Source organism: Bos taurus, chromosome 2, assembly GCF_002263795.3.
Source record: "Bos taurus isolate L1 Dominette 01449 registration number 42190680 breed Hereford chromosome 2, ARS-UCD2.0, whole genome shotgun sequence".
NCBI classification, from domain to species: Eukaryota; Metazoa; Chordata; class Mammalia; order Artiodactyla; family Bovidae; genus Bos; species Bos taurus.
Genome location: NC_037329.1, coordinates 70,581,761 through 70,653,415, shown reverse-complemented (window position 1 = coordinate 70,653,415; position 71,655 = coordinate 70,581,761). Strand labels below are relative to the sequence as shown.

The following is a 71,655-nucleotide window of genomic DNA, read 5'->3' as shown; positions in this document are numbered from 1 at the left end:
TACTGTTTTTCTGCCTTTGTTCCTCTTCACTCAACTCTGCAAGGTGGGTGTCATTTTACAGACGAGAAATGGAGTTGCAGTGGTCAAGTAACTTGTCCGAGGCCTTGGAGCTGGTACTTGGTAGAACTGACTTTTGAACTTGGGTTTCACACAATCTTCTGCCAGTCCCCACTGTCCCCAGTGAGCAGACTTCTCAGATAGCCTTTAGAATTTGTCATTCGTGTAGGTGCTGATGAAGTTCTCCTTTCCTTCTGCCCTAGGTACACTAATTTTGTTCTCCTTGAACAAGCTGGGTCACCTCAAGGAAAAACATCATGCCTCCTGCTTTTCTTGTGCTGCCTTCAGAGCCAGTACAGAGAGTGGCACAGAGGTCTGAAAAAGCACCTAACAGATTCACCAAGGCAGCCCCCTTTCATTAGAGTCTCTCAAAATTATGTTTGCCCTGCCTGGAAGCCTCCAATATCCCACAGACCTTGCTGGCCCCTCTTTCTTTAGAACCGTACCTAATGAAGAGATCCATTTCATCTCCACCTACATCTCCCTCCGGCGGCAATCTAATTAGGTTCTTTCTACAATTAACTATTAGTAATTAAAGTGGAACAAAGCCTGTGTGTCATTCTTAAACTTCATCCATTAAACAACAATGTCCAATTTTGAAATCCCTCTTCAGACAAGGAGGCACAGTACATGTGTGGGATAAGAATTCTCCAGATATGCTAACCTAAATTTAATTATGCAAGGAGAACAGAGGTTTAACTTCATTCTTCCCAGAACTGCTGTAATTAAAACTCAATTAGGGGCCGTGCTGGCCAACATCATTATCCAAGTGTCACACTACTGAAGGGACAAACAGCTCAGCACCGTTCAATGGCTGTTGGCCTGAAGACTTTGCAAGGAAAGGGTCACTTTGGCCCATCCTCTGTCTTTCAATAGTCTTCTTCCCTTCACCACTTGTTCAGTTGCTTTCTCTTCGTTTATAACTTTTGAAAATTGTTCTGTCCAGGTTAATGGAGGAAATGGTCATTGCAATGACTTGTAATAATCTGTCAAGTGCTTATGACAGGCTGGGTGCTTCACATGCAATATCTTATTTAATCTCTACTTCAACTGTCAGAAGTAGATATCATCCTTATTTAAAGATGAGGGAATCAAGGTTCAGAGAAGTTACAGAACCTGCCAGTCACACCATTATGAAACGGTGGGGCCAGGATTTAACCAACCCAGTCCATCTCGAGTCTGTGCTCATTATATTACACTGGTGTTTTGAAATAATTTCCCATATGTCTGATATTTGAATTAAAAACATTCTTATTCTGTTTTTGATTGTAGAACAAACAAACAGGATTCTGGACTCTTCCTATGAGCCTCCTAGGTGGCTCAGTGGTAAAAAATTTGTCTGCCAATGCCAGAGATGCAGGAGACACAGGTTCAGCCCCTGGGTTGGGAAGATTCCCTGGTGGAGGAAATGGCAACCCACTGCAGTGTTCTTGCTTGGAGGATCTTATGGACAGAGAAACCATATGTACAGGCTACAGTACATATGGTTGCAAAGAGTTGGACATGACTGAGCACACACACATGCATATGCATGAACTCTTCCTGCATGCATTGTGTTAGCAAGTAGAACAAGGCACTGGGAGATTCCATGTTGGCCCCGTGCTGGGTTTGGAGAGTGACTGACTCGCTGAGTCATTCATTCATTCATTCATGTGAGCAGCAAGAGGCTCACCTGACTGGAGAAGGTACTGTTTCTGGGAAACGCACTCTTTCTAAATCTGGGCCACAGTTCTACAAAGTCACAAGGCCAGAGCCACTACAGTTATCAGAATTTCCAGGAACTCAGGGTTCACAAAGGGTTTTGGCAAATGTAAATTTATGGGACTTCCCTAGTGGTAAAATGGATAAGAATCTTCCTGCCAATGTAGAGGACATGGATTAATCCCTGGTCCAGGAAGATCCCACATGCCTTGAAGCAACTAAACCTGTGCACCATAACTCTAGAGCTCAAGAGCTGCAATAACTGAGCCCATACTGGCCACAATGGGGTAGATCATGCACCACTGTCAGAGAAACACATCCCCGACCCAGTCTATGTCTTTGGTGGGGTTGTCTACACAGATCACCCAGTCAGTGGACAATCCTTGTGACTCTGTCTTGCGAGTGCTACCAAAAGTGCACATGTCAGTCAGGCCAAGTACCGCCCAGAGCCACCACTTCCAGTGGGAAAGTTGTGCCCTTCCCTGGGAGGAACCCCTGCAGGGGATGAGTTGCCCCAAGACCCATGTTACACTCTGGTGGTGGTTTAGTCACTCAGTCATGTCTGACTCTTGTGACCCCTGGACTGTAGCCCACCAGTCTCCTCTGTCCATGGGACTCTCCAGGTAAGAATACTGGAGTAGGTTGCCATTTCCTTCTCTGGGGGATCTTCCCAACACAGAGATTGAACCTGGGTCTACTGTATTGCAGGCAGTCTCCTGCATTGCAGGTGGATTTTACTCCAACCAAAGGAAGGATACCTTCTGATTTGCCCAAAGGCACTGATGGGATAGCGGTATTGTAGTCCTGCTGGTTTCAGTGTCCAGGCCCACAGTGCACTGGATATGCTACCCCTGGTTCTTCCCACACAGAAAACAGAATGAATCCAAAATCTCTGGAGGCAAGCCTCTGGATCCACTCCAAAACAGGAGGCAGAAGTCATGAGGACCTGGAGGAAAGACCTCTCCTTTGTCAGGTGATCGAGGCCCTCTCCACTCATACCTTCTCTGTCTAATTATTTTATTCTACCACACTAGTACCCACTTCTCTATAGACAATGAGGTTACGTAAAACAGAGTTCTCTTTCAAGATGAGGACAGGAGGAGCTTGGTGTTGAGATAATCACTTCTTCCAATAACAGAGAATCATGGTAAGGAGCTTCAGAAGGCTCCAGATACAGGAGAGGGAACCCTCTGCACTGTTGCTGGGAATGTAAATTGGTGCAGCCACCACAGTATGGAGACTCCTTTAAAAGCTAAAACTAGAGCTACCACATGGTCTAGTAATCCCATTCCTGGGCATATATCCAGAAAAGATGAAAACTCTAATTTGAAAAGAAACATGCACCCCAGTGTTATAGCAGCAGTATTTACAATAGTCAAGACACAGAAGCAACCTAAATGTCCATCAGCTGATGAACGGCTGTAGAAGATGTGGTACATATACATTAGGTGGATGCAAACATAATTGCAGTTTCAGATGGTGAACTTTAAATCCTTATAACTAGGCTCAAACACACCTTTATTAATCAAGATAGGAACCATTACAATCAACACATTTTTGCCAGGAGAAATAAGTTGTTGTTATTCCTGTGGCATAAAAATCTGTGCTTTGTGATTCAGTGAACTCTTGGAAAGTATTTTCTGCATCCTGTTGGTTGTGGAAGTGTTTTCCCTGTTAAAAAGTTGTCGAGATACTTGAAAAAGTGATAGCCAATTGACGAGTGGTCAGGTGAATATGGCAGATGAGCAAACCTTTGTATCCCAATTTGTTCAACTTTTGAAGTGCTGGTTGTGCAACTTGCAGTCGGGTGTTGTTGTGGAGAAGAATTGGGCTCTTTCTGTCGACCAATGTGGGCTGCAGGCAGTTTTGGGTACATCTTATCAGTTTGCTGAGCATACTTAGATGTAATGGTTTTGCTGGTATTCAGAAAGCTGTAATGGATCAGACTGGCAGCAGACCACCAAACAGTGACCATGAGCTTTTTTTGGTGTAAGTTTGGCTTTGGGAAGTGCTTTGGAGCTTATTCTTGGTCCAACCACTGAGCTGGTCATTGCCAGTTGTCACATAAAACCGCTTTTCATTACATATCACAATCTCGTCAAGAAATGGTTTGTTGCTCTTGTGTAGAATAAGAGAAGATGACACTTCAGAATGACAATTTTTCAATCAGCTCATGCAGCATCCACTTACTGAGGTTTTTCATCTTTCCAATTTGCTTCAAATGCAGAATGGTCATAGAATAGTTGATGTTGAGTTCCTTGGCAACTTCTCATGTAGTTTTAAGAGGATCAGCTTTGATGATGACTCTCAGTTGTTGTCAACTTCTGATGGTCAGACATTACACTCCTCATCTTCAAGGCTCTTGTCTCCTTTGAAAATTTCTTGAACTACCACTGCACTGTACATTCTTCAGCAGTTCCTGGGCCAGATGCATTATTGATATTGTGAATTGTCTCCACTGCTTTACAACCCATTTTGAACTCAAGATCGCTCGAATTTGTTTTTTGTCTAAAATATTTCCCTAGTCTAAAATAAATATAAAATAAACAGCAAATAATGTCATTAGCAAAAAAAAATAAATAAGCAATCCCACTGCTGGCATACACACCGAGGAAACTAGAATTGAAAGAGACACGTGTACCCCAATGTTCATCGCAGCACTGTTTATAATAGCCAGGACATGGAAGCAACCTAGATGTCCATCAGCAGATGAATGGATAAGAAATCTGTGGTACATAAACACAATGGAGTATTACTCAACCATTAAAGAGAATACATTTGAATCAGTTCTAATGAGATGGATGAAACTGGAGCCTATTATACAGAGTGAAGTAAGCCAGAAAGAAAAACACCCATACAGTATACTAACGCATATATCCCGGAGAAGGCACTGGCACCCCACTCCAGTACTCTTGCCTGGAAAATCCCATGGATGGAGGAGCCTGGTAGGCTGCAGTCCATGGGGTCTCGAAGAGTCAGGCACGACTGAGCGACTTCACTTTCACTTTTCACTTTCATGCATTGGAGGAGGAAATGGCAACCCACTCCAGTGTTCTTGCCTGGAGAATCCCAGGGACGGGAGCCTGGTGGGCTGCGGTCTATGGGGTCGCACAGAGTCGGACACGACTGAAGCGACTTAGCAACAGCAGCAACGCATATATATGGAATTTAGAAAGATGGTAAAGATAACCCCGTATGCGAGACAGCAAAAAAGACACAGATGTTTTGAACAGTCTTTTGGACTCTGTGGGAGAGGGAGAGGCTGGGATGATTTGGGAGAATGGCATTGAAACATGTATAATATCATATAAAAAACGAATCACCAGTCCAGGTTCAATGCAGGATACAGGATGCTTGGGGTTGATGCACTGGGATGACCCAGAGGGATGGTATGGGGAGGGAGGTGGGAGGGGGGTTCAGGATTGGGGACACATGTACACCCGTGGTGGATTCATGTTGATGTATGGCAAAACCAATACAATATTGTAAAGTAATTAGCCTCCAATTAAAATAAATAAATTAAAAAAAATAAAGTGAGAAATGTACATTAAAATGATGTATAACACAACCACATTTATTTTATTTTTTTAACCAGTAACAAATGGCAAATTTCAACAACGCAAAACTACAATTACTTTTATACCAGACTTAGCATAGCAATACAATGGAATAATTATTCAACCATAAAAAAGATTGAAATAATGCCCATTTGTAACAACATGGATGGACCTAGAGATAATCATACTAAGTGAAGTAAGTCAGAGAAAGACAAATACCATATGATATCATTTATATGTAGAATCTAAAAAAAACACACACACACACAACTAATACCAGTGAATTTATTTACAAAACAAGAACAGATTCACAAACCCAGAAAACAAACTTATGGTTACCGAAGAGGCAAGTGTAAGGGGAGTTAAATTAAGAGTTTTGGAATTAGCAGATACAAACCACTACATATAAAATAGATAATCAATAAGTATTTGTTGTATAGCACAGGGAACTATGTTTAATATCTTGTAATAACCTATAATGGAAAAGAATCTGAAAAATAATATGTAGTTCAAAAACAAAAGTCTCAAGATACAGCTGCTGCTGCTGCTGCTGCTAAGTCGCTTCAGTCATGTCCGACTCTGTGCGACCCCATAGACGGCAGCCCACCAGGCTCCCCCGTCCCCGGGATTCTCCAGGCAAGAACACTGGAGTGGGTTGCCATTTCCTTCTCCAGTGCATGAAAGTGAAAAGTGAAAGTCAAGTCGCTCAGTCGTGTCCGACTCTTCGCGACCCCATGGACTACAGCCTACCAGGCTCCTCCATCCGTGGGATTTTCCAGGCAAGAGTACTGGAGTGAGTTGCCATTGCCTTCTCTGCCAGATACAGCTGAGCTATCAAGAAAGGAGAAACACAAGGAGGTGGTAAGGGAAATCCTCAAGCTAATAGAGAAGCTGTGATTCAGATCATGAAGAGGGAAGAGGGTTTGAAAGCTGGATGGACCATGCAGCAGGAACCCCATCCCAGAAAGGGGTGAATCTCTCCTTCCTCCTCCCCCTGCCCACAACCTTCCCCTCTCTCAGCCTCTCCCCAGTCCTTGCCTCCTGGCTCCTTGCCCTCAGAGAAAGCTGTTGGAGTCTCTCCTCCAGGCCCTGGCAGTGGTTTATACACAGAAAAGAGACAATGACAGTGGAGTGTGGTCCAGCCCCACTGTGAGGGGAGGGCAGGTGGATTGCCCTTGGGCAGCAGCACAGGACAGAAATGACTCAGACTTTGGAGCCAAGCTGACTTGGGAGGCCTTCAGAAAGGCTCTTGACCTCCATGTGCCTGAAGTTATCATCTATAAATAGGGATACAAGTTGCTCCTTCACGTGGTGTCCTAAAGTCTGGACTAGACAGGGTCTGATACTTAACAGGGCTCTGCACACAGTAAGTACTGCATTAAAGCTCCCACAGCTACAGCTGACCTGTGGGGAGCTTCTGACCTTGATCTATACTGTCATCTGATGAGTTCAGTGAGTGCCACTTGGTTTAATTCATTCAGCTAGTAAGCCTGCGCTGCCCTTGAAGGCCAGGTGCTATGCTTGGAAACAGTGGGGATCAAAGGCACATGGTTCTGTCCTTCTGGGGCCCACAGGCACCTCTGGAGCCCCTGCAGTCTGTTGGGGAAAGCAGACTCTGCTTCTTTGCCGGGACCCTTAGGGGAGACCATGACCCTCCCCCTTCCCTTCTCAGCCTACTTGATGTGCTATGGAGCAGGGTGGCTCATGAGTGTCTGCAGGTACCTGCGCGTTCTGGCTAAGGGCACCTCTGATGAAGATGCTAGAGATAATTATGGTGATTCTGACAATGGGGTGTTCACAGCTGCCCTGGCATCCTCCGGGGCTCTGCCTGGGGCTCAGAGCCACAGTACACCCTGTAAACCTGTGGGCTGAGAAAGCAGGCATTGTGCTAGGGGCTTCTGCATAGGGAGCTCATCTGCTGGCAAGGATCTGCCTTGAGATGGAGCTGATGCAGCCAGTCACAGGCCATCAGAAGCTGCTGGAAATGGTGTCTGAAGACCAGCCATTTCAGGAGAACAGTGTGGGGAGGGGGCTGGCAGGTGAATAGGGGTAGGTACAGGCCTCTAGTCCAAACACACCTCCACCCCTTCTGAATCTCTGCAACAATATCAACTATGATTTTTTTTTTTAATATTTATATATTTATTTAATACTTCGGGAAAGGCAATGGCACCCCACTCCAGTACTCTTGCCTGGAAAATCCCATGGAGGAGGAGCCCAGTGGGCTGCAGTCTATGGGGTCGATAAGAGTCGGACATGACTGAGTGACTTCACTTTCACTTTTCACTTTCATTGGAGAAGGAAATGGCAATCCACTCCAGTGTTCTTGCCTGGAGAATCCCAGGGATGGGGGAGCCTGGTGGGCTGCTGTCTATGTGTTCGCACAGAGTCAGACACGACTGAAGCGACTTAGCAGCAGCAGCATTTAATACTTATTTATTAATTTAGTTGCAGCTCATAGGATCTTTAGTTGTGGCGTGTGGGATCTAGTTCCCTGACAGGGATTGAACCTAGGCCCCTCAGCACTGGGAGCATGGAGCCTTAGCCACTGAGCCACCAGGGAAGTCCCTCAACTATGATTCTTATAATAAGTCCCTCAACTATGATTCACAAACCATTATCCAGGTGCATTCAGAAATTCAGAATTTGAGGGATTTTAGGGAAATAATATGGTTTAAAGACTGTATGGTATCTGACAACCCTGCGGGGTCTGGGGCAGCACCCCATAATCAAGCACACAAAATAGAGGAGCATTCAAACCTAGCCAGGAACAGAAAGACTATAAATTGCTCCACATTCATTTAGGAAGGAGTTGACCACCAAACAAGTTGTGCGAAATTATGGTTTACTGAACCTTTTGGATTTATGATCACAAAGAAGGGCTCGTCAAAATGTGTTAGTTACAATAATAGTAAAACAGTAATAATATCCTCTCATATTTGCTGTATGACTCAGGGAACTCAAACGAGGGCTCTGTAATAACCTAGACGGGTGGACGGGGTGGGAGGTGGGAGGGAGGTTCATGAGGGAGAGGACACATGTAGGCCTATGGCTGATTCATGTTGATGTATGGCAGAAACCAACACAACACTGTAAAGCAATTATCCTTCAATTAAAAATAGTTTTTTCTAAACAAAAGAAAAAATATAATATCCTCTCGTATCCACAATTGCTTTCTCGATCTTACTCAAGTGGAAGAAAACACCTCCAGAAAACTGCATTTATATAACAGGCAGTTTAGGTGAAAAACAGTTGAGGTGCTCGATCAAGGCCCAGCCCCCGCCCATTCCATTCCCTGCAAGTATAGACATTCTGGAGCGGGCCCTGCAGGAGTGACTGCCCAGGAGAAGGCCTGTGTGAGGAGGCACCTGGAAGGACTTTTTTTTTTTTTTTTTAATTTTTATTGGCTGTCCTGGGTCTTCATTACCGTGTGCAGGCTTTCTCTAGTTGCTGCGAGCTGGGGCTACTCTAGGTGCGATGCTCGAACTTCTTGTTGTGATAGCTTCTCTTGTTTTGGAGCGTGGGCTCTAGGAAGCTCAGGCTCAGTAGTTGAAGCTCATGGGCTCTAGAGCGCTGGCTCAGTAGTCGTGGTGCATGGGTTTAGTTGCTCTGCAACATGTACAATCTTCCCGGACCAGGGATTGAACCTGTGTCCTCTGCATTGGTGGGCGGATTCTTATCCACTGTGCCACCAGGGAAGTCTCTGGAAGGACTTCTTAGAGTTCCTGCCCCTGAGGTGGGCAAGGACCTTCCCCAGTCCAGTGGAGGTGCTGCAGAAGCTGAGGGCCAGCCCAGCATTTCTGCTTAAAATAGAGAAAGAAGATGTCTCTCCTTTCCTCCCTGAGAGCTATGAGAGCTTAAGCTCCTTGGCTTAAGGTGTTACCAGGTGTATGTGCATGAGATGGGTGGGGACATGGCCTCAGCCTTGATGGGGAGCCTGGTGAGGGCCTCTTGGCTCCAGGGGTAGGATCCACAGAGCAGCTGAATGAATGAGCAAACTGCATGTTTCTCTGTCCACATTAAGTCCTTTCCTTTATTCCTGATCCTGAATGAGGGAATCCAGGGGAGAGGCAGAGTCCAAGCTCCGGCCAGCAGACAGTGCCCTGGAGACCTCAGCACTGGCCACCTGCCAAGGGAGACATCAGGGCAGGTGAGAGTGTTACAGGTGTGTTTTCATTGCCCGGGGACGAGTCCCAGAGAATGAATTTCTCATTGCGTTACCTGAGAGCATTTGCACATTAAAGTTTGGGAACTCGTGACAAAAGAGAAGGGGCATCTCTGAGACACGGGGAGATGAGAATGGCAGGTTTAGCCTCCTCTGCTCAGCATGGAGCCAGAAGACTGGGGCTTCCTTAGTGAGAACTGAGACTTCATGAACATATATACTTTGCTCACACGATTACTATATTATGTCATTCAAACAACTCTTTGAATAAGATGCTATTGCTTCCATTACATATTAGCACTCAGGGTGGCATGATCCAGGGGTGGAGCTGGTGTCTGAGTTTGCAGGCTGGCTGTCCCTGTGGCCATCTATAATCGAGTAACCACAGGAGCACTCCACAGTGCTTGCACAGAGTCTCCACAGTGTTTGCTCTGCAACAGAAAGAACAGAGTTAATGATACAAGAACCTTAGGAACCTGATCCTCCTTTAGCTCATATCTCCTATTTTTAAAAGTCAATCCAAGGACTGTTAACCCAAGAAACACTGCCAAGCATTTGTAGATGGCTTTCAATGAACAAAACCCTTCACCACATCGCATCTCATCTTGATACTGTCAATGAAAAGGTAATGCTTGTAGAGGAGGACTTTATGTCTCTATTTTATGAATTTGGGGATGGAGGCTCACTGAGAAGTGTGCCTTCCACAGCCAGCAGGCAGATGGCAAGGACTTGAACACCAACTTCTTTTATGATAGGTGTGCTACCCCATTAACTCCTCTCATTCTACTCTAAACTTTATTTTCAATCTTCCTGACCCAGTTTAGGCTGGCTTTACTATTTTGGGTTCCTAGAACCTAAAGGTTTATAGTCATAAATAATTGCACTCTAAGAGTTAATGTCAGGAAATTGACTTGAAAGGGACAATCTAGCACAACAGTACTGTTTCCTGACTCCAGGGACAAGGAAACACTTGCTGAGGAATTGTGCCTTCATTGAATCAACCTCACCTCCATTATCTTAAAATTTAAAAAGCATCTTAATAGGGAAAAATTAGGTTATGAGAAATCCAGAATTCAGATGCTTTTCCATATGTTTTTATCTGCTTACTAGCTGATGAGTTCATTTGAGGACTCAATAGTTAACCATTTTTTTCAGTTGAACCTCCCTGCTCCAAACTGTCAAGGAGCACAAATATTGATTTAAATACATGCATTGAGATAGCTTCTCACTCATCAAATGGAGGCAAGCTATAGTGGAGGACAGGGTACATTCACACACTATCAGTTCGTTCAGTTCAGTCGCTCAGTCGTGTCCAACTCTTTTCGACCCCACGAACTGCAGCACACCAGGCCTTCCCGTCCATCACCAACTCCCAGAATTTACTCAAACTTATGTCACACACTATGACAGTCTTTTATTCATATATGACCTAAAACAAAAGTTTCATGAAACAACTTTTAATTTTTAAATTTTGTATTTATCTTTTCTTTGTTTTTAATGCTGGAGATGTCCCACTATATTGATTTTATAGTTCACTAATGGGGATTAAGATCTGCAGTTTCAAAATACTGGCCTATGAGTTCTTACTAACTCTCTTGTATCCAGTCATCACTTATATGTGAGCTGAGTTTTCGGTTTTAATCTCTCTCTTGAGCTACAGACTCTAATCCCCAACAGTCTATGGAGCTTCTCTGCTAAGAGGAACTCAAAGTGAATGTAACCCAAGCAGAACACAACACCTCTCCCCTCTTTCCTCCCAGTTTCCCTCCCTAGAGTTCCCCATCCTCTGAGGGGATCACTCTTGATCCAGGTGGCCACGCCAGACACTTGGTTGGTGTCCTCTTCTTCCCTTCCTCACTTCCCATACCCAATCAGTCACCGAGTCCTGTCCAATAGCCCCTCTAAATATCTCCTGGATTCATCTACTTCTTTCCAACAGACCATTATTATCTCTGAACTACTTCAACAGTCTCTAACTGGTCTACTTACTTTCCAATGTGATGCCTTTCAATCCACTCCACACACAATGGAGAGAAGTCCTTCTAGGATGCGAAGGCTGATCACTTCACTCTTTAGCATAAAAGCTTTCGGTGATCTCCTGGAACTTGTAGTAACATGGCTTCCTTGGCTTGGAATCCTCTTCTATTTGCTCACCAACCCCACATCCATCTCTGCCCAGCCCTACTCATTCTTCACGTCTCTACTACGATGTCACTCACTATGGGAGCTCTGACCCGACCTAGACAGCAAATTCAGGTCAAACTGGCCTAAGCATCCTTGTGCGTGGTCCTTTAGCCTCCTGCCATCACCTGTCCCAGCACTTACTGCCCTGTACTGTCTGAATAGTTCTGCATCATAGCCCAGTGTCTGCAACAGATACTTGCTGAATGAAAAAATCAATTCTGGTATGTAACCTAGTCTTTTCCTTCAATACATCATAAAACATTTTTCTACTACATAATTTTAAAGGAGGGCATCCTGTATAGTATTGCATGAGTGTACAGCAATTTATTTAACTATTTGTCAAGCATTTAGGTGGTTATAAGGTTCCTCTGACTATACATATTATTATAGTGAGCACCTTTGCACACAGTTCTCAACACGCAATTTTAATTATTTTCTTGGGCTAAAATTCCTAAAATTTGAATTGCAAGGCCAAAATGTATGCATGTTTTAACAGGTTTTGATTTATATTGCCAGGTTGCCCTGCAGGAAGTCTGGGCTAATTTGCACTATTACAAACAGTATAAAAGAGCGCTCATTTTCCCTCATTCTTAGCAACACTGGGTTTCATTAAAAAATATATATATCCAATTTGAAAGGTAGAAAATAATAATTCCTTGTTGCTTCATAAGGGATATTAGCATTAACAATTGCATAAAATATTTTCATGTATTATTCATCATATGAAGGTTTACAGATACACACAGGATAATAATAATAGCTGTTATTTAGAGAGAGTCTACTTGTAGGCAATGTCGTATACAGAAGATTGTGAGAACTTATTGCATACAGAAACTGCTAAAAGTTCTGTTTACATTATTTGTCACCAAATCCTCACAAAAAACCTTACAAAATATGTAGCAATACATCTATTTTACAGAAAATCTAGCTGAAATAATGATAAATTATAAATGATTATAAACGACAATAATTATTGTTCAATTATTATGTGCTAGTTATTAATGCTTAGTGCTTTCAAAGTCCTAATTAATTCTCACAACAGCCCTATTGTATGGATGTGAAGTTTTGACAAAGGTGCTAATGTACTTCAATGGAGAAAAGACAGACTTTTCAACAAAGCTGCTGGACCACCTGGAATTTCGTATGCAAAGAATATTCCTTGACCCTTATCTGGTACTATACACCAGATATAACTCATAATCAATCATAGACCTAAATGTAATAGCTAAAACTATAAAAATTGTAGAAGAAAATACAGGGATAAACTTGATCTTGGATTATGTAAGAATTTCTTAGGTAAAACCCCAAAATACATAAACTAAAAAGAAAAAGATAAGTAAAATTTTATTTTGGACTTGACCAAAATAAAAAATCTACACTCTTCAAAAGACATTGTTAAGAAAATGAAAAGACAAGTAACAGTCTGAGAAAAAAACATTTCCAAAATCTGATAAAAGACTTACATATCTTGAATATATAAAGAATTCTTACAACTTAATGAGACGACAACTCAATTTTTAAGAGTAAAAGATTTGAACAGTCCTTAATCAAAGAATATATTCAAGTGCCCAATAGGTACAAAGCAAAATAAATAAAACCAAATGAGATACAATTACACATTTTTACAATTGACTAAAATTAAAATACTGGCAATACTCAGAAATATTATATGATATCACTTATATGTGGAATCTAAAAAAAATGATACAAATGAACTTATTTTTGAAACAGACTCATAGAACTTAAGGTTACCAGGAAGGGTGGAGGGGAAGAGTTAGCGAGTTTGGGATAGACATGTGCGCGCTGCTGTATTTAAAATGGATAACCAACATGGATCTACTGTATAGCACAGGGAACTCTGCTCAATATTCTGCAGCAACCTAACTGAGAAAGGAATTTGAAAAAGAATAGATATATGTATATGTATAACTGAATCATTTTGTGGTGTACCCGAAACTAACACCACATTGTTAATAAACTATACTCCAGTATAAAATAAAAATTTAAAAGAAGGACTACTAATACCAAGTATAGGTGAAGATATGGAGGAACTTAAACTCTCATACACTGCTGGTGGGAAAACAAAATGGTACAACCACTTTGGAAAGCAGTTTGGCAATTCTTTTAAGGAATTATCTATTTCAATGTTTTTTAAAATTTTTATTGGAGGATAATTGCTTTACAATGTTGATTTCTGCCATACAACAATGTCAATCAGTCATCAGTATATATGTCTCCTCCCTCTTGAACCTCCCTCCCACTTTCCACCCCATCCCACCCCTCTAGGTTGCCGCAGAGCATCAGATTGAGCTGCCTGTGTTATATAGCAACTTCCCACTAACTACCTATTTTAAAAAGTTAAATATATACTTACTGTGTAACTGAATAATCTTGCTTCTTGGTATTTATCCAAAAGAAATGAAAACACACTTCTATGCAAAGAACAGTAGCAAACAATGATAGCAGCTTTATTAATAAGATCCTCCAAATTTAAAAAATCCCAAAAGTTCAGTAATAAATAAATGGGAAAATAAAATGCAGTATATCACAATGAAATATATATATATCACTCTGAAATAAAAAGGATTGAACTGTGACAAATGCAGTAACACAGATGGAACTCAAAATAATTATGCTGAGTGAAGGAGATGAAGTACAAAGGACTATAGAAACTACAGCTTAATTTATATGAAATTCTAGAAAAGGTAAAACTATAATGATAGAAATCAAGGGAGTGGTTGCCAGGGGCTGGGGATGGGGAAAAGTGATTGCAGAGATACAGAAGACTGTTGGGTAACAGGACTGTCTCCTGTCTTGATGACTGTGGTAGTTACACAACCATACACATTTGTCCTTATACTGTACAATTAAAATTGGTGGATTTGATTATATGTAAATTACACACTGTAAGTTTTATTGTAAAGATGATTTTGGAAAGAAAGTAGGAAGGAAGCAAAGGAGGTAGAAGGGCGAGAAGAGAAAAAAAAAATACTGTCAGGCCAGATAAAAGCTGGTTAATGTCATACCAATATGGCAATAAAAGTGTAATCATTGGAGCTATATTCTTTTGCCAGACAGAAGTCTGCAGCTAAACATGTAAAAGAAGGAAGGAAGAAAGAAAGAAAATTCAAGACCTATCATAATTCAGAAACTGGACTATTGAACTCTTGGGTTTATACCCACTTAAAGGTGCACACATGTGTACTAAAAGGCAAGTTCAGTGATGTTCATAGCAGTTTTATCTGCAATAGCTCCAAACTGAAAACAACCAAAATGTCCACCAATAGTAAAATGACTTGCAACAAATCAGACAATAGGTTTTTAGACAGCAGTTGAAAAAAGCAAACGATGGTGACATGATATCCTGATGGATTTCATAGAGGTAATGTTGAGCTTAAAGAAGTCATATGCAAAAAATACATGTGAAGGATAGAATTCCATCCATAGGGATTTCAGAAAACTAATCTGTGGTGATTGAAGTCAGAGTAGCAGCTTCCTGGGGGAAGACATGACTGAGGCAGACCTCTGGGGTCAGGAAATGCTGAATAGATGGATCTGGGTAGTGGCTGCACAGTGTATAATGGAGTAAAAATTTAGTAAGCTGGACACTCCAGATTTGTAAACTTAATGAATTTAAGTTATGCCTCAGTGGAGAGACAATTATTTTAAAGACATACCAGAAGATCAAACCAGTTAATCCTAAAAGAAATCAACCCTGAATATTCATTTCAAGGACTGTGCTGAAGCTGAAGCTCCAATACTTTGGCTACCTGAGGCAAAGAGCCGACTTACTGGAAAAGACTCTGATGCTGAGAAAGACTGAGGGTAGGAGGAGAAGGGGGTGACAAAGGATAAGATGGCTGGATGACATCACCAACTCAATGGACATGAGTTTGAGCAAACTCCAGAAGATAGAGGAAAAACAGGGAAGGCTGGTGTGCTGCAGTCCATGGGGTTGCAAAGAGTTGGACTTGACTTAACGACTGAACAATAACAATGACAAAAATACTCAGTGCCTGTTCATTTCAGTTCCTTGATTTCAGACTTGGCAGACGTACAGACCAGCTAGGTTGGGTTTTTATCTGTTCTTTATGAAAACAAGGAACTTGTTAGTATGAAGCATGGGCATTCTGAGCCGCCCTGTGAGTGAAGATTTGTCTGAGAACTGTCTTGATGGTTGGAAAACTACTATATAGGCAATCCCATGTGTTCACATAGACTATGTTAATTATAACTTTCTTATCTGTTCATCAGGTCAGATTTCTCAACCACTCTCTCTGGGGCACCTGGAGCCTTGAGAAGACCTAATTGCCATCTCCCTGTCTGAGGACCTATTAAAAAGTGCTTTGAGCAAACAGCTTGAGCTGCAGGAGGAGTGGCGGCTGTTCATTTTACAACTTTCAGAGGGTCAGGGCCCCTTTCTGCTTTTGTCAGGTAACTCTGGGTTCCCAGATGGGTGAGCGAGCTTACTATAGTCCTCTTTGCTGTTTTTCTATTGAAGAAAATTTTTATTGAAGGTGTGTGAGCTCCCTTTCACCTGGGCAGAGGGGAAACACAGAGCTCACAGGCTAAGCTCAGCCTCACTGTACAGCCCCAGGGGCTGGTCACTTAACATCTTTAAACCTCACCCCAAAGATGTTAGGAGACATAGTCAATGTTCAGAGATAGGAAGATGCAACATTTTGAACATGTCAGTTCTCCCCACACCAGTCTATGGATTCAATGCAATCTCAGTAAGTTCCCAGAACTAATATTGTTAGTTTGTTTTTGTTTTTTCATAAAATGGGTTGCAAAGAGTCAGACACGACTGAGCGCACGCGCACACACACACAGAGAGAGAAAACTTGACAAGATAATTTTAAAGAATATATGACTGTCCAAAGGGCTAAAAATAGTAAAGACATTCCTGAAAAAGACTAGGTTGGGGGTAATTTGATATTGGGAATTATCATGAAATTATATGACAAATGAAACAAACTAGACACCAGCACCAGATGTACTCTGTGGACATGACGTGACATGGTGACGTTGCAGACAGCAGGGGAGGAAGTGCTGGACTGGGGCCAGTGGCTATCCAAACAGAAAAAAATAAAACTGAATTCTCTCCTCCTCCATATGTTATGGACTTCGTGTAAATTCCAAAGGTACTGAGGACTTACAGGTGAAAGGCAAGAGGATTTCTTCAACAAGAGAGAAGAGAAAGTACTAACTATAAAAAGGAAAGATTAATAAACCTGACTGCATTAAAATTAAGAACTCTGTTCATCAAAAGATGTTGATGAAAAGTGAAAAGACAAGCCATATCTTGGGAGGAGATATTTGGAACATTAATAACAAATAAAAGACTAGTATCTGAAGTGTATGTTAGTCGCTCATTCGAGTCTGACTCTTTGGGACCCCATGGACTGTAGCCCACCAGGCTCCTCTGTCCAGGGGATTTTCCAGGCAAGAATATGGGAATGGGAAGCCATTCCCTTCTCCAGGGGATCTTCCCAACCCAGGGATCAAACCTAGGTCTCCCGCATTGCAGGCAGATTCTTTACCATCTAAGCCACGAGCAAAGCCCAGAATATATAAAGAGCCCCTGCTAATGCATAAAAGAAAGACAACACAGCAGAGACTGAGCAAAAACCACGAATAGGCATTTCTCAGAAGAGGGAGAAATTATAAGCCCATTATAATCAGGGAAACGCAGCACAAGAACCCAGCAACAAACCATTTTAGAAAAAAATGCTAAGTTTTGGGCAAGACATGAATCAAAAGGAACTTCTATGGTAATACATTCCTTTCTTTTTTTTTTTTTTTAAACTTGATGCAGTCTCTTGGGAAAACCATTTGGTGGTTTCCACAATTGAGGGTTTGGATATTTGTGGCCCAGCAATTCCACTTCTAAGTGCACATGCTAGAGCAGGGTCAGCAAACCACAGCTCACAGGCCACTTTTTGCTTTTTTGTTTTGTTTTTGCTAAATAAAATTTTATTGGAAATCAGACATCTCATCTGTATGGCCTGTGCCTGCTTTTACTCTAAGAGAGCCGAGCTGAGTGGCTGTAATAGGGACCATAAAGCCCGAAACCTAAAATATTTACTAACTAGCCTTTTACAAAGTTTGCCAACCCTTACCTAGAGACATTTTTACAGCCTCATCTTGCTTTCACTTATCACATTTTTTTCCTGCACTGGGTCTTTGTTGCTGCACATGAGCTTTCTCTAGTTGTGCTGCACGAGCTTCTCATTGCAACGGCTTCTCTTGTTGGGGAGCCTGGGCTCTAGCGCACAGGCTCAGTAGTTGTGGCACACGGGCTTAGTTGCTCCGAGGCATGTGGGATCTTCCCGGACCAGGGATCAAACCGGTATCTCTTGGATGCAAGGCAGATGCTAAACTGCTGGGCCACCAGGGAAGCCCCAACATTTTTTATGGACTTTATTTTTCAAAACAGTTTAAAATTTACAGGGAAGTTGAGAAAATAGTACAGAGAGCTCTCACATGCTCCTGCACCTCGTTTCCCCTATTATTAGCATCTTATATTAGTATGCACCTACATGTTCATACATTGATATGAACTGAAAGTGAAAGTTGCTCAGTTGTGTCCAACTCTTTCAACCCTGTGGACTATACAGTCCGTGGAATTCTCCAGGCCAGAATACTGGAGTGGGTAGCCTTTCCCTTCTCCAGGGGATCTTCCCAACCCAGGGATCAAACCCAGGTCTCCCGCATTGCAAGAGGATTCTTTACCAGTTGAGCCACAAGGGAAGCCCCAAAACGAGCTAAGGTGTTTACTATATTCACAGTTCCTTAGCTTTTATTCATTGTCTTTTTCTCTTCCAGGGTCCCTCTCAGGATGCCTCATTACATTAATTGTCATGTCTCCTTAGGCTCCTCTTGGCTGTGATAGTTTCTCAGACTTTCCTTTTTTTTTTTTTTAAGCTTTTTATTTTATATTGGAGTGTAGCCAATTAACAGTGTTGTGACACTTTCAGGTGGACACCAAAGGGACTCAGTCATACATACATATGTATCCATTTTTCCCCAAACTCCCCTCCCATCCAGGCTGCCACATAACATTGAGCAGAGTTCCCTGGGCTATACAGTAGGTCCTTGTTGGTTACTGATTTCAAATATAGCAGTGTGTACCTGTCCATTCCAAACTCCCTAACTATCCCTTCTCCCCATCTTCTCCCCCACTCCTGCAACCATAAATTCATTCCCTAAGTCTGTGAGTCTCTCAGACTCTCCTTGGTTTTGATCACTGTGACAGTTCTGAGGAATGCTGCTCAAATATTTTTGAAGATGTCCCTGGGAATTTATTTGATGTATTTCTTATGACTCGATAGGGATTATGGGCTTTGGGGAGGAAGATCAGAGAGGAAAAGTATCGTTTTACCAAGGGTACCAACTAACAAGAATTATTTCGGCTTATAATGACCTTGATCACCTGCCTAAGGAAGTGTTTGTCAGGTTTTGTCTGTCAAGGATTCTTCCCCTCACCTTCTGCCTTTGCATACTGGACTCTCTGGAAGGCAGTCACGATGGGCTTCCCAGATGGCTCAGAATCTGCCTGCCAAGGCAGTAGATGCAGGAGACGCGGGTTTGATTCCTGGGTTGGGAAGATCCCATGGAAAAGGAAATGGCAACCCATTGCAGTGTTCTTGCCTGGAAAATACCAGGGACAGAGGAGCCTGGAGGGCTGCAGTCCATGAGGTCGCAAAGAGTTGGACATGACTTAGCAACTAAACAACAACGGCAGCACTGTGCACAGGCTACACTTATGGGACGGGGATTATTCCTTGGGGGTGAAATGTATTATTTTCTTCAAGGGAAATCTGCCTCTTTTCTCCCATTCATTTATATATTCAATCACTGATATCAGTATGGGCCCATGAATACATATTTACTTTAAACTTTGGGTCAAATGTTACAATACTACTTTATTTTGTAGCTTGGTGTTCCAGTCTTATCACTAGGGATCCTTTCAGTTGCCTCCTGTATGCCTCTATCAATGGAGGTTTTTAAAGTTTTGAGCACTTTCTTACATGCTAGCAACACAAAATGCTCCAGGTTCACCATGTGTATTTCCTTTTCTGGTTCTAGAATTGGCCATTTCTCCAAGGACTCTTGGTTCCTTATTGGAGAATGGTATTAGAAACCAAGATCCGGGTGCTAAGATACTTATTGTTATTAGGGTGTCATTGCTTCTAGGCCCTCTTAGACTATAGGACAGGAACTATGTACGTATATATTAACCTCTGTGTGTGTGTGTGTGTATGCATATACAAATACTTCTACATGTAATCATCTGTATAAGCTACACATGGGTTTATACTAATGTCTCCCACTCTAATCCATTACCACATGGATCATTCCAGCTTCCTCTCCTTGACTATTTGTAAATTCTCACTCCAACTATAAGAAATTGGTTTCCCATCATCTGTCAACCATTTACTTGATTGTCCAATTCCTGTGTACATGCTTAATAATATCAGAATAAGTATTGCATGCCCCCATGGGAAACAATTTTATTAACCAGAGCACAATGCTTATGTGCACTTTTCCATGCCTCTATTCTTACTTATTTCTAAAGTTGCTTAGATCAGCATCTTTCTCCACCCCTTTCAAATGCAAATGTATCATTCATTTGCAATACAGTTAGACTCTCTTGGGACATTCTCATTCTTCTATAGGGTCCCCTGATCTCCTAGATGGATTTTTAACTTTGTGTATATTAAAATTCTGTTTGCTATTTGTGTGCCCAACTCAGTCACGTCCAACTCTTTGTGACCCTATGGACTGTAGCCCACCAGGCTTCTCTGTCCATGGGATTCTCCAAGCAAGAATACTGGACTGGGTTGCCATGCCCTTCTCCAGAGGATCTTCCCAACCCAGGGATTGAACTCAGGTCTCCTTCATTGTGGGCAGATTCTTTACCTTTTTATATTCATACCTAATTTGTGGGATGGTTGTGAGCATTAAATGAGATAGCATATGTAAAGTACTTAGTCTTCACTGTTGACAATTGTGTTCCTATTATCGCCCCCTCAGAAATCATGGTCAGTTACTTCTGCTCTGTGTTAAGTCACCTCCATGAACTTCACATTAAGCCCTTTCTTATAGGTGACCACCTGTGAGGGGTCAAGTCCACTCCACCAAAGAGGATTTGGGGAGCCAGAGCTGAGGTTAGAGGTCATCCGCTATATGACCTTTTTTGCACATGAGGAAAAAGGGGCACAGAGAAGTAGATATTGAGTAGAGTTCCCTGTGCCATACAGTAAGTCTTGTTGGTTATGCTGTACTTTAATTTACACTGACAGCGCATCTCCATTCAGACCAACCATACACTCAACTTTTTGCAAGGTTTCCAGGCTAGAATATCTGTTTTCTAGAGAGAGGTTTCTAGAGTTGTTCTCTTGAGTAAAGAAAACCTCGCAGTAGGTTAGTGTGGTCGACCCAATACTGCAGATGTAGCAGAGCTGAAAGGAGGCTGAGAGGATAACAGGACACATTCGGGGGAAAAACATTCTTCTGCAAGTGTAGGACTTCTGATCTATTAGCCCATCCAGTGCGGTAACTACAGCGAGCAATGGGTAACACCAGGACTGGGAAATGGGGACTGCGCACAGCCTGTGGTTGGTGTAGTACTAAGAAATGACCACACGATGTCACCAGAAGCCATTATTTGGAAACAAGTCAAGCTGGGCTCCCAGCCTACTTCTGATCTTTCAGTGCCTGTCTAGCAGATTCATGGGGTCGCAAAGAGTCAGACACGACTGAGTGATTGAACTGAAATGATCTAGCAGAAAGGAAATTTCCCTGGAGCTCTGAGTGGCCTCCATGCATGTGGCTAATGAAAGAAGGAAATTAATAAGCAAGTCCTCAAAAGTAACTTCAAATGGGAAGGATTCACTTAGACCAGCACTGTCCAATAGAAATATAATGTGACCCCTGAATATAAGCAGAATATGTAAATTAAATGCTCTACTAGCCACATCAAAAGAAAGTAAAAAGAAACAGAGGAAAATAACTTTAACAATTTATTTAACCCAACAGATTAAAAACTTGTCATGTCAATATATAATCAATACAATAATATTAATGAGATACTTTATTTTTGCATGCTGCCTTTGAAATCTGCTGTGTGAGTGTGTGTTTAATTTTTATTAAAATATAATTGATTTACAATGCTGCGTTAATTTAAGGTGTACAGCAAAGTGATTCAGTTATACATATACATATACATATATATCCAAGATTTTTTTCCATTATAGGTTATTACAAGATATTGAGTAGAGTTCCCTGTGCTATCCAGTAAGTCTTGTTGGTTATGCTGCACTTTAATTTACACTGACTGCACGTCTCCATTCAGACCAACCATACTTCAAGTGCTCAGTGGGGCCAGGGGCTGTTGTGCTGGACAGAAATGAAACAAGTTCACGTGCATCAGCTCTGAGAAGCAGCTTGCATGCACTGGAGAGATATGGGGGCCCAGAAGCATCCTGAGTGCAAGGCTAATTTAGCAAATAGTACCAAGTCAGCTTGCATTCCCCCAAATTCCTTGCCACTTTCTGGATAATGCCTGAAATTCTACTATCTGCTCCTTTGGGGCTTCACATCCTTCAAATCCTAAATGTGACACACCCTTCTCTTTTTTTACTTACGAGCCAGAGACCCAGGATCTGAGTTTATGGAACGATATGGGCCAGGAGGTCTTCTCTCCACAGGAAAGGGTAACAGACGAGCAGCTTCTCTGGCCCACCAGAGACTTGTCATAGCAAAGAGAGTTCAAGGCCCTGTAACCCCCTGCCACTCCACCATCCCCAGTTAGCTTTCCTGAACCCACACAGGAAATGCTCAAGATGGTCAAATTTGACAGCCCTCCCATCAAACTAGCTTCCTAACCAGAAGTGCTAGAGGAAAGCCAGCCCGCTTGGCTCTCTGAGCCCAGTTCCTGCATCCCTTCTACCACCCTGGACCAACACAGCCCATCCACGTTGAGTTGGGTTGTCTCATCCACACGCACTAGGCAGTTTCCACCAGACAGAAAGGGAATGATGTCCTCACACTTCCTCCTCATCCCCACTCCCGCCTTGGGCAAGAATTTCAGTCCAGTGGTTCCTTAGGCTTTTGGCCCAGTCTACTGTAAGGACTCCTGTGGAGAGGGGAAAGGGGGACTCGATTTCCCAGGCTATTGTGGGCCCTGGTAACATACTATTATCTGGAGGAAATGCTGAACATTCTGGCTCCCAGGGCCAAACAGCCGACAGTGTGGAAATATCTGAATTTCTGGAGAGATTGTTTTTCATTGCCTGGCATTGTGTTTACAGCACATGGAGGAGGAGAAGGGCATGCCTGCCACAAGGAAACGGCAACCCACTCCAGTGTTCTTGCCTGGAGAATCCCAGGGACGGGGGAGGCTGGTGGGCTGCCGTCTATGGGGTTGCACAGAGTCGGACACGACTGAAGCGACTTAGCAGCAGCAGCCACATTGGAATAGAAGCCCCATTCCTTGAACAGACTGCTCAGATCAAAGTGCTTTCAAAAGAATTAACCAAAATTATTCAACAAAATGCTTGGGTACCCACAGCCCACAGCAAACACAGCAGCCAGTATAGGAATACAGATGCTGAAAAAAGATTGGGAGTTCTGAGTGATGAAAAGGATGGTGGCAGTGAGTCAAAAGGATCAAACAAAGCTGGTGTGCTAGCATGGTAGCTTGGGGCAGTCACACAGAGCTGAGGCCCATGTCCCATAGACATTGCTGCTCTGCCCAGCCCCCAGCCCCCATCCTATTTCTCTCCCTGTGGTCTAGAACCTGGCCCCACCACATCACCTCGACTGTGCCCCACACTCCCCTCCTACCAACCAAAGGGAACCAAAAAGTCAGAAATTAAAAAAAAATTTTTTTTTTTTGGCCATGAAATTCCTGGAGAAGGGAACGCTTTCTGGTGAATAACATCTTCAGGAAGACAAAAAAAGCTAACTCAGCAGCAGTTGCTAGGAACTTATCTGAAATATCAAGTGTGTCTTACTTATCGGTAACTACTTGGTAACTTATCTAATTTGGAAACAGATTCTTCATGATGCAGCTCTCTTGGGTGGGACCGAGTAAAACAACAACAACAACAAGACAAACTTGCGGAAAAGCTACACATAGGTGTATTCATTCACATTTGCCCCTAAAGGTTCCCAGACCACAACTCTCATTCACTGGAGGTGATTACTGGGGTACAGCCTGAACTCAAAAAATAAGCCAGGGGTGAAGAAATGGGCCTTACAGTTCACTGTCCCACTGTCCTGGGTGTGTAACTGTACAATTTAACCTGGAAACTGCCTGCACCCCTTCAAAGTTGGCTGTGGGGTTGACTGGTCAGTGTGAGAACTGTATGTTTGAACTGTAGGATTTGGTGATGCCTAGGGTCACATTTGGGGCTTCCCAGGTGGCACAGGGTAAAGGGCCGATGCAGGAGATGCAGGAGATTTGGATTTGATCCTGGGTCAGGAAGAGCCCCTGGAGGAGGAAATGGCAACCCACTCCAGTATTCTTGCCTGGAAAATCCCATGGACAGAGGAGCCTAGTGAGCTACAGTCCATGGTATTGCAAAATGATGGACACGACTAAGCACACACACACACAGGGTCACGTCTGGGGAGTGTGCAGGATTTTGCATGTGGATTTGCCTTCTTATCCAAAGAAGCAGCAGGTAGGATGGTGTGGCAGAAAGGGCACTGACTGGCCTGGAAGGTAGTCTCTGCCTGCCATCAATGGGTGGTGTGAGCTAACATTTGTCACCCACTTCTCTGGGCTTCCCTGTGGTTCAGCTGGTAAAGATTCCCCCTGCAATGCGGAAGACCTGGGTTCAATCCCTGGGTTGGGAAAATCCCCTGGAGAAGGGAAAGGCTACCCACTCCAGTATTCTGGCCTGGAGAATTCCATGAATGTATAGCCCATGGGGTCGCACACCCAGCTTCTCATTATAAGGAAGAAATAAAAAGCAAAGCCTATATTTAGCTAAGAAAGTGTGAAATGGCAAAGTCCAGAATTTCTTTCAACGGTGCATTTGTGTTGTATGTGTGTATGTGTGTTGTCAGTGTCTGATGTTGTAATTCTCCTCAAATTTGACCACGAAATACCACATAGCCTAAATGCCAAAGCCTAACACTGTCCCTGTTAATAGCATTCCTATTTGGATGCCTTAAAAAAATACCTAGGAAACCACCTATTTCTGTTTAATCTGCAAAAAGTTTTAGTTTTAAAGGTAAGGTGTTTTTGAGTTACTGAAGCCTAGTTTAAACAGTACAAAGTACTGTGTTTTTAAAGCTTAACTAGACAAGAATTTGTTTCCTTTGAATGACAAAAAAAAAAAAAAAAAAGAGCTATTTTCTTCTCCAACAAGGAGGGGGGTATGTCATCACATAGCAATAAAAACTGAAAATCCAACCAAATTAGGACTGACAAAAAAATGGCAGCTGGTAAAGCCTGAAATTGTAACCTATTCTCCAAGTTGTGCAGAAATAAAATTAGGGCAAGTTCAAGGATGAGAAGTATCAGTAAAGTATCTAGGTTTTGACTCTTCAAAACCCCTGAGAGGCCCAGTGATTTCTGGTGGAAATTCCCAAAACCCTCAATCATGAGTCACTGTAGTCTGCTGCCCCCTGAGCCTCCACTGGTTTTGGCAGACATCAGCACCCCATATCTCCAGCCCAGCACTGGTGGGGAAGCTCTGATTGGGAGAGGATGGGGCTGAGGGACGGGTGGTAGTGAAATGACCTTATAAGGCAACTTTAAGTCCTGGGGAAGGCCTGGTGTTTCATCAAACTAGAAAAAATGTTAAGACCTGAGACCTCCTGCCCCTCCCATTGAGAGTCCAGAGAAAGAGGGAGATGTGTTTAAGGACATCCTTCTATTTAAACACGAAGGGTAATCAGGGTAATCCCCCTAATGATTCTATCTTAAGCAAGCTCTGAAGGATGGAAGACGTCCAGCTCACAAAGGTCAGACCTTGATGTGAGTGTACCATGGAGCCGGTCAGAGCCTGGAAGAAGCAGAACCCAACGTGGGGGTATTCATACCTTGGGAATCACCAACTTCCCATTTTACAGGTGATGGACTTCAGGGTCAGAGAGTGAAGTAACTTAAGGACTCCCAGCCAGGATTAAGCCCAGTCTGCTTCCCAGGTGATGGGAGCAGGACCTGGAGTGGGAAGGAGTTCCCACCTTCCACCTGGCCACTCAAAGCTGGGTCTCTGTGGCAGAAAGAATGGGTGTTCCCTGGGATTCTCATAGACACGCACATTGGGGCTCAGTGCTGAGCTGTCTGGGATGTGCTTCCTGGCACATAATTACCACCATCAAGATTATTATTAGCATTAGGCGTTTACATGACACTTAATATTTCCAAAGCATTGTACAGCCATTTAATTAGTTTTTCCTTGCAACATTCCTGTCAAGTCTGCACTTGATAGCTGGGAGAGACTGACAGGGGCAGGCAGGAGAGGTGAGGGGATAAATGCTAAAGGTTGATGGAGAAAGAGGGATGGCAGCACTGTCTCTTGGCTTTCCTTCTCTGATGACCTAGGGAAGATAAATAACCTCCCATGCTCCCTGCAAATTCTGTACTCCCAAGCCCTAGGTCCCCACAGTCAAGGTACCTGTAACTTCCAGGAGGTAGAGGATGTGAGGAGAATCTCTTCTTTGGTGTATTTTGGCTCAAGGTTCAGATACCTTCCAAAAAGAAAAAAAAGACCCATGTCAAGTTCAAGTTCACATTCATTCAGAATTGTTGACACCTTCAGTTTCTTGCCAAATCTCAACTACACTGCAAATTTACAGAGTTGTGATTTCCAGACCTAAGACAGCCTCCAATAGGAAGACTTTTTAGCATTTGACAAGTCCTAATTAGGTTTGCTCACTCCTCATCTAAGAGCCCTGTGGGGTCTGGGGAAACTGGGGTCTGAGGTGCCCCCTCAGTGACAGAGACCTTGGAGCAAAGCCTCTAGTTCTGCTCCTTGGGTTCAAGGACAAAGCTGTGGGAAAAGGAAATAGGAGGGAGCCAAGGCTGAAAGACTAAAACTCCTGGTGATTAGCTGAGGGAGATAGCACTCTGGGGTCCAGCCCCCTCTTCTCAGCCCACCTGCACTTTTCTGAAGCAAGCTGAGAGGCCACCTCCTTTTTCTCTGCCTGGAAAGTTCTTTCACCAGGGCCTGGGTGAGTTGGAGCCAACCATCAGCACAACCCCTTCCACATAGCACCAGCTGAAGGTTCTCAAGGATGGCAAAGTTTCTCACTGGCCTGCAGAGGACCTGGAGCCAAGGTAGAGGGGAGTGGACCCCTATCTCCTATCAATTCTGATCCTAGGTCCCCTCCTTCCCTCTCCATCCTCACCCTCATCCTGGTCAGTAAGAAGGGCTGCTGGAGCCTTGGAGAGGAGCAATCCCGAGGGATGAGGGATGATGGCTAGGAAAGGCTGGGTAACCCGGATTTTGCCACTGTCCTCCACCGGCCTCCGAAAGTGGTGGTGGGACAATTGAGGCTCAGGTCTAGGAAGCCTAGGGACTCCTCCTCTCAGCGGGACTCGAGCTCTCTGCACGCCCCAGCCAGGGCCCCCGCTCCTGCTGCCGGAAAGCAAGTCTGGGAAAGACTGGGCTTTGGCGATCACTCTGGCAGCCGTAGCTGCCGAGACCAGACACTGAAAATGGAGGTGCGGGTTGGGCTGGTGGGGTGGGGGTGAGGGTTCCCAGCAACTTCGACCTGCCAGGACCAGCGTTTTTGCCCCCGCAGCCCGCTGCAGCCAACCAAGAATGAGTTCACGCGGGGCCCCTTCCAAGGTCACTGAGCTCAGAAGCGCGAAGAGCACCAAAACCCGCAATGAGTGGCTGCCCGACCGCGCTACACCCGGAGAGGCTGTCAGAGTGACGGAAACAGAAGGTCATCTCCCTGCAGAGGATTCCAGTCCCTACCAAGAACCAGAGATCTGCCTACCCCCGGAGAGAACTCGGAAGGCCGGGCCAACGTTCACCCGAAGGAGCTCCGCAGCCTACACGAGTCCCGCCTGGCTGGAGCGTCTGGGATCATCGAGGCCGCCTCGGTGCGGAGAAAATGATAACACCCCCGTCCTCCCTGGGTGCTCCGAACAGACTTTCCTCCGCTCCTCCAAGAGCTGGGGATCAATTCTGCTCTTCGTTTTCCGCTTGCTATAAGCATCCCCTCGGGCTACGTTATGACTCTCCGTGCCTCAGTTTCCTCCTTTGAAAGTTGGAGAGGCAGTGCCACACTTCTCAATAGGTTACTGTAAGCATTAAATGAACTAACCCCAATTAAAAGCTTAGAGCTGCTCCCAAAGCACACCGCTGTATGCTGGATACTCTTCCTCAGCATCCTTACCTCCTCTTAAGGGGACCTTCCTTCCATCTGTTTGTCTCTCTCCCCTTACCCCTCTCCTTCCCTCTCTCCGCCATCTCGATCCCTCATCCACATTCTCCCCTTTCCTTGTCTCTCTCCTTATCTCTCTGTCTCTCCGGAGGGCTTTGTAGACCCGCAAAATCTGAATGAAATATGCAAAATGAATCCATTCTTTTTCTTCTGTCGGTCCCGCCACAGAGGCGAATCTGAGCTGTGTACTTTGGAGCCAGCGTTTTCCGCACCAGCGCCGCCGAAGTTCCCGCGTCTCGGTCAGCTTGCCGCAGCGCACTCTTGTCTGGCATCTTGTGATTCCTGAAATCTGGGTTTCTTGGCCCACCTGGGAGAGCCAAGGAGGTGGTGGGTTGGACACTGAGTCCCTGCTGCTCCTCGGTCCGGCTAGGAGACAGCGATCACGCTGCCACCGTGCCCAACCCACATCTGCAGCCGCGGTGCCGCCGTGGTAGGCCCAGGCTTGGAGCTCGCATTTCCTGGGCCGACATAGCTTAACGGGGTGGCCACCAACTCCGGGGCCTCAGCACCCAGGCCAGAGGGCACAAAGTTCCATGGGTCAGATCTGAGAGGCTGGGAAAGCGCCCGTGTCACAAGCAATATGAGTTCCGCGCTGCCGAGAACCGGGACTGCGAACTTTTCGCCGGCCTCTGAGTGCAGCTCGATCTCCCGGACTCGGGAGAAAAATTCCGAGCCGTACAGACCGCCAGGACGTCAGGGCCAGGTCACCAAGTACACCAAAGGATCGGTTAGTGTTCACAAGGACAAGTGACCAGACCCTTGATTTTTCCATCTGCAGCTAAGAACTTTAACCACTGGCCCTGAATCTCAATGTGCTCCGGTTGTTAAGACGCTGAAATTCACCACTTCCACTTCCGAGGAGCCGGTGGCCCAGAACGATTCTTGGACACGCAGACTGGAAGACGAGAAACGTCCCCTCCATCCAGAATGAAAAGGGTCCCAGATTCAAAGTGGCAGCCTTTCTGGGTGTCCCACGGGGAGTTTCTATTCCCAGGGGAGGGGAAGCGCGGCCTCCGCCCAACCATCGTAAAAAGCAGCGGATCCAGCCTCGCGCTGCCCCTGGTCGTTGGGAAGCTGAAGAGGAGGTTAGAGGGCCCTGCCTGCTGCTCCGTCAGGTGCAGATCTTTCCGGGGCGCCCCAGTCGGCACGTCTAATTTGGGCGCAGGCAGGCTGCCCCAAGCTTGCGCGCCGGCCCTTTCAAAAAGCAGCCACAGCGGGCAACTCTCGCTTCCCTCCAGCTTCACTAACCCGAAATTCCGAGCAAAAGTCACGCTTTCTCGGGATAGCCAGAGGAAAATACTGTCTCCCACCCCCTTCTTTCCGTTCTTTATTAATTTCATGGTGAGTTTTAGGGGAAGTGGCTTAAGATCTGAGCGATCCTCCTTTGGTCTCAACGCCTACCTTTTTTGCTTCATCTATCTAGGAGCCTCCAGTCAGAAGCTACTCCGGCCCGACCCCAGGAGTTTCAGAGTGTCCATGGCTTCGCCCGTTTTTCTAGCCGGGTCTAGCTTCCGTTCTTCCTTGACCTCTCTGACAATGACTGCAATCCAGGGTCCTGGGTCTTCTCTCCTAAGGCTCCCACATGAACATCCATTATGTTCTCCCTGGCCCCGTGACACCCGTCCTCCCCAGCCATGTCCCACACTGTAAACTGACTGAAGTTTTCCTGTTTGTTTCTTTTTAAAAAAGGTTTAAGTAAACGGGCATTTGGGATTCCTTGGTGGCTCACATGGTAAAGTGTCTGCCTGCAATGCAGGAGACCCGAGTTCGATCCCTGAGCCGGGAAGATTCCCTGGAGAAGGAAATGGCAACCCATTCCAGTATTCTTGCCTGGAAAATTCCACGGAAGGAGGAGCCTGGCAGGCTATGTCCATGGGTCGCAAAGAGTCAGACATGACTGGCTTCATTTCAAACAATTATTCGGGCCACCAAGAAGCATCCTGACTCCACGCAAATGAAATCCCCAGACAACTGAGAAAACAGTAATATTAATTGAAGCAGCTACATATAAGATATTAGGATATAAATGGCATGTAAAAGTCCAGAATCTATTAAGAGCTGGAAATAGAAACACAGGACATACACGTCTACATATACTTGTTAGATTCAATGTTAGATTCAAGGTCAGAGTCGAGAAGGGATCAATCTAATCCAATTTCCTCAGTTTATGAATAAGGAAACAGGCCCAGAGAATGCCAGGGACCCTCTCAAGGTCGCATAGCAGAGGAGTCGAAAGAATCCAATTCTGACTCCCAACTCACTGCCCATCCTACTCCGACTCAGGTGCTTGCTGCTTTAGGAATCACAGAGCAAACAGCTTAAGCTCTCATGAGGCGAGGGGATTCCGTGAAGGATCCCCTTCCTGCAATCTTGTCTCTCCCCTGTCTGGTGTGGACTGTCCGGAAATGGTCTGGATCTCCCGGCCCAGGGAGTTCAGATCAAATCTCCCCCGTATAGCCTCCTCTTCCGGAGAGCAACACAGGTGCAGTTCTCCGAGAGCACCGATAGGTGGCGCGTTCCTCACAGGAAAACCAGCCGGGAATCCTCCCGCGCTCCTAGGACCCTGCTCTCTGCCCTAAGAACCCGCCTAGGGTCCCTCTCGAAAGAAAGCGGGTAGAAAGGGGTGCAAGAGAGGGCCTCAGGTTCGTGCTGGAGGTTTGAAAAGACACTAGAAACCTTGATTCTAGCCCTTCGGCTCAGAGTGACCACACTCTTTTAAGAAGCTAAAGAGCTTCGAGCGCAGAGGGCACGGCTCTGCTCACTGGCCCAGAGACAACACCAGGACTTACCAGGGTCACCCCTAGGGGGCGTTATCTCCCCTCAACAAACGCGTCCACGAACCCGCTCCTTCACGCAAGCGGGGCTGCTGCCTTTCTCTACCACTATCCCCAGGCCCCATTCTTCCGCCTACTTTTTTTTTTTTTTTTCCAAATATTGGGAATGGAGTGGGGGGGAGTAAGGGAAGCCGGGAGCTTTTTTCAATTGCGACGATAATTGTCCCCGAGATGGGTTTCTTAGTCTGCTCATCCATTATTGACTTCTTTTCTAATATTTGGTTTTGCCGCTTTGATCGCCAGAAGATCACAGACTTGACTCCTTTGCATAACAATTTTGGGGCGGGCATACTCGGTGCGGGAGGGGAGGGACGTGCCTGGAATGGCTTTGGGGTCGGTATTCCATCCCTCCCCCGTACTTCATTCCTGACATTGAGGCCAGCCTGCCTCTCACTGACTTCCCATCCCTAACAGCATCATTCATGCCTGGAAAGTTCTGAAGGCGAGTGGGGGTGGAGAGGAAGCAGGGAACCCCCACTCCTCGTCCCTCCCCGAAAGGCAGCAGGAACCTTAAGGCCCTCCAGTGGGACAGAAGAGAGGAGGGACTGTGTCTCCCGCTCGCCTCCCATTGCTTTCCCAACCCCAAGAGATGCTTCCTCTTCCACCGCACAGACGGTCTGGGGAGAGAATATACCTTATTTGAAGGTGAATTGAATGGAGTTGGCAGACCCAGGGAAGGAGACCACTGTCCCCTGTGCTCTCATTTGGCACTTAGGCCTCGGGACAAAACTCAGATGTCCAAGGTTCCCAATACCAGCGGCAGCCTGATCTAGTTCCTTCCCGCTCTGAGTCTCAGTTGCCTCATCTGTGGAGTGGGCTTATAGACTATTCTCTCCCTGAGGCCCTGTGATGTTAACCTGGCCACATGTTGCCACTCTTTCCCCCAGTGAGGACTTAGGGTTTGGGGATTTCATAGGTAGGTTAATCAGGATTTATCAACTGCTTCCTTTGCCTTTGCCTAGTTCAATGACGGGGGTGAGGGAGTGGTGATGGCGTGGGAGGTGAGCAGTGGGTTTGGGGTTAGAGCCCTCTGGCCCTTGCTCTATCACACACCTCACTTCGAGCCTCAGTGGGAGGGAGTTGCTCTCAGGTTCGCAGCTGGCACACAAAGGCACCCCCGGAGACCTACACATGGACAGGCACAAGCACAGCCAGGGCACAGAGCCCATGCAAACACTTACACTTACATACCCGGACACAGCGCAACCACGCGAGGGTTACAGGAGCGCAGAAATGCACACAATCCTTTCGTGCAGTTGGCACACACGTACACACGCACTCACCTGGAGTCTCTCACACACAGAGTCACGTAAAAACACTCAGGCGCCCGGCTGCACCGTCGCCCCCCAGCTCTGGTTTCTGCAGGAGCAGGGGGAGAGGGAAGGTGGCCCCGAAGGCCGAGACCTGGCAGTGACCCCTCCTCCGCACCTCACCGGCACAAGATCCAGTCTGAGCGAGGAGGTGGGGGGGGGGTCGGGAGGTGGGGGGGGGGTCGGGAGGTGGGGGAGGGCACCCGGCTTCTCTCCCCTCTTTCCCTCTCTTCTCCCAGGCTCGGTGGACTTCCTTTCCCCACCTGCCCCCCTTGCGGACCAAACTTTTCCCTCTCTCACCTCCCCGCCAGCTGCCAGCAGCGCGGATCTCATGTTGGAAGCCGGAGTTTCCCCGCACCCTCCCCGGGAAGGGGGTCGGGGAGGTTGCACCCCAGTGGATGAAACGGGGGCGCGGCCTGGCTCGTGCCCGGGGGCCGGTGGGGAGAGCGGCGAGAAGGCGCTGGCCGGGAGCCCGAGCGCCGAGAGCCTGGTGCGCCGACTTCTGCTTGCTTTCCCCGGGCCAGCGGCAGAAGAGCCGTGGGACCAGTGTTTAGCCCTGTAGGAGTAAAGGGAAGAAGGATGACTGCTGGGGCGAGCCGGAGACCGCGGTTTTGGAGCCGTATGGGCATGCAAAGGACTCGGATGTCGTATGTGTATTTTTTTTTTCTTGAGTTATTCTTTTTTTGTTCCCAACTTTGGAGTTGGGTCTGACCTCCCGGGGAGCATGGACTGAGCCGAGGGGGGGCAGCAGAACCCGGAAGCCGCCCTGGCCCCACCTCGTGCGCACTCTCACATCCGTACCCACCGGTGTGCACACGCTCGAGGCCAGTCAGTGTGGACCCCGACCCGCGCCGAGCCGCATGGAGGCGGGAGCCGCCACTCGGACAGGTGGGGACCCGGGTGGGCAGCAGGCCCCCTCGGCCTGGGGTCGCCAAGCTCTGGGAACCTTCTGGGCAGGAGGAGGGAGTGAGAGAGGGCGAAAAGCAAAATAAAGGAGTGAAGAAAATTCGAGCGTAGCCGCTGAATTTACTCTGGGCTTTCTTTTTAGGCGGGGGTGGTGGTGTAGGGGGCTGTGAGGATGAACATTAGGGTTTCGGTTCTGGGGTTTGGGTGGAATTCTTTGTAAGGAGAAAGGCGGGATGCCTGATTAAAGTTAAGAAAAATATATAGAGAAGGATATATAATCGCCTTGCTTTCGGAAGCCCTGAGCTCTAAAATCCCCAGCTCCCGGGTGGCGGGGGGTTGGGGCGTGTGGTACAGCTTTAGGGCGGTTTGGGGATACAGAGGAGAAGGTAAAGGCTCCTTTCCGTAATCTGTGCCAAGGGGCCTTGCATCTCTCTCCCCAAGTCCTTGATCCAGCCCTAAGTCGACAAGTCAGCCCGCCCGAAGCGACGGTCTGTCTGCACCCCGGTGTCCGGGAATCAGGCGCCGACAGCGTCCGCAATTTTCGGGAATCGCCAGAGATGTTTCCCGTATTTCCCATTGTCAAGCAGAGAAAGGGCTTCATTTTCTCTGCTTGCCCAGCTTTAAAGGGGATAAAAGCACCCCGAAACCAAAACTGTTTCTAGAACAAAAAGTCCGTGCTGTGAACGGCCTCTCCCTCTCATAAAAGGGAGAAAACCCTGGGGGAAGGCAGGATGATGGGTGCATAAATTCAAATATTGAAATCCTCAAAGGTGACCACCTCCAACAGCGGGCTTTTGGGGGGCTTTTTAGGAACCTGGACATTTGTGGGTATACTTCTTGCACACAGAAATAAAGAAATATCCCCTGCCCACCTCCAGTCTTCTAGGGTCTCTATAAACAAAGCAGCTACCCCAATTTCTAGAGTCAACAGAGCATTTTATTTCTATGGTTTGCTTCCCACATACCCCCATCTCAGCTTTATCCCTTCCCCTGTTTCCCCAAGTCCTGCTTCAAACTTTGGGTACAATCACTTAGGATCCCTAACCAATACCCATTGAATCCCCCTGCACCCACTCACCCCCTACATTATTATCGCTTCCAAATGAAGACCAAAACTCCCAAGCGCTAATTGAATTAGTCTATTGAAAGGACTGTCAGGTACAATGACGTGGCTCGAGGCCCCACATTTCCCAAGGTCTATAGGCTTTGGGGACCTGCGATGTATAGTCTGACCTTCCGGCTCATAATAATACCGAGGCACTTGTAGCAGAAATCTCCTCGCATTCACTCCCAACAAAACCGCTGGTCACCCAGTCCCCGTAGGAAGGCTGTGCGCTATTGTGTTGCGACAACTCATTCATGTCCCGCGCCACAAGGCCCCACCGCCATCTGATCTACACTCGAAATGCGATTACCACCGTGTGCATGCAACACGCTCATACTCTCGGCCCAACGCATGCACGCCTGGCCAGGCTGCAAGGTTTGCTTTCACAATTCTCCCCCTCACACCCATCCAAGAAAGACAGGTGGAAGCAGGCAGGACCATGACATTTGTCTCTGCCTAAACGAAATCTAAAGTTCTGTGGAAATGCGGGATGGTGGAAGACTTCTCCTTTCTAAACAGTGTACACCAAAACCTTCACCAAATACATTTCACTGTACCCAGCTGGTGGGGCAGACTCAGGTGTACACACTGATGTGTACATTCGCTAGCCTCCAGCCATGCACACAAATACAGAGACATACAAACAAAGCTTTTATGGACTCATTTCTGTCTCTGGTTCTCAGATGCACAAGCGCAATAGACACAAATATAGGCTCATTCCCCCATAGCCATGGGCCACTCTCCAAATCCATAAGTGGTTTTTGCAAGACTGGAAAACAAGGGCACAGTATCCCAGCCTCTACTACTCATCAGTTCCTACTTATGGTCCCCAAACTTTTCTAGCTTCCCCCAAACACACAAACACTTCCCCTCTGGCCAGGTGCCTTTTGCTTAGTGGCAGGCCCTGGTTAGTTAGCTTCAGTGGAGGAAGTCTGGGAGCGGGAGAGAGGCAGGAGGGTTGAGAGGGGTCCCTGTCTTGCTTACCCCACCCTCCACCATTGAAAGCTTCTTTCGGCTCCCTTCACCCTTCAATGAAGTGAGGAAAGAAATGCTCCTTTTGGCATTAAAAATCCTTTTCTTTCTCATCATTCTCCACTTCTATGTGGGCTGGCAGAACTCGGGGACAGTCAATTTATTGCAGAGATATAGCTATGTCAGTGGCCTTCTGTGAGCCCTCTAGCCCCAGCGGAGCGGCACAGCTCAGAACTAAACTTCCATATCTTTGGCCCTGGAGCAGAGGGCATTTGAAGAAAAGGATTCAATTGGATTTGCAAAAATTCTCCCAACCTGCTTCCTGACAGACCACCTCTTCCTGGACATCTATCAAGTTGGTAGAAATTCTCAAAGGCACAAACCAGTACCCCTTAAAAGACTGCCACAAAAGTGCACTCACACCTGCACACACATTGCTCCACAAACACTTAACCCCTCTACCTACAGGCTTTTACATACAACTCACCCTGCCCGTATTTCCTCACCCACATGTCCATTCTTGGGCACCCTCCGAGTCCTCTGGACCCTCACACACCCACCTGGTTCAACATTTGCTCACTGTGACACCCTACTATTAGGCTTGCCAGGACACCAACCCGCTAACACAAAGTTCCCAATAATGTGTTCATTTTCAGGAATAAGAAAGGAGGGCGCGGGCCCTAGTAGGGGTCTCGGAGAGCAAGTGGCTCTGGATGCGGAGCGTCGGCGGAGGCCTGGCCTGGGGAAGGATGCTGTTGGGGGGGGGGGGCGCAAACCAGCGCGAGGAGCACCGCCTAATCCAGCCGGAGCTCGTGGGCCGCGGGTGCATTTATCATCCCATTACTGTAACAAATCCGGGCTCCACTACATGAAAGGTAAAATGAATTACCGACGTTAAGCCGTCAATAAAGTCATTTCTGTAAATGGTGTCTCCAAAGGGCCGCCGCATTATTCAGCTGGCTTTATCAGCTGGCTGGAAATTACGTGGAGGAGCCGGGCCGCGCGGCGCGCGGGGCCGCTCACTTTGATTAAGCGTCTTGCCAGCGCGATGTGACAGAGCTTTTGACCAGGGTTTTATTCACAAGCCTGTGATGAACGCCAAGCTGATCAGGCGGAATGAAGAGTAATTAAAACCTATAAATTATCTTCCGCAGCCCTTCTCGAGGCGTCTCCTGCAGGCGAGATAAGGCGTCGAGACCCTATTTACGGCGCTGAAAGGGACCGCGGCGCACAAAAGCTACGCGGCTAAATAGGATATTGATAGTGTCCTAATTAGAATTTAATTAAGTACCCACGCTCGCTTGCGGGATAAAGATTTCAATTTTGCGAACTTAAATATAAATAAAATCCCACCCCCATTTCGGGGAGAATGGGTGGGGCACCGGGAGATTTCGGGGAGCCCTTGGGTACAGAACTGAGGAGGACCCGGGAGACCCTCAGGTGGATTTGGGGGACGACTTGGGAGGTTTGAGGAGATCACGTCGGGCCTGGTTTAGCGCAGCGCTTCGGGAAAGTGGTTCTCGCCGCCCCGGAACCGCCGGGAAAGTCCACCTAGGAATTCCGAAAAGCCCCGAGCATCGGAAGACCCTCGGCTGACCTAGAGATGCAGCTAGCAATACCAACTCCCGCTCTCCACTAGCCCCTTGTGAGAAACTTCGGTTAGTGCGGGGGTTACGGTTATTGTGATTTTCGTTTTATTCTCTTACTAACCCTCTGTGACTTTTCTGAGCACAGGGAGATTATTTTGAATGCTTCCGTTAGACAACATCCTCAAAAAGATCCTTTCTCCGTCGCCCCAGTTAAGGATGGCGGTCCCGGCTAGATGCTCGCTGGAGCTCCGTGATAACACCCTCTCGGAGGCCTCAGTTGCCTGAGTTTTTCTACGCGTCACCATATAGTCGGATCCCGGCCCTCCAAAAAGGCTTGGTAGGCAAACCAAACCCCGCCGATGTTCAGCGCTTCACCTTCCCCTACCCTGTCCCTGGCAGTGGAAAAACTTCGGGGTGCCTCGACAAGGAAACAGCGAAAAAGAGCCCAGCGACTGGAGACAGATCTCCGTGAGCGTGGGAGCGGCTGGAGCCCCTGCAGTTCCTCCCTCCCCCCCAAAACCTGATAAGAAAATTCAGGGCTACAGTGAGAGGCCTTCAAGGACTGGGGTACAATCCCAGGAAAATCTGGGCTACTGGGGGAAATTCGCTGTCCAGCTGGCTAGGGCATATACCGAGAGTGCAGTACTTTTATCCGCTAGATTTCACTTCGCGTGGAAATCGAAAACGGAGGTTTCCCTGAGCTCAAAAGCCAGGGCCTCGCGGGTATCCGCACCCTGACTTACTTGGCTCAGGACAGCTATAAGATGCCCGGACCGCTCGACTCTGGCGGCCAGGAAAGGACTCTCTCGCGCCCTCTGGACCTGGCTTAATGGCGGCAGGACAGCTCCTACGGGTTGTCAAAGGTCCCGCCAGGGACGGGCATGGGTACGGAAACCCCGGGAAGGGCACGCAGTGCAGCCGGCCAACATGCACTACAAACCTACAGACCTAGCTAGGCGCAGCTGGCCTCTGGCGTTTGCTACTTGTGAAAAATAAACCGCTCCACTGAAAGTAGCCAAATCTAGGTCTGTTTCACATCTCCGACCATCCTCGGTTCACCTCTCCCCACCCCACTCCCCCCACTCCCCAAATACACACCATACACACACAGACTCCGACAGTGATAGCACTCTTTCACCCTTAATGACAAGCAAGAAAAAGCTAGAGCGAGAAAATAAAAGGCTGTTTCTTAGGCATGGGGGTTGCCAAAAGAGCCGATGCCCCTGCCTCCTGATCCTGCGCCTGCACGGACGCACCCATAATCCTGCATTTCTCCAACAAGTTGTTTATGGAGTTGTCTATTTGCGTACACCCCTCAATCCACCCCTTCTCGGTCTCCTTTGCCCCTTCCTCCGTCCTGGCCTGAAAGAGGGGGAGGGGCTCGGGTGCGGGTAGGGGAGGGAGGGCCGGACACACGGGGCCCGCGCCGCGGCTCCCCCTCTCCGCCTGCGGCCGCCGCCCCCGGATTATTTATCCGCAAAGTCCCGCGCGCGCCTATTGGGCCGAGGCCCGGGTGTCAGCGCGAGTCCTGGCTCGCCATTGGCCCCGCACACGTGCGGCCCTGACTCACGTGCTTCCGGTTTGAAGGCAAAAAGTGTGCCTGGGTGATTTTTTTTTTAAGCGAGAGAGTTTGAGCAAAGATCCGAGCTGTCAGAGATTTGAAAAAAAAAAAAAAAGCAGCCCCGGCGCTGGCGGAGACGCGCTCTCCCTGCAAAAAAAGCAAAGGCGATTAAAGGCGCTGCCAGCCTCGCGCTCTGGGCACAGCTGAGCGTGACACTCGGGGAAGTCAAACCCCTCACTACTGCCTAGGAAAATGGCTAGACTTTAAAGACTATTTTTTTTTTTTTTTTATCTTTAAGAAAAAAAAAATTCTTGGAGATTTTTTTCTTTCTTTTTCCTTTCCTGTTTTTTTTTTTTTTTTTCTCTTTTTACCGTGGCTTACTCCCCATTTAAAACAAATTGATTCTGGTTGCAGAAAGAAAAAAGAAATAGCCAAGTGTCTCCATATCTGGATATCTACAAATTAGAGAGAGACAGCGAGATCTGCTCGATAAGAGCGAGAGATCCAGGCCAGGCGCCTGGGCTTTTTTTTTCTGCACCCGCCCCGTGCCTTCGCTGGGGCTTTGCCGGCCTCCTTCCTCCGCGCACCCCCACGGGCCGCTGGCAAAGTGGGGTGGGGAGCGAGGCGGGGGGGGCGGGGGCCGGCGCGGCGGCCGAGGCGGCGGGGCGGCCGAGCATGGAAGAACAGCAGCCGGAACCTAAAAGTCAGCGCGACTCGGGCCTCGGCGCGGCGGCGGCGGTGGCGGCGGCCCCCGGCAGCCTCACCCTGAGTCTCAGTCCCGGCGCAAGCGGCAGCAGCGGCAGCGATGGAGACAGCGTGCCGGTGTCCCCGCAGCCCGCGCCCCCCTCGCCGCCCGCGGCGCCCTGCCTGCCGCCCCTGGCCCACCACCCGCATCTCCCCCCGCACCCCCCGCCCCCGCCGCCGCCGCCGCCGCAGCAGCATCTCGCGGCGCCTGCTCACCAGCCGCAGCCCGCGGCCCAGCTGCACCGCACCACCAACTTTTTCATCGACAACATCCTGAGGCCGGACTTCGGCTGCAAAAAGGAGCAGCCGCCGCCGCAGCTCCTGGTGGCGGCGGCTGCGGCGGCCGGAGGAGGCACAGGCGGAGGCCGGGTCGAGCGTGACAGAGGCCAGACCGGCTCAGGTAGAGACCCCGTCCACCCGCTGGGAACGAGGGCGCCGGGCGCCGCCTCACTCCTGTGCACCGCGGACGGGAACTGTGGCCCACCCGACGGCTCCCCGCCAGCCACCGCCGGCGGGGCGGGCGCGTCCAAAGCTGGGAACCCAGCGGCGGCGGCGGCTGCGGCAGCAGCAGCGGCCGTGGCGGCGGCGGCGGCGGCGGCAGCAGCAGCGGCCAAGCCTTCGGACAGCGGCGGTGGCAGTGGAGGCGGCGTGGGGAGTCCAGGTGCGCAGGGTGCTAAGTACCCGGAGCACAGCAACCCGGCCATACTGCTAATGGGCTCAGCCAACGGCGGGCCCGTTGTCAAAACTGACTCGCAGCAACCCCTCGTGTGGCCCGCCTGGGTCTACTGCACGCGCTACTCCGATCGCCCGTCCTCCGGTGAGTACCCAGCCCTAGGCTTAGCGGTGAGCCCGGCAGACGCCGGTAGAACTCTCAGCCGCCGGGCTGGGGAGAGCGTGCGTGCCGGATCCCGAGGGTTCTCTTTTCTCATGCCTGCTCTCTCCTTTTCACCTTCGATTCCAGTCACTACCGAGTGTTATACCCAGTTTTGTGCTCCTGGGCTCTGCGACTACCGCCCGGGAGGTTATGGCTCAGGGTACAGGGAGTGGGATCCTTCAATTTTGAACTCCGAGCCCTTCTCGCCTTCTTTGTGTTTTACCTTTATTATTCTTAGTAAAGACTCAATCAGTCTTCGCTTTTTCTTCCAGGGAAAGGGGTTTTTAGAATCAGCGGGAAGGTGGGCCTAGCGATCTGGGTCTGAAATCCTGCGGAGGCCGAAACTGAGCAAGGCTTTGATTAGAGAAATTATCTTCGCTTTGTGTCCTTGCAGACATAAACACCGTATCGATATTTTTTGCAGAGAGATCATTTGCACAGAGATAGATATAAGGAGACACAGGAAGAAAGAGAAACGTGTCTGATCGCTGTCCTTCTTCTGCAAGCCGGGTAGCCAAAAGGGCCTGACCCGCCTGGGTAGAATCCAGGGAAAGGCGGTTTCGGAAACAGTGGGTGCCGAGAGCCCCTGGCTCCCGATTCTCTGGAACTGACAGATAAACGGGGGAGAGGACAGAAGATACCTTAGGCTCAGGCCAGGGACCTGGGCCGAGGGCATAAGAGCCAGCCCCCACCTCAGCTTCTCCGTGGCCCGCCTGGCACATCCTCCCGGGCCCTGCCCCTTCCTTTTTTCACTCCTTCCTTCCGTACATCTGCCCGTTAGCAAATTTCTGCTAGCCATAGGCCCGTTTTTCTCAATTTTCCTTTGGCCCTTTCCCCACATACCTCTTTGAGCTTGGAGAACCCCAGGCCGAGAGGTACTCAGGGGCAGCCACGAGGCCCCTGGTGAGGAGGCTGTGGTCTGCCCGCCTCCGGGGACCGCAGCTCCCAGGAGGCTGATGGGCGCCTCGAGGAGGGCGGCAGGGGTTCTGGCCTACGATTGGGGTTCCGCGCCCCGGTCTGGCAGGAGGCCGGGCTGGCGTCGCGGTGCGGCGCTCCACTCCGACTGGTCTCTGACTTCCCACCGCTGCTCCGCTGCTGGCCGGGCGCGGATCGATGAGCGCTATCAGCCCCCGCCATCTCGAGCCCCGTTATTGACACATCGGGCTCCCTGAACCTCCGAAAAGCTGCTTTGATTGACTCGCCTGATGGATAGAGTGATTGAGCTGTCAGGCTGTGCGGCTCAGGCTGGCCAGGAGGCTACGATTTTATTACAAGTGTTCATGCCTCTGCAACGGCACCCATACACACAGTAACAACAACAACAGCAACAAAACAACTGCCACAACGCTCTAACAACCTAAGAGATGCCCATCTCACAATGGGGCCTTTCTGAGGTTGCACACATTTCCTGGGCCACTTCTGCTCAACCAGCTAATTACTAACCTAAACCAAGGCCTTCCTGGCCCCTCACCCCGCCTCCCAGTGCTTTCTTCATCGGGCTCAGGAGTGGGGCTTGTCTTTGTTCTTGGCTGCTTTCCTACTTACAAGCCTGGGGAGGCAGGGTGCTGGTTTCTAATCCTGCAGGGGCAGTTCAGGGAGAGGAACCTCAACCCAGTCTTGAGTTGCGGTGGTCGGCCAGGCCTGTACTCTTTTGTCACAGGACAGCTGGTGACCCCTGGAGCTGGTCTGCCCCAGAGGCCAGCTGCCTGGTTTACCCCTCTGTCACTAGGTTTCGAGATGCCGGTGCAGACCCTACTTTCCAGACAGTTTTAGAGGTTAACAGGCCAGACAGGGACTTCACTCAGCTCAGGAAGCTCCCATAACCATGACAGGGCCCAGCAAATAAATGCTAGAGACGACTTGCGTGTGGAGGCCTCTTTTTCCTCCTCTCTTCAGGGCTGGGCTTCATAGCCAGCCCTCTTCCCAGACTATTTTTGAGGGACCCTTCACTTTCCTAGGAAGGTTTCCTGTGGCCTCTTCCTATAACCATCTTAGGGCATAGCACAGATTTTTTCCGGATTGTCCCACCCTTTCTGTCCCTCTGCCCCTGTTTTGCTTCTGGATGTGGGGAGGGGGATGCAGTTTTCTTGCAGATCACCATAGGTGGGCAGAAAAGACAGCTCTGACTTGCTTTTGTTGTTCAGTTTTCAATCCTGAGATTGCAGCTTCTGTATCCGAAGGACTAGGGAGAGAGACCTGCCTGTGCCACTGGGTGTAGGATGGGGAGGGTCCTCTCTTTCTTACTGGTACCATCCAAGGGACAAAGCAGAGACCCCAGGGGCCTGGGCATGTGGATAAGGCATACAACTGGGGGAAGGCCTCTTCTCCCCTTTCCAGGAAGCAGGTGGACAGTGTCTTCCTGGGACTCCATAAGGGGCTTCGTTTTAGGCCAGAGGGAAAGAAGAGCAGGTAGAGAGAACAGATGCTGAATGTTTTGGAGCTAGGCAAGCCTCTCACATCGCCCTCCGTATCCCCTTGTTTTCTGGAGTCCGTAGCTACAAGCAGATGTGGTCTTATTGTAGGTGTGTGGGTGTAGATGCGCTTCTTAAGGAGGGGGAGAAAAATAGTTCGCAGGCTGGCAATTCCCGCAGGGCAGTCCTATCCCAGTCTTCATGACTCCACTGTTGAGCCTCTTTTTATGCCAAGTCTGTGAAGACAGCAGGCTCCTGACCTCCAACTCTGGGTTGGGCCTGATAGGGCTCCAAATATCTTTCCATCTTGGACTCTATGATTTAAACCTATCACGGCTGGGTCTGTTCTGAATTGAGGTGTGAGGTGCATACACAACTTCGGCAGGCCAGTTTTCCCCTGTGACCCTTCTGGCATCCCAGAGGATTCCCAGAGGGGAACCCAGCGACCCCAGTAGCCAGCAGATTGATCTAGGGGCTCGTGGGCGGGAGGAGCTGCACGGCCTCTGCTATCGCCCCAGAAGCCCGGGGCGAGATGCTCCAGCTCCGCTCCGCAATTCTCACGCAATTCTTCCTCTGCCCTCTCCCCCCTGCCCTCTGTCCCTTGTCCCCACCTCCGATGCTGCAGGTCCCCGCACCAGGAAGCTGAAGAAGAAGAAGAACGAGAAGGAGGACAAGCGGCCGAGAACGGCCTTCACGGCCGAGCAGCTGCAGAGACTCAAGGCGGAATTCCAGGCGAACCGCTACATCACTGAGCAGCGGCGGCAGACGCTGGCCCAGGAGCTCAGCCTCAACGAGTCCCAGATCAAGATCTGGTTCCAGAACAAGCGCGCCAAGATCAAGAAAGCCACGGGCATCAAGAACGGCCTGGCGCTGCACCTCATGGCGCAGGGACTATACAACCATTCAACCACCACGGTCCAGGACAAAGACGAGAGCGAGTAGCCGCCGCCGGCAGAGGCCGCGCGGTCCGGCCGCCGCACCCGCGCCCCCTCCTGGCACCGCGGCCGCCCCAGTGTGGGCCCCACGCCCCGGGGAGAAAGAATCAGCGTAAAGGAGGAAGGGAGCAACAGGGAAAAGAGAGAAAAAGAGGTTCCCAGAATGGAGAGTCACATTGGAACCAGACATTCTTTTTCAAAAGGGAGAAAGACTCAGACAGGTGCTATCGAAAAATAAGATCAGTTCTCTCTTCACAGTATAAGGGACGAAAACTACGAACTCTTAAAGCTCTATCTAGCCAAACCGCTTACAACCTTGTATATATTTAATTTCAGGTAAGGAAAAGAATTATGTGTAGCGATCTCTATTTGCTGGACTTTTTATTAATCTCCTTTATTATTATTGTTATAATTATTATAATTATTATAATTATTTTATCCCCCGCCTCCGCCTCGCTGCCCCTGGCCCAGTTTCGTTTTCTTTTGAATGTTATTGCTTCTCCGGTGCCTCCCGTCCCGCATCGCTGGCCCTCCGTTTCTCTGGGACTTTTCTTTGTGTGCGTGAGAGTGTGTTTCCTTGCGTGTCTGCCCTTCGCCTCTCCCCCTCCCCCATCTCCCCAGCCCCTTCTGTCCGTCTGTCTGTCCTGTCCCCGACCCTTTCGTTTTCCGGAGACTTGTTGAGAAATACGACCCCACAGACTGCGAGACTGAACCGCCGCTACAAGCCAAAGATTTTATTATGTTCAGAAACCTGTAGTCTGAAATAAAGTGTACACTGTGCTCACGAGCGCCTGACGGCCCTCCTCTTTGCGGGCTGGGGAAGGGCGAAGACGCAGGGCGGCCCTGCGCAAAGCGGGTACACACCGAGCGCGGAGCCCCGAGGCTCCGCCAGGCCTTAAGATCCATCACCGCACAATGAATACAGGGTACAAGGAGGGCGCGGTGATAGGGATGGCTCGGACCCGGGGATGGCCCGGGTTTGGAGGGTCTAGCGGGACACGCCTGGTCTCTGATAGCATTCAAAGGAGACCAAAGGCCGGAAACCCCAGTCCTGACTTCGGAAACACTGCGGAGCTGTTGGTCTGCTTCCCGCGGAGCCAGGACCAGCCGGGCTGCAGCATACTCTGGTTCAACCTGCTCCTCTCTCCAGCTTGCTTCTTTTCTTTTTCTGTCTCTTTTTCTGATGCAGTCTTGCTAGAGGTTTTCTCCTTTAGAAGCAAAAGGACTTCCCGGGGCATGGCAGAGGTGAGGGGCTGCCTGGAATACTAAGCGAGGGCCACCTTGGCCTGTCTGGACTTCACTGCTCTTCCAATGGAGAAGTGATTCGGTTGTCTAGACGGCTGGTCGAGGACGGCACAGGAACCTGGCAGGACTCATGGTGGGCGAAGTCCGGAGAGGAGGCCCCGATGCAGAGAAGCCATGTGGAGCTGCAACCCCTCAGTCAGCTACAGGGATTGCTCTGGGGCGAAGATCTCAACATGCACACAGGCCTGCCTTTGCCCCAAATCTAATAAGCGAAGTTCCTTTCACAATCCCAACAAAGCCTGGCTTGCTTTCTGATAGAGGGGGGCACAAACACCAGCCCCCTGGGGCCCCAGAACCCCCAGATTTCCAAGAGGGAAATGTCTGAACACTTGTCCCAGACCCTAGGGCCTATCCTTCCTGGGTAGCCACTGGGTCCCACCATTCAGGGACTAGGAAGAGAAAGGGGAGGTCCCTTCTAATCTCCCTTTGGTCCAGGATTTTTTTAAATGGTAAATTCTGTTCTCCCCGTTTTTCTTTCTCTTCTGTAGTATGTACGTATGCAGCTATACTCATATGACCAGATATGTAGGTGTCCCCAAAAACTCGGGTGCATATGTGATCATGTGTAGATGAATACTGGTACATCTGGGTGCCCACAGTGTTTTGTGTATTTCTGCATTATGTGAACATTATGCGATTGGATGTTCATGTCTCTGTAATTAGATGCATACTTGGATGTTTGTGAGTTCACAGTGTGTGCACATGTGCTTATTTGTGTTTGCACGTGTGTTTGTGCATGTAGGGGAACCCTGCTTCTGTGCTCTTTCCTTGGGTTTCTTTCCTGTTGTTTTTGCAGGATTGATTATTGTGAGAGTGGGAATGACCGATCAGTCTGCCTTTCTTGAAAAATTCACCTTGGTTTGGGCCTGTGCTGGGTGTGAAATGACAGTGCCAGGTGTCAGGCCTTGGAAGCCAAGGGAGTGTTGAAGTCCCTGTTGAAGGGCTTGAGGGGTTGGGGTTCAGGGGCCTGGAGTTGCAGAGCACATTTCACATTGCCATGGGTTCCCAACTTTATTGCATTCCATTCACATCTTTTTTGGGTGTGTAGAGTAACCTCTACACATAATAGATGCTCACCCAATCCTTGAGTGAAGAGTTGAAAGCAATGAGGTGGGCCCTTCCCTGGGCCAGTTGTTTTCTGGTGACTGGAAGTATATCCTTTGCTTTTCTTGGGGTGGCGATGCAGGGGAGGAGCCCGGAATCTTCAAGTTCTCCACAGCTTTTGGTTTTGGGGCTGAGATCTGAGGCTGAGGGTACCCCTTCCAGAATCTGGCCACAGGCAGATAGGATGTTAGGGTGCCCAGTTCTACAGAGAATCTTTCTATCCAAATGCATGGAAACTGAGCTACTCTTCCTTCTCCCTTCCTCAGTGTGGCCCCTTAGGATACCTGTGTCCCTCAAGATCACAGATGCAGAGTCAGGGGCCAACTTGAGTAGTAACTCCAAGAAGCATCCTGTTCCTTAAGGCCCCTCTTTATCTGTACCAGGAGATCAAAGCCAAGAGTTTTCCCTCTGGGGGAGAGAGAGGTGGTCACCTCTCCCCAGGATTATATTGGTAAATTGCATGGATGTGTCAGTATTATGTAATTTGACTTCTGGCCCATTATCTCCTTTTGTCTTCCTATCACTATGGGTAAATAGAATTTTTTTCTTTACTCAGAGGAGGAAACTAAAGCTTGGAGAACTTAAACATTTGGTCCATGGCTCCTCTGGTCCCCCTGTGTCTTCCTCTTTGTCACACCTACTCATTACAACTGCCTTTATCTCTGAAATCTGGCTGAGGTCCTCAAGAAATGGTCCAGTATGACTTTCCTATCTTCTCTCTTTCTTCCCCATCCCCATTTTTATTCCTCCTGATTGGGGCAGAGACTAGGGAAGGAGGACTCCAGTCAGACTTCTTTCATGCACCCCCTCTAAAAAAAGAAAGTAATAATAATCATAAACAGGCATTGATTTCTCTGATTTATGGGTCTGGCTTAGCCAGCTGCCTGTGTATTAAAGTCTGGGGCTGCATTGAAATAAATACTAGAGTGTGCTATCCCAACTTCCTTATATTCTACCTATTTTTTTAAAGATTGGATTGAACCATAAACTTAAATCTTCCTCAGCCCAGGAGGAAATACACACTAGCCAAGTCTAAACAGTATTGATCCTTGGCTCTTTCTGAGGGCAAAGGTCTCTTCTGTTCTCTTGCCAGAAACTCCTGTTCCTTCAGTAGGGTCAGGAGGAGGAGGTGTGGAAGGGGGTGGACTACAGAAGGGGTATTCGGGTGTATGGTGGTACATTGTAGGTCTGTGTTAGCTTGTATGTTTGTGGGTTGTATTGCACGTGGGCATTTGTATAGAGGTGCTATTGACTGATAAATAAATACATTTATTTAGGCTTGGGAGGTGTAAGTGTGTTTTGAGTGTATAGGCACCAATAGCGATTAGTGTTTGTGGGTGTGTGTATGTGTGTCCAGGCTGCCAAGGGCACAGAGAAAGAGTCTGTACTAACCTGCCCCCCATCTGGCCCCCACAGCCCTGTCACCTGTGACAGGGCTTCCAGATGCCCCAATGTCCTCAGTAAAAAAGCCTAACTGCAGGGGTAGGGGTGACCCTGGCTGACACCAAGAAGCCGAGGCCAAGGCCAGGGTCAGGGAGACTGGCCTCCCCAAACTCCTTGCCCTGTGAAAGTGTCTGCTGTGGCTTTTCTGGGGATGGCCATCTGTTTCTCCAAAGGTCAGCCTTGCTTTTCTTCTTCATGAAAGCCCTTCCTCTGGCAATACAGGCAACCTTCATTCCTCATCTTCCAACAGGCACAGGCTGGGAAGGGGATGGCGAGCCTGAAGACCCCTCTCCTCGCTTTGCCTCACAGCCTGGGGCCCATTTAATCTCTATGTCACCGTGGCTTAAATTGGAAATCATGTTCACTCCATCTGGAGGGAGGTGGCCAAGTACTGCTCCATCCCTCATCACCCCACCAGAGACCTCTTCTCTCTTTTACTCTGAACCCAGGTGAAAGAATTGTGGTAACTTGTGGAAAGGGGCAAGACTGGGGACTCCACCAGCCCCCACTCCTCCCCAAATGATTTAGGCCAGGCATTTAATTGTTGGAGGGGATCCACAGGGAGTCTGGAATAAAAAGTTTCATTTAACTGGGGGTCAGGGGTGGGAGGGGAAATGCCTGGCAGGGTGTGAAAGCATACTGGAAGTGAGAGGCAAAATCTTCAGATTTCCTCTAAGTCCAGTAAGGGCCTCAAGAGTGTCACTGAGTGGGTGGTACCAATGCATATATAGACATACAGCACATGTGCACATACTTCTGCATATCCAAATGCACAAAAAATGTACTCACATATATAATACTTGTACACCTATGTAAAATATGAGCAAATATACAAACAAGTATCTAGATATCTAGAACTGACATACAGAGATGGGTTCCTAGCAAGCAGATGGCCATGGTCAATGTAGAAATTTCTGGCCCTTTTTTTACATGACCCAGGAGTACACCTGCTGGTGTCCAATACATATCTGCATGCCCCAGCTAATGGGCTTTGCTCCTATCCAGTGTAGAGACAGGGCATTGTTTCCAGGGCTGGGGACACACTAGACTGCCCACTTCTTTTCATGAAGGCCACCAGAGAACTGGGACTAAGGTGAGTGGATTGATTGTGTGGGGTGGAAAGTCTGGAGTCAAGGCAGCCCCTTCTCTCTCCCCAGAGACTCTGGGCTCAGACACAAATGTGCTGCTGCTACACCTGTCTCCATCCCTCCCTCCCACCTGCCCTGCACCTTCCCAGGTGTACCTCCTGGGGGTGAAGCAGATCCAGGGAAGGAGAGGGCAGACTTCTGAAACTGATTTCTTAGAGAGTTGGATAAGTCTTGGGCCATTATAATTTGCACTTTGAGTTTGCTTCTAAATGCAGCCTTTCCCAGAGATGCCATTCTGGAGATGGAGCAGGCCCCTCCACTCTGGAATTCTTCCCAAAGATATGGGGTAGGTTGCTGTGAGCACATTTGGAAAGATTTCAGGTTGCAATAATGGATTGCAGAAAAGCAGAGATCGGAGCACTGTGCATGCTCAAACACACCCAGCTTATCCCGAGAAGAGGATTGGATCCATGCTCCAGATTTGCCTTTCAGATGTGGGAATGGGGTGAGGGGCGGCTGTGGGAGGATGCAGGAGGAGCCCTGTGCTGGGGGAAGCTGTGAGCACAAGCCTCCCCACTCAATTCTGCCAGGGGACAGAGCATACACGCAAGCAATCTCTCAGGGACTAGCAGCTACCAGAAGATTCCTCCCAGACCCAGCTGCCATGCAAGTGCAAGTGCAGGGGTGGTGAGAAGCGCCATCCTGGGTGCACTCAGTACCCCCACTCCGTTTCCCCCCGCCCTCTCCACTCACTCCTGGCACCCCAGGAACAGCAATTACATCGCAGAGGGGAGGGAGACCCCTGTAGGTGAGATGGAAGGAATCCAAGGAAGAGACAGACCTACTAAAATTGAACATTCCTCAAGGACAGACGACTGCAAGAGTGGGCTAGGACCCTGACTGAGAGGCCAGCAGATTCAGGCCGGAAGGCACACAGTGGTACCCACTGATGAAGTGAATGCAGTGGGAAACCACTGATAAAGCCCTGCTGCTGCCCCACACCCCCCTCCAGCTGCAGTGAGGCGGCCGTTAAAAGTCTTTCATCCAAGATGAAAATTCATCATTACAAGAAGACACATCCAGAAATTTAAAAATAATAACAGATTCTCTATTTACTGACAGCCAGTGTCCCACGTTGCTAGCCATTTGACACAGTTTACTTTTTTCAACCTCACACACTTCTTTGAGTTGGATATTATCATCCCCATTTTACAGGTAAGAAAAGTGAGGTCCAGGGACATTCTTGCCAAAGTCACACCAAACCACGTTAAAGCTTACACAGTAATTATATGTCATAAAATACCAGGACGATTCTCCCGGTGTGCTATGTTTCCACAGTAAGAGAACTTCTGCATAAGTCGGGATGGGGTGGATTTGGGTTAAAGGCTATTCTTTCTCTTCTGAACTCTTAAGTAGGAGTAGTCCTCAGCCGCCATCTCCAACCTCCCACTCTTCTCTCAAGTTAGTACCTCACGTTCGAATTCTTGCTCTCAAATCCCACTTCACCCAGGTTGGTCTCAGATTAGGTTCCCCGGAGGTCTTCAAGATGACCTCTTCCCACCACAATCAGCAGTGTCTACCCTCACAATCTCCTCTCCCTCCTGAGCCCAATCTGGCTCGGCTGACACAGCCCGCCCCTGGCCTCTCGGACCTTGGCTTCTCCCCCCTGGCTGGAGCTGCCTGCGCGCCCAGCGCGGTCTGCGGAGGGCGCCTCGCAGATGCACTTCCGGTCAGCGCAGCAAAGGCCGTAGGCTTGGACTGCGCTGACCTGTCGAGTCAGGCTGGAGATCGGAGAGCATCTGGGGCTCGTCCTCTCTCGGGGAACCTCGAAACCCCAATTCTGCTAGCCCAGCGCGGGATCCTGCCCACCGGCTCGATGGAGACGCCAAAGGGAGGGCTGCCCGGGCGCTGGGCTCCGGGTGATGGACAGGGACCCGCCTCCCTCCACCCGCAGGCGCCAATATTCCCGCATCTCCTACCCGGGTTCCCCCAAGCGACTATCTCTGTACAGTTTCGATTTGTGTCTAGGCCGGGTTCGCTCTCCTTTCAGTAATTTTCTATGGGCTTCCCGGCCTCTGGGTTCCTCCTTGGTCCTCTGCTCCAAGGTTTCCGTTTTCGTTCAGAAGACTGCCCTCCTGCGGTCAACCTCTCCGACCACTCGGACTCGGCCTTTGCGGAGGGTGTGCCTGGGCGTCTCTTTGGCTTCCTGCCCTCCGTCTCCTCTGGTCCGTGGCCCGGCTCCCAAGTTTGCTCCCGGGATTGGAGGCTATGAGGGAGGCCGGGGACTTCCGACCTCTCGCTTCCCTCCCTGAGCCGGCGCGCAGGACCGGGGCTGACCTTGGAGGCGGCCACGCTCCCCGCTCCCACCACGTTCCCCAGTCACCCCCGGCCCCCTTGACTCCCGGGCTACCAAGTCGTGGCCCCTGGGGAAGCGCCCTTCCTTTGGCGGTGCGCCCTTGCCCTGGCGGTATCGCGCAGCGGCTGGCAATCTGAGCTGCGCAAACCATGTTTTGGAGCGGCCGGGCCTGGGGTCAAACCAGGAAGGAGGAGGGGTGGACCTCAGGCTGTGGAGACCCGACTTTATTTGTTTCAACTTGTCCTGAAGGGTTAGACGAGGCGCGCGCTCGCGCACATTTGCCACCGGGAGCCGAAACCCTCGCTGGCTCGGCTGCCCGGCTCGGCCAGCCCGCTCGGCGCCCTGCGCGGCCCTGGCTGGCCCGGAGGCCCTGGCGTCCGAGAGCTTGGGCGCCTGCCTGCTTGGTGCCTGGCTGGGGCGAACCTGGCCCGCGAAGGGCCGCCACCTGCATTTTCCTGGACTAGGTGAGCGCCTTCCGAAATCCCCGATGCGGGATCTTTTTTGGGGGGCGAGAGAAAAAGTTGCTGCAGCAGCCCTGCCCCCTGCCGCCTCTTCCCACAATAAAGCGCCCACTTTCAGGTGGCAGACTTTTTTCCATCTTCCCTTTCCTTTTCTGGAGATATTTGGCCAATTCGCTTTCCTAGGCACAGCTGTGGTTTCCCCCTCAGGTTAACTGTTTGCATGGAATTTCTTTAAAACTAGCGCAGTCCTCTTGCCCTTGGTCAGCATCTTTTCTGAGCGGCGCCCACCCAGGCCCTATAGAGCTTCCAGGAAGGTGCGGCCGGCTAGGCGGGCGTGAGAAGGACGGAGGCCGGGCGAGGACCTTCGGTCCTTGGCTGCAACTCCCCCGCCTCCTCCCCTTGCGGACTGAGCTCTGGCCTTCAACGCTAGCCTCACGACTTCAGGGTCGGTTCAAGTGCGCTGTCCCTCTGCGGGCAGAAACAGAGCTCCGTCGGAATCGCTAGTTACCTACTCGGGGGAAGACGGCCAAACCCCAGTTTCATGTTCCTAGGGCCTCAGTTTCTTATCTCTTCTCCAAAATGCCCTAACAGGGTCGAGCTGTTTGGAGTTGCAGAGTGAGAAGTCTAGGGTTGTGGGTTTGCGTAGTGGCAAGGGAGTGAGGGGACCCGGGGTGTTAGGGGAGGAGAGAATTGGAAGGACAAAGCCTCCCGACGCCACTTTCATTCAGCTGAAGTGAACAAAATTCCCTTTTGGGATAGAACTATTGGGGCTCTCGGACTAGGCAGGATCAGGGGATTCCAGGTGGGCGAGATTCTGTGTTCCATGCACCCCACGTGCAAACACTTTGACCCCAAACCGAAGCTGCCGCGGGTGAAAGTAACCAGGGATACCCGGGGTTTTGAGGAAGCGCCCCCACAGCGCCCCGCGCAACTCAAGTGAGGACTGCTGACTTGTGTAGAAGACGCCTCTGCCCCCAGTCCTGGCCGGGCCTCGGTGGAGAGGGCTTGCTCTCCTTTCTCTTGGACAACCTGATCGGATATTTCTCCCTCTCTGGGCTTCTCTCCTTCCTGTTACTCCAGGAGAGCTGCTCACGTTTGGATTTGGCCCACCAATCAAAGCAAAAAGACCCGCCTGGTGAGGCGCGGGAGCCGCGGCCCTCCCTCCAGCTTCCTGGGGGTAGGGTGGGGACCCCTCCCCTAGAGATTCTCTAGAGCCAGAGTGTTGATGATCATTACTTTAAATTAAAAGTCCTCCTTTTTTTCTTTCTGTCTAAGCTCCAACTTAGTTTCAGAGAATGAAGCGTGAAAGCTCTATTATGGAGATTACCGATGCTTCATTTATTCCCGCAAATGGCAAACACTGCCCGGCAAAGACCAAGCGAGCGAGTTCCTTGTCTCGGATCCTCAGCCGTCTCTGGGCTCACAAGCTCACTTGGCTGTGAGACAGCATCGTCGGGAAAAGCCCCTACAATGGGCTTACCTGGGGAAGGGAAGAGCTCTGTTCGCTGGGGCTGCAGCCAGCAAGCTCCCGCTGGTTGGAGTAAAGACCTAGTTACATACCCCTGACTTGAGAATTGAGGGATTTGAGATTGGAGAAAAGGGGTGTCCAGAGGGTTACTCTTGAGGATCCCTGTGATGTTGAGTGTATGTGACTGGAGAAATCCCATGGACAGAGGAGCCTCATGGGCTGTAGTCTATGGGTCCCCAATGCAGTGCAAATCACTGCTAACCTTAATGCTGCACCTCCCTTTTCTATTTACAGTGGAGTTCCTTGGAATTTGCAGTGTGTTCCAGGAGAGCCAGGAGACCCATGTACGCTGTCCTGACCTCATTCACTTTCTCATTCCAACCCTCTAGCCCTCCCTGATCTTCTCCATGCTCAGGCAGTCAAGGGCTTGTGTCCATAGTGACAACTCTCTGTCCACAGTTTTATTTTGATGCATATATGCAGTCTCGATGGGTCCTTTTGGAAGTAGATCCAGAGCCTTTCTATCTTTGATGTACAAAACTCACCTAGTGACTTGGTGGTTGTTGTTGTTTAGTTGCTTAGTCTTGTCCAGCTCTTTGCTACCCCATGGACTGTAACCCTCCAGGTTCCTCTGTCTATGGAATTCTCCAGGCAAGAATACTGGAGTGGGTTGTCATGCCCTCCTCCAGGGATCTTCCCAACCCAGGGATCAAACCCAGGTCTCACACATTGCAGGCGATTTGCCTTCTCCATAATCAGTGATTCTTTGGTCATCTCACAACGAGGAGGTTGAAAAGAAGTGTAATGACCTCTGGGGGGAAAAACGATAAAGATTTCTTATTCTTTTGAGACAGAGCAGTGAAGTTTGAAGAGGAAGAAGTATAAACTCCTAGAAGGAGAATTTCCCAAGTTCAGGCTTAAATTCCTTTGTGACACTGTATTATTAACTCCAACACAGTGGCAGGCCCACATTCCAGTTATCCCATGCTGGGAGCCCCTCCAACACAAAGGCTGTTGTTTGCAAGGGGGGTGGTGGATAACCAGGAGGGACTGTCAGTCCTTCTTTCTCTCACCTTATCCAGCTCACAGGTTGCAGGGAAAGTGGAAGTTAATTCTGCTTCTGTTTTAGAGGAGCTTGTTTTTCTTAAGAAGCCACCTTATGGAAGTGTGTGAGACTTGCCTTGGGGTATCAATAGGGACCATCCTGGAAATGATGCATTTCCCTTATTAGGTGGCTGGTGACTTGTCTATAGCTTGCAATGGAGTCAAGCCCCTGTAGTTGTCCTTTCTGCCTTTAATAGATGATGACTTTTTTACCACAAAGGTCCTCAGTGGTCAAGAGCAGCAGTCTTAATGGTTCTTTGAGGGCAAAGTCACCTCACAGAGCCTGGGGAGTTTCCACTGATGCAGTAAGGGATGACAGAGCCAGCTGGATGGGGAGGGGATGCGACGGTGAGTAGATACGATCACGGATCATGCGTCACTAAGTCGGGGAAGCAAGGGAGAGGGCTTGCTGCTCGCACAAACGGTGGTCAACTTTCATTAATTGTTCAGTTATTTTAACGTGAAGGCAAATACCAGAATGCTCTAGTGCCCATTTTGGATTAATGGCCTGCAATCTTAGATAAGGAGGGGGTCAAAGAGAGAATAGAGGTGTTCAGGAGTTTTCAATCTTCTTTCAAATTTAGAAGGCTTTTTTTGTGGGGGGGGATGCTGTGGTTTCCACTCCTTTACTCCACCAAATGTATGAAGTGGGAGTCAGTGAATTGAAATTAAAAGGTATTCTTTGGCCAACAGAGATTGGCTTCTAAGGATAACAAACATTAGAGGGAAACCTCTGTTGTATCCTGATAAATTATTCAATCAACTGAACTTGACCTAAGTCAAGTGCCTGTGATGCCCTGAGGTGGGCATTGGTGGGCTGCACTCTTAGCGTCCCAGGTGCCATGTTGGTATGGTATAGCCCAGATTTCCAGATTAGCCATGTGAATTCCTGAAGTCTGATTATTTGGAATACTGTAAACATCGGAACCCATCCCTTAACTTTAATAATATCAGAGGCAATACCTCTGGGACTGATTCTGGTTGGTTAACTTAGCTGAATTTATGATCTGTCAAAGAGAAAACAAAGGCAGGTTTAGGTGCACCTACCTTAGTTTTTTATGTCAGTAGCTTCAGGAAAAAAATTATTTCCCTACTTTTAACACATAGATCTGTTCAGGTTAGTGGAATAAAGCACAGATGTACAGAATTTAGAGATTATATTCTATTTCTCATGATACTTTCCCTCCTTGTCTTTGTATTTGTTTTCAGGGGCTATCCACACTCATGTCTGAATTTTTGGTGGATATTTTTCCTGGGAAATGTGGTTGTATGGAGTAGTCTCAAGAAGCTTTTGAAAGTGTAACCTTGAATTGGGAACAGGGATGGATGCAGGGGGAGTCCTGACATTCTGGGCATCACATAAAAAGTGTGAAGCTAGAGGAGCATCTCTGAAATGACTCCGGGTCTATTTCAGGGCAATATTCTTTGAGGTTATTATTAAGGGAAATACCTTCTTCAACATAAGCATCACATTTCTGTATGGGCAAAACTTGGGCAGAAATTTGAAACATCCTGCCTATGAACATCCATGGGGCCATTCTATGTTAAATTGCTTGTGGTAAGTTCACCATTGCAGGCCTAGCCCTTGAAGTTTACATTCTTGGAATTCTAGGACTCTTTCTGGGATTCTTTTATGCACAGTCTATACATGTAAACCAGTTTAAGTAAAAATGACACCGTGAATGAAACAGGGGTTGGCTGAAGTCAGACAGACAGCCATGTGGTTGTTTAAACTGCTTCCCTCCCTCACCTTGTCCAGACCAGACTATGGGTGGAGAGCAAGCCTGTGACAAGTCCTCCTGCAAAGCGTACCATTTGTTCCCAACTGCCTAGAGTTCGATAGGATGTAGGTAAGGGACAGACTGGGAGGAGCAACACCCCAGAATTCTGCTTTAAAATCAAGTGAGTTTACCTCTAATGAGTACCTTTCATAAAGTCCCAGGATGATGAATCCTGGGGAGGAATTCGGAGCTGGCCTTGAAGTGAAAAGGTGACTGATTTCTTGTTGGTGTTCATAAACGTGTGTGCATTTCCTTCAAGAGGTTACAGTGCTTACGTGGAGGCTGCCTATGAACTACCTCAACCTAAAGGGAAAGTCCCTTTTTTCTTATTAATTTCTGCAGTGAAGGACTTTATAGAAGAAATGGTTTCATGCACTTTTCCTTGGAAACCCTAGACAGTGAGCTGTCAGCCTCCCTGTGGGGTGGAGAACTTAGTACCCTCAGAAGTGGGAAGCCAACAATCAAACTGAGTAAGTCCCAGAACCACCCAGGATAAAGACAAAAAAAAAAAAAAAAAAACCCTCTTGGATGTTCTGACTCAATATCCTTGGCGTCAGGACAAACAAGTCATCGTAATACTGTGCACAATTTTTCTAAACTTATCTGGAGTCTCATCTCTGACATTCAGACAGGCAGATGCCAGAGTGAAAGTGGAAGTTTATGCCACTGCTTGACCATCCAGGCTGTTATTTATTTAGTTTCATATGTGGGACGAGTGAGGAAATAGATATAAGAGGAGAGAATTTCTGGGAATCTTTCATGGTTGATACAAGGCTGATCTTTTTATAAAAATGGAATTTGCTGTTTAATAAATAAAACTCTACATGTCAGTCTGGGAAATGTGACGCTTATTTGAGTGAATAAAAGATTGATGAGGAGTTGAATTGTGGGCTGTGGTGGGTGCAGCTTCATCCTGTTTCTAGATTCACGTTCGTCAGAAAGAAGGCAAGTCTCCTCCCCCAGGTAACTCAGGGTTCTGGTCAGGCCTTGCCTGTGGGCAGACCTCAGCCTCAGAGGCCATTGTGGGCCCAACGAGATGTAAAAACTTCAGACTCTGGGTCATTTTTTTTTTCTGGTCTTCAAAGTAACTGTCCACACTCTCCAGTTGTGGCAGGAAATGGAGACAAATGACTTTAGGGGTAAGGGGTGGAGGGTGCACATGAGCTTATGGTGCCCAGTTTAGATTGTTTTCTTTCCATCACTTCATGAGTCTGAATGGTGGGAACTTTTTATCTGGAAGAGAATTATTTCTGTGCACAATTGTCAGTCCTGCCAGGAAAGTTATAGCTGCCCTATAAAAGGGGACTGACTGCCTGTCTCCCTTTGTCCTAGGTTGGGAAGGCCTTCTGGTCAATAAATACATATTAATCATGTAAAAGGATTGACATGCAAATGAAGGGCACCATTGACAAGCCCTGGATGGCAGAAGAGAAACCCTCTGCAGCCGTGGTCCTGGCTGGAGGGAGCCAGGGCTGCACCAGGCTCTTCACAGGGTGTTTTCTAGAGGGTTAAGCATTCTTTTCCAATAATGATGTGAAAGAGTTAATTGAACTGGAGGTGGCTTTGGGATATTTTGCTTACAATCCTTCTTAGCTCTGCCCCATCTCCAGATTTTTTCTTTTAATTTTAAGTCTGGTAATAGGCAGGCCACCCTTTGGATCGCCGTGTCTCTCAGTCCAACTGTAAGTCTCCAATGGTACTTTGTTCTTCTGATCAAAGAAAAGTTGAACCAAACAGGGAAAATGGTTAAAAGCTTAGCTGAATTTTTTGAGGAATGCGTGATGTTGTAGGAATAATTATTAGTTGCCATTATGAATTACTGCTTATAAAATAGCATGTTACATATCGTCATGGCTTTCTTTACAAAGCAAAGACACTATAAAATGACCTGGTGTAGGTAGAACGACATTTGACTCATATTTTTCTATGTGCGTGACACCTGTGGGTATGTACAGCCCACACAATGATTTTTAGGTTACATATGACCAGTGGAGAATATGATTTGTTGTCAAGACATATATTGAAAATCTTTTGCTGTAAGGACAAAACAAAAATGCATTGTTGTATGCTCCCAACAGATCTCTGAGGTGAATATAGTTTCTTTATCCTTTATGAATCATTAGAATATAAGAAAATATTTTATATCCTCTGGTAAACTAAGTTATTCAGAAATAGAAGTGAAGGGAATTACCTGAGTCAGTGGATGGTCTAACTTTGGTCTTCTTTAGGGGTATGTGATGTTTTAAAAGGTGGACAATTGGCATTTATATAATTTAGGCTTAGAGTTATGCCTGTAGGTACTTGCTAGCTGAGATGCAGGCATTCAGTAATTTTGGAATTGGACCACAAACTTATTTTGGTGATATTCCTGCTCAGGCTATAGGTGTCAAACTGGGCCCTGGTTTAGTAAAGACGATGGACGTCTGGGGTTCTGGCAGGTCAGGCCCTGGGAAGAGTTAGCAGGGTAGTGTGTGTGTATCTGATGACTTTCTTTTGTGGTCTGTGTCTAATATTATCTAATTCTCTGCAACTGAATAACAGATCTAGTCACATTAACTGGGGGTGGGAGGGAAGCAGGAATATAAATGGTTTTCCTCTCCTGGTCTGAAGCACTAACCACGATGCCTTGTGAGTTAAATGTATCTGAGGATGACTGTGGGACCGCGATCTTTCAGTGTTTGGGGCTATATTACTGATTTGCCAAAATCACTAATATTAACAAGATAGTGATTTGCCAAAACAGTTACATTTTCCTTTTAAATGAATTCATGAGGATGCTTTTGGAAGGAGGCTTGTTGACTCTGAAAATCAATACCCAGTTCAAAATCAAGCACTGTCTCCTAAATTCTCACTATGGATGTATTACGCTTAATACGCTTTGCTAATGTTTATCTTAGATTTTAAATGAATCAAATATTACCTAGAATTCAAACCTAGTAAACATGTTGTCTATTGAATTACTCTGTGTGTGTGTGTGTGTATGTGTGTGTATAAAGGAGAAAGTAGCTACTGCCAGAGATAAATTATTTAACACAGTTTTCCTGTATTGTGAAGAAGCAGGCTGAGCCTCATTTTTTGGATTATGATTTGTATTATGAAATGCTTATCAAATGTTTTCCAAAGATTAGTTTAATTTTAATTAAATAAACCTTTCTCAAGAGAAGGCTCCCAACTATTTCTTGTACCCAGAGGCTAACGTACTTGTTGTTTTTAATTATTTTCTGCTGTTACCCAAAGTGCTTGGGATTCTCCCGCCCAATTAAATCAAAGGCGCAGGTTCCTTATACACAATATGTTTAATATTTAATTTTAATTAAATTAATTAAATTGTTTATTTAATTTTATGTGCATTATTGTGCATAGAATAATGCAAAATTCATGATCTTAAGAATTAGGGTGGAGAGGTGAATCAGAGAGCTTTCAAACAAGCTAATTATGGAGCTTAAAGGAAACCTCCCCTTCATTTCCAGGGGAAACATCCTGACATAACCTGAACTTTCTCTTGCAGTGCTCCATGGCCAGAGCGCTGTGGATGTGGGGTCGTTGGCCTCCTTAGTCCTCTTGATCTTGCCCTGCAGTTTGCAGCTGTAGCAGCTGCTCGGCAGAGGAAAGCGTACGTGCGGGCCTATACATGCTGTTGTCACGGCTCATGCGTAAGTGACATTTTCTACTTTGCTGAGGAGCCACCAGCACAGTGCTCCTGGGGTAGGGCCATTTTCTACCAGAAACACAGGCAAAACTTCAGTAACGTCTTTTCCATTCAGGAAAGGCCCATTCTAATGGCTTGGAGCTGCCTTAATCTAGGCCAGTGCTTAAAAATGTGGAGGCATGCAGAGGGGCTCACCTTTTGATTGGAAGCAGTTCCTTAAGGGTAGGGGGAGGTGCCCACTGCCCTGGCTCAGTTTCCATTACAGTTTGCATCTTCAGGGCATGGTTTTCAAGGGTGTTTTTTATCTGCACAGTGCTAGGCATAACTGTCTCTCACTAGAATGCTTAGTTCTTAAGAAATCAGTCTGAACAAACATAGGATATAGAGACCCATAAGAACCCATAGAATGCTTACTTTGCTTTGCCATCTCTCCCATCTGACTTGTCTCTAAAACAATGAACTCTGGAGTAAAACAGTTTGAAGCACCCGAGATGAAGAAACTCCCTGAATTTCGAGGCAATTTTATTGTCTCCCTTCCCTACTTTCCTGACTCCTAAATAATGACACTCTCACCATCATGGCCCTCTGAGCCAAATTTTCCAAACTTGACCTCATGAAGTGCTGTAGTCACTAAACTTCTTTTCATTTCGGGGTTTTGCACATCTGGACCACGGGTGACTATTTACACTTATCACCACTCTATAAATTTTTTTCTGTGGGTGGGTGGGGAGTGTTTCTTTCTAAAAGCCTTCTTACAGAGACTTGTTAACTGCACTTTGTGAAGTCTAACCTTTAATGTGATTAACTCAGCTACTGAGAAAAAAAGAGAGAAAAAATTAATGGAAAGAAGGAAGGAAGAGAGAAAGAAAAATAGAGGAGAGAAACTACTGTTCCTAGGTGAGACTGTTTGCCTTTTCGGTAGCCACCTTAAGTGAGAATGAAGCTGCTAAAAATAAACTATCTTTTTGTTGGTGTTTGTTTTTTTCCCCTCTAAGGCTGGTTTTGTTTCAGTAGATTAAATATTATCATAAAAGTAGCTGATGATGCAGTAAATTAAAAATCAGGTTGTGGAATATTTTTTGAAAACCTTTTTTTTAGCTTCTGTGGCATTAACCCAGTTGGGGCAAACATTAGTTTTAAACCAAAAACATTTGTCAGGAAGAATTTTTGCTTTAAATAAGGGTTTGGGAAATACTGAGAAGCACAGTTAGCCAGAATGGGGAGAAAAAAGAGTAAAAGAGAGTAAAAAACTAAAAACGGAACCCAAAATTTGGAGAGAGATTAATGTTGGCTTGCTAGGCATAGAAAAAATAACTCACCCTCCATTTATGTTGCTCTTCTGAGCTTAAAAACATTTTTAGTGCAAAACATAAGCCTGTGTAGCTGCAAGAAATGTATCTGAGAACAGATGCAGTTGAGTTTGTGGGGCACTGCTGTTTCACCACATTTAGCATCAAATTATGAATTAAACAAGAAGAATGAATAACAAATTAGGACTCGCCTAAGCTTAGCTTTGTGCAGTGGGACAATGAAAATTTATTTGAATTCTATTCCTTGATGAGGTTACAGATTTTCTTCCAACAGAAGATATGCGTTAATACGGTGAAGACAATTATTGGAAGTTCATTTTCTGTGCACATCTTAGAAACCTTTTCATGGAAACAGAAAATTCCTGCTCAGATTTGGATTTTAGAAAAATCCTTAGTCTGTGTTACGCACTCTGTGGAAGGCCCAGTGTAGGAATAATTTCTTAAAAGTATTCTGAAGGAAAGCATTAGAAATATGGAAGTGTGTATGTGTGTGGGGGGGAGTGGTGGTTGTTTTTTGATGTGTGGGATGACAACTGCTAGAGTGTGGCTTTTGGAGTTCTACAACAGGCTGAGAAATGACAGGCTTCTTACAGCTGGGCTGTTTGTGAAAACAACAACAACAACAACAACAAACCACCGCCGCCCCCCGCCCTGCCCCCAGCCCTGCCCAAAAGACAGAAACCCTCATGCTTTCCAAAGCTGACTGCGCTTTTAAAAGTACAGTCAACTGTTCCTCCTCACCTAACTGGAACGGGGAGATAATATGCTGCGACCCTCGCTAATGCCTTCACCACATGCTGAAAGTGGGGTGAATAAAGGAAAGGTTGCTGGAAAGTTAACAAGAGAGCAGACGCGCAGACAAGTTAGATATACTGGGAGGAATTTCTTGTGTGGCTGGATGTGAGAAAACTTTCAAGCCCTTAATGGAACCCATGTGCATCATCGTTCCAAGCTTATTAAAGAGACTAAATAGACAGGCACGTAAGGAGACATAAAAATATCACCTGGGCTCACACTTAGGGTATTTCAGAAAATTAAACAAAACCTATCCCTAGGTCTCTGCTGCATAGTCACTGGTTACGCCTAAATGATGCCACTTTGCTATTTTATAAGCAACATTTTACCTTCAAAGAGTTTCTGATTTATGGAAAAATTTGTGAAGATGGTTGCCTTCACTTTATTATTACAATTGCCTGGTGGGGGTGGGTGCACAGGTTTACTTCTTTCCAAGAGGCAGAAGGCTTCCTGGAGAATGTAGTTTGTGTAGCTTTAGCAGAGCTCCTGACTACCTTGAAGAAGATGCAGGGGCTTCATACACAAACCTGGTTTTGAAAATAAAACAACAGTTGAGTATTCAAATAGCAGGGTTTTTGTTTGTTTGTTTGTTTTAAAGCTAGGTTTAGTGGAAGGACCAGATTTTCATGGATTGTTTTCATGTAGGTGCCTGTGCCTTTCCTGCTCTAAACCTCCTAGCCTATTTGCTTCTACAGGTACAGTTCGTGTTAGCTTGCTGTGTCTTTTTTGGTGTCATCTTTGAGATTCTGACAAAAACTGGGGGGCACAACCTGAAGCCAGCCTCATTTATTCCCACCTTACTCTCCAAGTACAAGGAAGTCCTGTGCACCCACAAGGTCTGTCTGGTGCCCTGGCCTTACTGATTCTGTTTAGGGGGCCTTGAGCCACAAGAAGCCAATTTACTATGTGTTTTTTTCCTCAAAATGAACTTAGTTTTAAAAGTTAGGGGGCTAGGGAGGTAGTGTCCCAGGGGGAACCTCTTTCGGAAATTAGTCACCAAAATCACTTCTCAGAGGGTTTTAAAAAAATCTCCAACTGATTCCCTTCTCCCACTGCCCTCTCACCCCCTCCCTGCCTTCACCCCAATGTGCTAATCACATTCAGGCCAAAGGCAGGAATGGGCTACCTGGCTGCAGCCCAGAGGACATTTTATTTTATTTACAGATGAGCTGTTAACCCCTGAAATATGGATTCATCTGGAAGCTGTGACACCAGGAAGGCTAGCCCCGTTTCGGCAGCTCCAGCCCAGAGCTGCAATAGTACTTACCTTAATTAGCTGTGTCATTCAGAACAGAGCCAGCCAGCCAGCAGGCCTGGGAGGAGGGCCCAGCCCCCTTCCAGCCTTCCCAGTGTGATGGTCTCCATTAATGTGCATGCAGCCCAGGGCCTGGCCACGGAGTGGATTCTACTCCAGCTGTGGATAGAACCTCGCTGCTTTCTTTCACCACGTGGGGCTCCAAAGTAATGGCCTCAGACCTGGGTTTGTACCCTCCCATTTCTATTTCCCAATAACCGTTGACCTCTTTGAAGCAATGACTTTGAAAGGATATGCCCTTGCTCCAGGAATACTGCAACTGCTTGAAACTTTTAAGAGTTTCTCTTTCAGAAACTAGTTTACAAATCATATATTCACACACACTCCTCATCACAGACACATAAAAGGAGTCTTGTTATTTTATATCTGAACCTCACTAATGCTCAAAATAGCATTTCCAGTCTGATCACTTGCCTTATTCATCAGACTTGGCTCAGAACGACTTTCAACTCTTACTCAAACTCAGATCCTCCCTGAAGGACAAAACTTCTCCACCACTGAGGATTTTCAAAAGAGTGTGCCATGCAATCTGATGCACTTCTAGAAGAGTCTGTGGGGCTTTTAAGCATAGCAGTGTAGCTGGAATAAAATATGAGTTTCCAGCATGTCTCTTTGGAAGGGGACAAGATACATTTGGATGTGAAAATTCTGGGTTGGTGAAAATTCCGATCTTGAAACACGGCCAGCAGACTTGCCATACCCCACCCCACCCCATCCCACTGACTCAGCCCAAGCCTTGCTTCATTGGGTGCTGTGGAACTAGTGAGCATTTCAAGTGAATATTTGTTTGCATTTCAAACATGGTGGGTCAGGCCCCTCTGATGCCAATTAAATGGTTTGGTTTTAAGGCATGAGCACATGTCTGGAGTGAATCTAGCAATGGGGTGTCTTTTATCAAACTCTTTCTCTAACTTGCTTCTTTATGTCTTTTCTCCCATAATACAGATCTGTAGACAATAGTGATGTATAAAAATTCATTGGCCATGAGACATTCTGAGAAATATTTCTGTTGATAGGAGACCTAATCTGTAGCAAGCATGTTTCCTGATTCCATTCATTTATTATATGTAATATATGTATATATATGTGTATATATATATATTAAATAGCCCTCGGATACCCCACCTTTTCTTCTAAAAACAAGGACATTGGAAGAGGGCGATTAGGAGACAGAGTAGAATACACCCTGATAGCCCTGATCACATATGTGGCATCAATAAAGCAAGAGCTTCCAAAACAATCTAAAGGTAGAGAATTTGATACCTGACATCTGATTGAATAGTATCAACACAGTCATTAGGGGAAGCATCAAAGCTCTCTAAAGTCTCCTTCTTGCCAGCTTTCTGGTTAGCCTTGTTTTAATTTGAATTACATTTGTGGCCACTCTGACCGAGCCAGTGCTTGATGGTGCCCTACTGGAGATGGGTTCTCTTTATGGAAAGAGTTCTCTGCATGCCCGGAGCCCAGAGAGGGCCAGTGGGGTGGGTGGGGAGTGCGTGGGGACAGCCCTCTGGCAGCTTTGAACAGTGCCCCGAGGGGTCCAGGCTGCTTTCTTCACTTGGATCAGGAAACCTGTGTTCTGCTACCAGGTGTGTGACAGGAGAGTGGGACTTTTGTTACTTCCGGTATGGATCTATCATTTGTAAGATGAGGGGACTGGGCTCATTCAGTTGCCCCCCTCTGTCCCTTACTTGAGGTCCTTGACAAGAGTAACAGGGAGAAGGGGCCTATAGCAATCACCATGTTTCAGGTGATTGCCAGAAGTAGTCTGTACACCACCTGCTGAGGCTGCCCTGGCCAGCCAGACCTATTTCCTTGCTGGGGCCTGGGGGTCTTACAGAGTATTGGGCTCACAGATGCTGTTTCATGTGGACCATGTGGACCAGTACTCTGACATGTCCCTTTGATGAATAAAAATGGGAAAATAAATGCCTTATTGTTTAACAGATTTAAAAATCAATAACAGTTATAAGATACATGGAATATTGTTGTTTCTTGGTAAATGGTGGTTGTTATTTTTATTAGTACAATTATATTATTGTAGCTTATTTGGTTAGCAAAAGCTTTCAAAATATAAATGTAGCAGGAACATTGCATTCTTCATGGGGAGATGGTTGGGAGCCCTGTGGGACTTTTTCCCAAGCCCTTCCAGGAAATCATATGGTCTTAGTTTCTGCTGGCTGCAGGCCTCTTGTGTAGGTGGGCAGGGTGGCTGTGGTGGTTTCTGGCCACTGCTAGGCATTGAATCTGAGGGAGTAGAATCTCTAGCTCCTGTTCCACCTGGAATCTACCCCTCTCTCAGCTCTTTCTTAGCCCTGAGCTGGACCAGCCACCCTGCCCTAGTGGGCAGCGTCTTGGAAGTGTTCATGAAAAGCCTAGGGTTCTGATGACTTGCCTGTTTCCTGACTGTGGGTTGCGTGATCTGACGGGAACAGGGATGGGGTTAGGAAGAGACATAAGACTTGAGAAGGACAGTTTCCTCCTCTGTGATTTCACATTTAGTTCATGTAGAGGTAAATGCAATTAAGAAAACAATTACGTGATTATTTTCTTAGAATTTCATGCCACATGTCATAATAAAAGCTACCATTTATTGATTGCTTCTTATTTGCCCAATACTCTTCCGAGTTATTTACATGTATCTCATCTCACTGACTCCTTATAACAGCCCTTTAGGGTGTATCAGTATTTCCATTTTGTAATTTCAGACACTGATACTCAGAGTGGTTAAGTAACTTGCCCAAGGTTACACAGTTAGACAGTAGCCGAACTGGAATTTAAAGCCTATGGTCTTTCCAAATATTAAAGATTTGTTTCCATATGATGAAATGTCTTATAGTATAAAGAAGGCAAACATTTGCAAGCTGGAGATTCATAGAATGAAAAGTCATCCAGAAATGTTTCCATAGAGAAGAGTTTTGAGTTGGCTCTTGAAGGAGAAAGGGGTTCAGAGATGGGATATAAACCAAGCTCGAGGTGGTGTGTGTAAAGGAGAAGGGAGAGACAGGGTGCTGGGTCCAGGGTGATGGAGGGAGCCTGAGGCCCTGGGGAGGGTCAGGCTGGAAGTGATGCCCTTTGGTTGCTGCTTTGGGGACAGGTGTAGGGCACCTGTCTCTTTCCCATACCCTCGCCTCTGCCTCTCTCTTTGGCCTACTGGTGGCAGGACTCTGCAGGCAGCAGTCAGATTCGAGGGAAAACTGGCAAAGGATTTACCTTCCTCTCTTCCTCCCTCCTCGCTCCCTTCTTCCCTCCTTCTCTCTCCCTCCTTAATATTTCCTTTTTTCAAACCAGTAGTTAAACACTACAATTAATTTGGAGGTGGAGCAGGGCCCATGGGCGGGGACACAGGTTATCATTCCTGGTGCAGAGAGTGACTGGAGTGCTTTGAGCAGGGCTAGGCTGCCCTTGTCTGACTTATGGTTTGAACATTTACGCATTTTAGAATAGCTAGAGGAAGTGCTAAATATGAGCTGCAGACCTTGTTGTGGTAGGCGTACTTGGGAGGTAGGCGTTCTTGGGAGTGTTACATGTGCTAAGCCTTACTGGAAGACATGGGAGATGTTGAACGGACAGAAGGAGCCCACCATGCTGTTTCCCATGAGAGACTGGGAGATACGATTCAGAAGAGGGGCATCACAACTGTGATGTTTTTCTGACCACGGGGGAAGGGAGACATGGGGAGGAGGCCTGGACACCTCCCTTCTTCCTCCCTTGTGTGCCCCCACCCCACCATGAATCATGTATCTGTGGGCCCACCAGGCCTTGGGGTGGTGCTCTTCTCCAGAGACTTTCATGAGCTTGGTTGGATTCCTGGGACTTCTCTCAAGGGTCCTTCCCTTGCTGCTGTCAGAAGTGATGGGGGGCTGCTGAGAAAGGGCAGGCAAGTGGGGTCAAGTCCACAGGAACACTGAGATGCGCTGCTTGGGATTCCATTGTGATTCTTTCAGAGCCTGCTGGGGCACGCGCGCTGACTCACACTTACACACAAGAAACTTCCGGTCAAACAACTTGAGATGCCTCTTGCCCCCATATACAGACCTCTTACATGTATCGGCACACGCAAAGGCCTGATCCACCAGACCCTGGCAGCCACACACATTTGTTGACTGCCGTGGGGAACTCACCTCATCTGTGGGATTCACATCCAAACTGCCGACACAAAGAACCACACAAGCAGAAGAGCCTTGATTTATCCACCAGGCTCAAAATGCAAATTCCATTATTAAATTCCATTACAATGGACAGGTGATTTTGAAATTGTGGCTCATGACTCATTGTTGTTGTTCAGCTGCTAAATTGTGTCAGACTCTTTACAACCCCATAGGCTGTAGCCCTTCAGTCTCCTCTGTCTACGCGATTTCCCAGGCAAGAATCCTGGAGTGGGTTGTCATTTCCTCCTTCAGGGGATCTTCCTGACCCAGGGATTAAACTCTCATCTCCTGCTTGGCAGGTGAATTCTTTACCACTGAGCCACCTGGGAAACTCCATGACACATTAGTGGGTCACAAAATCAATTCACTGGGTTGCAAGCAACTTTCAAAAAAAAAAAGATACAATAGAGAAACTTAAATAGAATGCGTGCATGCTAAATCACTTCAGTCGTGTCCGACTCCTATGGGCTGTAGCCCACCAGGCTCCTCTGTCCATGGGATTCTCCAGGCAAGAATACTGGAGTGGGTTGCCATGCTCTTCTCCAGGGGATCTTCCCAACCCAGGGATTGAACGTGCATCTCTTTTGTCTCCTGTGTTGGCAGGAGGGTTCTTTACCATTAGCACCATAGGATAGGAAATATGAGTCTGTCTGTCCTGTGTAGTAAGAGTGATGAAATTTTATAATTTAAAAATTTATGTGTGCATGTGTACTGTATATCAGTGCAATTTTATTTTTAACTATGATTTTGTGGCCAAAAAAAAAAAATTTTGAAAAGCACCATGAAACCTTATTTCTTAGTTTAGTGCTGTGACAGGCAATACAAGAAGACTCTTCCCTTTCTTCACCCTCTGGAAGCAGGCAGGGAACCTGGGTCCGAGCAGAGCAAGGTAATGTGGACTGGCAGTGCCCTGACCCATGGTGTGGGGAGCAGGGAGGCTGGTAGCAGAGCCCTTCTTTGGTGGGTGGGTGGTGGCTGAGGAAGGAGTCAATAGATGCTTATAAACCAGAATCCTTGGGACTGCAGGAGGGGTGGTGGTGGCAGAGGCTGAGGCTCTTTCTAAGTTTGGAGTTTGGGCAATGGAGGCTGGGAATACAGGAAGAAGGACAGATCTATTTTTTTGTGAGGGTTGATGATGAGATTCATCACAAACATAAGGAGTTTGGGGGTGTTTGTGAGACTTTTGGGCTTCCCTGGTGGCTCAGTGTAAAAGAATCCACCTTCAATGCAGGAGACGCAGGAGACTTGGGTTTGATCCCTGGATCAGGAAGTTACCCGGAGGTACCCACTCCAGTATCCTTGCCTGGAGAATCCCATGGATGGAGGAACTTGGTGGGCTACAGTCCATGGGGTTGCAAAGAGTCAGACATGACCTAGCATGAGTAGGACTTGAGACTTTCAGTTTGATGTGACCATGGTGGTCCATGAAGTCTCAGAGAGGGATGGGCCAGAGGCGCAGATTTGAGGTCTTTTGAGTGGGTGGGAGAAGATGGGTTCAGGGAGGGAGTAGGGAGGGGAATGAGAAGAGGGCCTAGGAAAGAGCCCCAAGAATGGCTGATGTGTGAGTGAGGGCCAGAGGCGGGAAGCTGTGATGGAGAGTGTGAGAATGCCTGGCCTCAGGGAGAGAGCCGTGCTGGAAGCGAGGGCACAGGCCCCAGGGAAGAGGCCACCTGCTGTCGCACGCAGCACAGTGTAAGGCCCTAACTGGGGAGAAGACCTGAAATAACTAGAAGGCTGCAGGCACTGAACTTTAGTCTGCCGACTCTGTGGGCCCATGAACCTCAGAGACCTTAGAGAACTTTCCTTCACATCAGGAGCTGGAAAAAAAGAGAGTGAAGCTGGTGCAGGGTGAGACAGGGGCTCTGTTTGGAAGTGGAACTGTCAAGCTGGTAGCTGAACCCCCTTCCTCCACACTGGCCTCCCTTTCCCCAGCCACACAGGGTCAGCCCCTTAAGGCAGCTGAGGGACCATGGACATCTGGAGACTTGAGTTCTCATTTTGGCCATCAGGAGCTCCTCACTCTCTGTGAGCCACATTCCTGATCTAAAAATAAATGAGGTATCTCTATGGTTAGAATAATCTCTTGTTGCTGTTGTTCAGTCACTTAGTTGTGTCCGACTCTTTGTGATCCCGTGGACTGCAACTCACCAGGCTTCCCTGTCCTTCACTATCTCCTGGAGTTAGCTCAAACTCATGTCCATTGGGTTGGTGATGCCATCCAACCATCTCATCCTCTGTCAGTCCCTTTTCCTCCTGCTCTCAATCTTTCCCAGCATCATGGTCTTTTCCAATGAGTCGGCTCTTCATATCAGGTGCCCAAAGGATTGGGGCTTCAACTTCAGCATCAGCCCTTCCAACGAATATTCAGGGTTGATTTCCTTTAGGATTGACTGATTTGATCTCCTTGCAGTCCAAGGGACTCTCAAGAGTCTCCTAAAAACAATCTAAGAATAATCTCTTAGATCTCTACCTTCTCTGAAATTCCTTGAGGCCATCTTTGAAATGGGGATAATCATTTTTGCCCTGTTTGCTCACAGGAGGATCCCTTTTGAAAACTATAAAGAACCACCAAAGCAAGGGTGTTAAGGTTATAGTTGTTATAGTTGTTAACAAGTATATTCAAAAGGGCCTTCAGGAGCCCAAGTTAGCCAAGGAATTACTGAATTCCTCATTTTCTTTCTGGAAATGGAATTTCCTTCTCCTTCCCCTCAATCTCCTAACACCTTCTCCACCGTATTCTCAAAATTGTGCATAGAGTTGGTAAAAACCTGGGGGCAGGAGGAAAAGAGATGTGAAACTCATTTATCTAGTGAATAATTGTTGGGCACTAACTGGGTGCAGATCTCTGTTGGATGCTAGGGTTACTATGGAGCCCAGGATGCTGGACTGGCCCTGAGGGCCCCCCAGCACTGGTCACAGCAGAACCACCTCTGAAGCTTTCAAATTCAGATTCCATGGGTCCAATTCTGGACCTCCTTACCTTGAAGCTCCCTGGTGTGTGTCTGTTTAAAAAGCTCGATAGGGGACTGATGCTTTCGAATTGTGGTGCTGGAGAAGACTCTTGAGAGTCCCTTGGACTGCAAGGAGATCAAACCGGTCAATCCTAAAGGAAATCAATCCTGAATATTCATTGGGAGGACTGTTGCTGAAGCTGAAGCTCCAATTCTTTGGCCACCTGATGTGAAGAGCCAATCCACTGGAAAAGATCCTGATGCTGGGAAGATTGAGGGTGGGAAGAGAAGGGGCTGACAGAGGATGAGATGGTTGGATGGCATCACTGACTCAGTGAAAATGAGTTTAAGCAAACTCTGGGAGATAGTGAAGGACAGGGAAGCCTGGTGCACTGCAGTCCGTGGGGTCACAGAGTTGGACGCGATTTAGCAACTGAAGAACAACAATAGGGGATTTTTTTTGCACTTGAAAAGGTGAGGACCACTGAATGGAAAGACGAGAAGCGGACCCCTGAGATGGAGTGATTTAAGTGCTAGAGAAAAGTAGGATGGTAATTTCTGGGACAGAGTGCTAAGGAAACCTCAGGGAGACCTGAGGCCTTGGGAGTGGATTGGCATGGGTACAATCAGGGAAGACTTCCTGGAGGAGCTGCTGCCCTCAGTGAGTTTTGAAGGATGCAGAAGAGGGGAAAACATGTGCAAAGGCAAAGGGCTTTCCATGAATGGTCATATGTCCTTAAAGGTGTTTATACATAAAGTTCACAGTCCAGGTTAAAGGTGAATAGGCAAATCTATCCATGACCCTGAGAGAGTCCTACTGCAGACCCCTCTCTTTTCACAAGAACTTGGACTGGAGTTGGTTATAAGGCTGGATGTGTTAGCTGGGAAACCAGTTCTGGTTAATATTAGATTAATGCACATTAAACTATCTTAGGGTGAGAATGGAATCTTCTCAGACTTTACAAGGTTCAGGCAAGAATGAACGGGTTGATTTATCAAGCCCTCATTATGGGCAGGCCTACACCTTCATTGTCGCTGTGTGTGCTAAGGCGCTTCAGTCGTGTCCGACTCTTTGTGACCCCATGGACTGTAGCCTGCCAGGCTCCTCTGTCCATGGGATTCTCCAGGCAAGAATACTGGAGTGGGTTGCGATGCCCTCCTCCAGGGGATCTTTCTGAGCCAAAGATTGAACCTGTGTCTCTTACATCTCCTCCATTGGCAGGAAGATTCTTTACCACTAGCGCCACCTGGGAAGCCCTCATTGTTGCTAGCTATACATCGAAGTAGGCCTTATTTCAGCAACTCAGAGAGATGGAGTAATTTGTCCAAGGTCACACAGCAAGTGAGCGGCAGAGCTAGGACTTGGGTCTAAAGCCTCCCAGGCACACAGTGCAGTGATGAGTCCTATACTTGTATCTTGGGCTTGAACCTTGGATCCCATACTTCCGAGGGATCTGGGTTAAGCTCCTTAGGCTCTCTGCACCTCAGTTTCCTCCTCTTTAAAGAGGCAAGGCTGATAGCATCTTCCTGGCAGGGCTGTTGTGAGCACCGACTGAGGAGTGTCTGTACACAGTGGGCGCCCAGTAGGTGGTGTGGGAACGCCGCTGTGACTGATGGCGGTTATGCCACCTCCCAAGCCTGGGTTCCCTGCATATTACACACAGGGACTCAGACTGGATAGGCTGAGGCTGACCACCCAGCTCTGAAATTCTGGAATGGATTTTGAATCTCAGTTTCTGGCAGTATGGCTGATATCCTGGGATAACTTGCCTGGAGGCAGTGGATTATCCCTGTGACCTTCCTGAGTACCAAGTTAGCTCAGCTTGGCCACAGCAGGCAGAGGGATAGTGGCCTTCCTGTCTCCCCTTCAGGAGGATGGGCTGCCTTGCGGGGCTCTGGGGAAAACTCTGGATGGAAAAGCAACGAGCTGTTATGAAGAGGATGCTGGTCTATCTGCCCCAGCGGCAGATAGAATAGACAGATAAAACTCTGTAAGTGGCACATTTTCCGCAAGTACTCAGCTATAAAGCCCCTTTGAAGGAACTTC

At 47.7% G+C, this 71,655-nt stretch overlaps 1 protein-coding gene across 1 annotated transcript; it reads left to right on the top strand.

The window, feature by feature from the left end:
- The first annotated feature begins 38,188 nt into the window (after positions 1 to 38,188).
- On the top strand, positions 38,189 to 44,115 carry EN1 (engrailed homeobox 1). Its single transcript, XM_003585756.6, has 2 exons — positions 38,189 to 39,924; positions 43,018 to 44,115. The coding sequence occupies exons 1-2, from the start codon at positions 39,039 to 39,041 to the stop codon at positions 43,332 to 43,334; spliced, it is 1,203 nt and encodes a 400-aa protein (XP_003585804.2). The 5' UTR covers positions 38,189 to 39,038; the 3' UTR covers positions 43,335 to 44,115.
- The last annotated feature ends 27,540 nt before the right edge of the window (positions 44,116 to 71,655 follow it).

What these genes read in the sequence shown, in the direction of transcription:
- EN1 (XM_003585756.6), top strand. Translation starts at nt 39,039, where the DNA reads ATGGAAGAACAGCAGCCGGAACCTAAAAGTCAGCGCGACTCGGGCCTC. An exon ending in CTCCGATCGCCCGTCCTCCG is followed by an intron (nt 39,925 to 43,017) that starts GTGAGTACCCAG and finishes CCGATGCTGCAG; the next exon opens with GTCCCCGCACCAGGAAGCTG.